Source organism: Mauremys reevesii, linkage group 12, assembly GCF_016161935.1.
Source record: "Mauremys reevesii isolate NIE-2019 linkage group 12, ASM1616193v1, whole genome shotgun sequence".
NCBI classification, from domain to species: Eukaryota; Metazoa; Chordata; order Testudines; family Geoemydidae; genus Mauremys; species Mauremys reevesii.
In genome coordinates, this window is record NC_052634.1 from 21,416,267 (window position 1) to 21,486,135 (window position 69,869).

General features: G+C 51.6%; 1 protein-coding gene and 12 non-coding genes across 13 annotated transcripts; 7 read left to right on the forward strand and 6 right to left on the reverse strand.

The window, feature by feature from the left end:
• Positions 1-2,994: 2,994 nt before the first annotated feature.
• Positions 2,995-3,067, reverse strand: TRNAK-CUU. Its single transcript has one exon. It is a non-coding gene; the product is annotated as a tRNA-Lys (tRNA).
• Positions 3,068-4,830: 1,763 nt separating this feature from the next.
• LOC120375793 (zinc finger protein 3-like) lies at positions 4,831-5,694 on the forward strand (the record flags this gene model as incomplete). The annotated part of the gene is made up of 1 exon (XM_039496721.1): positions 4,831-5,694. A coding segment is annotated over one exon (804 nt), but the record flags the coding sequence as incomplete, so codon positions are not given.
• Positions 5,695-14,996: 9,302 nt separating this feature from the next.
• Positions 14,997-15,069, forward strand: TRNAI-GAU. The gene has a single exon. It is a non-coding gene; the product is annotated as a tRNA-Ile (tRNA).
• Positions 15,070-16,941: 1,872 nt separating this feature from the next.
• TRNAQ-UUG lies at positions 16,942-17,013 on the forward strand. The gene has a single exon. It is a non-coding gene; the product is annotated as a tRNA-Gln (tRNA).
• Positions 17,014-20,791: 3,778 nt separating this feature from the next.
• On the reverse strand, positions 20,792-20,873 carry TRNAS-AGA. Its single transcript has one exon. It is a non-coding gene; the product is annotated as a tRNA-Ser (tRNA).
• Positions 20,874-41,783: 20,910 nt separating this feature from the next.
• Positions 41,784-41,855, forward strand: TRNAQ-CUG. Its single transcript has one exon. It is a non-coding gene; the product is annotated as a tRNA-Gln (tRNA).
• Positions 41,856-46,196: 4,341 nt separating this feature from the next.
• On the forward strand, positions 46,197-46,268 carry TRNAA-UGC. Its single transcript has one exon. It is a non-coding gene; the product is annotated as a tRNA-Ala (tRNA).
• A 14,148-nt stretch (positions 46,269-60,416) lies between these two features.
• Positions 60,417-60,488, forward strand: TRNAM-CAU. The gene has a single exon. It is a non-coding gene; the product is annotated as a tRNA-Met (tRNA).
• Positions 60,489-61,253: 765 nt separating this feature from the next.
• TRNAN-GUU lies at positions 61,254-61,327 on the reverse strand. The gene has a single exon. It is a non-coding gene; the product is annotated as a tRNA-Asn (tRNA).
• Positions 61,328-63,752: 2,425 nt separating this feature from the next.
• TRNAN-GUU lies at positions 63,753-63,826 on the reverse strand. Its single transcript has one exon. It is a non-coding gene; the product is annotated as a tRNA-Asn (tRNA).
• A 1,573-nt stretch (positions 63,827-65,399) lies between these two features.
• TRNAM-CAU lies at positions 65,400-65,471 on the forward strand. The gene has a single exon. It is a non-coding gene; the product is annotated as a tRNA-Met (tRNA).
• Positions 65,472-66,241: 770 nt separating this feature from the next.
• On the reverse strand, positions 66,242-66,315 carry TRNAN-GUU. The gene has a single exon. It is a non-coding gene; the product is annotated as a tRNA-Asn (tRNA).
• A 2,404-nt stretch (positions 66,316-68,719) lies between these two features.
• TRNAN-GUU lies at positions 68,720-68,793 on the reverse strand. Its single transcript has one exon. It is a non-coding gene; the product is annotated as a tRNA-Asn (tRNA).
• Positions 68,794-69,869: the final 1,076 nt, after the last annotated feature.

Genomic DNA, 69,869 nt, shown 5'->3' on the forward strand with positions numbered 1-69,869 from the left:
CCTTCCTGTGTACGTGTGGGCCAACCCAGGAAGAATGGAAACTAGGGGGTCTTACAGAGACCACGATAGTGGAATCCATCTTAAATCCGGTATTTTTCCGTTTAGAAGGAAGGGTGAGGACCCAGAGAGACAAAAGAATCCCGCCTTATGCCAAAGCTATAAAAGGGGGTGAAGCAGGACAAAGGGGCTGCCAGTCATGAGAAAACCCCTGCCAGTCATGAGAAAACCTAAGATGTCTGCTGGAAGTAACAAAGACCGAAGCAGGGGAAAGGATTGGGCCCAGACTAGGCAGGAGTCTAGTCTGTGAAAGAAGCTGATTGGAACACCTCTGAGGGTGAGCTATTCCCTGGAATCAGTTTCTTAATGTATTAGGCTTAGGCTTGCGTGTTTTGTTTTAGTTTGCTTGGTGACTTCCTTTGTTCTGTCTGTTATTACTTGAAATCACTTCACTCCTACTTTTTAACCTTAATAAAAATGACTTTTGTTTATTAATAAACCCAGAGGAAGTGATTACTCCCTGGGGGAGCAAACAGCTGTGCATCTCTCTCTATCAGTGATCTAGAGGGTGAAGAATTTAGGAATTTACCCTGTATAAGCTTTATAGAGAGTACAAGGGATTTATTTGGGGTTTTGGATCCCACTGGGAGCTGGGTGCTGAAGACAGGTGCTGAGCTGTTTTGAGTTAAAGTCTGCAGCTTTGGGGGTGTGGCCCAGAGCCTGGGTCTGTGTTGCAGCAGGCTAGGGTGTCTGGCTCAACAAGGCAGGGTTCTGGAGTCCCAAGCTGGCAGGGAAAACGGGCTCGAAGTAATTTCAGTCCCAAGGGGATCTCTGTGACCGAACCCATCACAGTGGCGTAGTCGAGCAGGATATGTGCACAGCTGATTGCTTTGAGACACTGGTAGTGATTTTTAAGCGTGTTGCCCGGAGGACAGACAAAGTGCTTATTCGGGAAAGGGAAGATGACAACTTTGGTTGCCAAATTGGCTGGGAAAGCTCTGGATATATTCAGTAAGATGCCTATTGCTGATGCTTCAAACTATGGTCTATTTAAGGAATTGGTTTTGAAACAGTTTCAGATTAGGCCCGAAACCTAGAGGGTTAAATTCACAACTCTTTCAACTCCCAGAGCCCTTCTACAGCACAGATGATTTGTATACACCTTCACCGTGAGCCAAATTGGCAGGTTTCCGGGAGCCCTGTGAGTCCGATGTTGTTTTAGTCTCCCTGCTGATTTATTAGGAGAATAAAAGATGGACACCAGAACTGAGGCAGACTACGGACACCGCATTCTGAGAAAACAATGGTGAACCTCCAACTCCAGCAGTGTGGGCCACATAGACAAGTAACCAGCACCCACAATCTTTACAAGCTTTTTTTCCAAAATAACTCATCTTTTGGAAAAATAGGTTGAGCCTTTTTGACAATCTGGCTAAAGATTTTAGTGCCTAACTGGGAGCCTAGTTCTTCTGCAAATCTGGCCCTAGCGGTGGGTGTGAGACCTTCTGAAAATTCTGGCCAATGTGTCTGGAAGCTCCAAGAAGCATCGCAACTTTGAGCATTTACTAGAACAGGATGAACAAAACCTTCCTTCCTTGACCTACAATCACCTTGATTCCAGGTTGAGGTTTCAAGAGAATTGATTTGATTCTTAGATGCAATGCGAAACAAACACCCTCCTGTAGACATTGGAAGGGGGAGGCTGAAATGGATCTGCCACTAAACCACGTTGCCTTTCATCAGTAGCCACCTGAGCAAGAGGGTAACCACTGGCCTAGAGGTGAAAGGCCCATAGCCCATGCTCAGAAGCCTTCAGCGGCTAGATCTTAGGAATGGAAAAGCTTAATGATCTTTCTCCGGGGTGTTACTTCCAAAGACTTGTATATAGCGCTGGGTGAAAGGTTTTTGGATGAATATTATATTTAGTGAAATATTTTGGTGGACCCAAAATGATTGTTTGGTTTGGTTTGGTTTCACCAAGAAAAGTGAAAAGAAAAGAAAAAGATCTTGGGTCAAAGTGCAATGTTGTTCTAATTTAGGTTAGGCTCGGTAAGAAGGAAAAACTAAATTGTTTGCACAAGTAAGTGTATTTGTGTAAAAGGGTGCAGAGGCTGGGCTTTAAGGGGCAGATAGCCATATTGTAGTAGTTGGAAGCTTTGCTTTCCCCATGGCCTCTAAAGAGTTTCCCAGCATTCTGAAGGAGGCCAGGAAGTTGCATTCTTCTGGTTGAACTCCAAGCGAGGAAGGCAAGGTAGACTTTTGTTGAAGAGGATAACTCCCTGACCGGAATTGAACGCTGGCCGTGGCGTGAAAGCGCCAAATCCTAACCACTAGACCACCAGGGAGATGACAGTTGGGGGGGTTGGGCATAACTTTCTAGGCCTACTTTCTGTCCAACTGAGGCCATTCGTTCGTCTTCAAAGGAGGTTAACACAAGCTCTGAGCTCTTCGTTTCCTTACGGTTCCCTTCCTATTTTTAGCACTGATATGAAAAAGAAACAGAAAACATATTAAGACAATTTCCAGTATTGTTATACATTGAGGCCATGTCTTTTTTTTAAAAAAAAACAGTTTTGTTGCTATCTTGTTTTACTCTCCATGGGCTTACAGAAATGTGTGAGGGATGAATAAGATGTGGTGGAATCGTCAGCCTTAAGCAATCTCCATCCCAATGAAGAGGGCTGGTGGAGGATTTGAGAAAGAAGCAGTTATCTCAACTACTGAGCGCTGGCGAAGATATAGACATAAGTAGAGAAGCTCTAGATGGCTGCTCAGGGGGAGGGGGGCAATCAGCTTCTGAAAGGTTATTTTTTCCCTCTCTTGCCTGGGCTAGAAGAGACTCAACTCTCTTAGGACCATGGAATTGTCAACGTGTCTTGTCTTCATGATGTACTAAAGGTCCGAGACCGCCTCAGCTGGTTGAGAGGACAAAGAGTGGATTCCGTTATGCTCTGAGACTCTAAGGGAGAGAGTGATGTCGAAGAGTGCAAGATCAAACGCCCAACGTGGGGCTTGAACCCACGACCCTGAGATTAAGAGTCTCATGCTCTACCGACTGAGCTAGTCGGGCTAGGCCTCAAGGCGTAGCAAAGGCACAGACAGTGCAAAAGAAGAGCGAAGGAAGTTTCTTTGCGTGCTGAGATTCGTTTCCTGACATTTGCCTTCTTTCCTGGTTCCTTCGCTCTCCAGCTAGCAAACAGGGCCCGTTCCAAGGCTAGTTAGATGCTGGTGTCTAGACCAGAGAAGTGGGAAAATCATCTAGCAGCTGCTCAGAGAAACCTGGGTGGGAGGGTGGAATTTAGGATTCTCCCACCAGGAGGAGGTGCTGTTTCTCAGAAAAAGCTTCTCAGCGCCCAAAGAGGGGGCAGAGAAGACAGTTCCCGCCGCCGCCAGACACATCTTTTCGCAGGGAATCAGAACCCCTGGGGTAAAACTCTTCCAAGGCTGTGCGGCTCCAGGAATGTCAGAGAAGGGAAGGACTGTTTGCTTGAGGTGGTGGGTGCGGGAACCTGCAGGTCCTTAGGTCCCTCCAGCGTCCGATGAAAGCATTTGGGGGGAAGGGGCCGGGATAGACAAAGACAGGAAAGACGGGCTTGCGGCTCCTGTGCAAACACCATGTTGCCAGCGGTCCAAGAGAAGCGGGTGGGGTTCGAGCATTTTGGCTGCTTCCTGAGGGCACGGAACTCACAACCTGGCAGTGCTCAGAGCCCCGTTCCTCGGGAGTTTTCTTTGTGTTGGTCTTGTGATGCTGAGGAGGAAGCTGAAGCATCATTTGAGTTTGTTTCAGTGCCTTCGGTTGGGCTAAGGTTGTGACCCTGAGCACAGGGGTTCCAGCTCTTAACCCCTGAGGGGAATGGACAATGGACCAACTTAATCTGTTGGACAGAAAGTAGCCAGAAAAAAATCTAATGATGCTTCCGGTTCCTCCGTCAGGATCACAAGAGAAACACAAAAAATCCCAAGAGGAACAATTCTTCTCTGCTTTTGTTACCTCCATCGCAACCCTCTCCACCTCTTCTTCTGCCTACCTAGCGGCTCTTTGATGGAGAAAGATCCTGGAGCGGATAGAATTTCTGAGATACAAACTGAGAGAGAGGCTTTGAGACCTCCTGATAGGATGTTGACACAATCTAACAGGGCTCTTGGTTGTAGCTGCCTCCTGTCTCTGCTCCCTATGTTGTCAATTCTGTGCCCTCATGAAGCAGCCAAACCAGAGTACGTAGAGCACCCAGTTTAGGGCTCAAGCCCAAACCCTGAGACTAAGAGTCTTACCTTCCCTTTATCAGTGTCTACTGTACTGCTCCCTTCTTCCTCCACCTGTATATGTTTGACATCCATACCTGCCCAGACAGTAGCTTCCTCCCTTCCCCCGTGAATTTGGATGGGATGTGGAGGCTGAATTGATCCCCTCCTCTCTCCTGTTTGGGGGAAGAGTTTGGGGGAGTTCAGTTCCTGATTTTTATTTGACTTCTCTTCCGCACTTGTTTTGGTTTGGCCTTCCCCTTTCCATCCCTGTCTGAGGTTTCTGTCTCTATCACAGCAGGTGACGCAATGGTATGTGAGAAAAAGGAGCAGAATTCTCAGCAGGAAACTGTTGAGCAAGTTGCTAAACACAGAGAATTATCGCAAAGATCGAAAAGGAATGTGTCGAAGAGTCATGAGCAGGGAAAATCATGCAAGACTCAGCACACACCAGAAAGAGAGCAGGAAAACCAGCCAGGAGAGAAAATGGGTAAATTTATTTCCTGTCGGGGAACTCAGAAGAGCATCAAGGAAGCCACAACACAGCAGGAAATCCTCATGGGAAAGAGGGAAAATACATGCAGTGAGTGTGGGAAAAACTTCACTCGAAGATCAACCCTTTCTGTTCATCAGAGAATCCACACAGGGGAGCGGCCCTATAAATGCCATGAGTGTGGAAAATGCTTCACTGTAAGATCAGCACTTTCTGATCATCAGAGAATTCACACAGGAGAGAGGCCCTATGAATGCAGTGAGTGTGGGAAGAACTTCACTCGCAGCTCAAACCTTATTGCCCATCAAAGAATCCACACAGGGGAGCGGCCCTATAAATGCTGTGAGTGTGGGAAAACCTTCTATTGCCACTCAAAGCTTATTGCCCATCAAAGAATCCACACAGAGGAGTGGCCCTATAAATGCAGTGAGTGTGGGAAATACTTCACTGAGAGCTCAGCCCTTTCTGCACATCAGAGAATCCACATGGGGAAGACGCCCTTTGAATGCCATGAGTGTGGGAAAATCTTCAGTCGCAGCTCGCACCTCATTAGGCACCAGACAGTCCACACAGGGCAGAGGCCCTATGAATGCAGTGAGTGTGGGAAAACCTTCAGTCGCAGTTCACACCTTATTAGACATCAGACAGTCCACACAGGGGAGAGGCCCTATGAATGCAGTGAGTGTGGGAAAACTTTCAGTTTCAGCTCACATCTTATTAGGCATCAGAGATTCCACACAGGGGAGAGCCCCTTTGAATGCAGTGAGTGTGGGAAAACCTTCAGTTGCAGCTGGAACCTTATTAGGCATCAGAAAATCCACACAAGTGAGAGAACCTATGAAAGCAGTGAGTGTGGGAAAACCTTAGGGCCCAAAGAAATTTTGTCCAACTCCACTTCCTAGTTCAGTGTGTCTCATTACTATTCCAGAGGATACCAGGGTTAGATTGAGAACAATCATCCTTCACCGTTTGGATGCAAAGAGAGAGTCCTTCATAGGACAGTCCTTCCCTGTGGATCCCAAACTGGCTGCCTGAGTGGGTAACAAGGACTTTCAGGCTGTAGAAATGATGGTAACCAATGAGGCAACAAATGTGTCAAGCTCCAATTTCAGACTTCTGGATACTCACATGCTGAGTCCTGATTCTAAGGTTTTGTGTCTGACGCTCTGGCTACACAATAAAGCTGATGTTGGTGCAGCTGTAGCACTGCTATTACAGATGCTCTCCACCAATGGGAGAAATCTCTTCCCTAGGACTTTATTAGTCCAGCCCCCACAAGTGGCGGTGGCTATGTTGGCAGGCAAAGCTCTCCTGCTGATGTAGTGTTATTTCACAGGGGAGGAGGGTTTTGTAACTACATTTCTCACCAGTGTGTATTTTTCACACCCCTGAGAAATATAGTTACACCAATAAATGTCTTTAGTGTAGACTAGACCTTAGTTTTCTCTTGTTTTATGTATTTACATCACTTCTCTTTGAAAGATTAAAAAATGTGACAAGAGAGTTATTTTCCCCCATGATGCAAACATTCCCATATAGAAAACCCCTTCCACCAACACACATGGCAAAAGAGCCAGAGATATATGAACTCACATGTAGTGTAAGGAGTTCTGGTAGAAAACCTCCCTCCAAAGGCTGGGATGGGAGAATGTGTGTGAGAAAGAGTGTATGAGAATATTGGCCCAGTATAGATTTATTTTTTTTGTATTTCAGATAGAACGTATTTTGCTTAGCTTCAAAGCTAATTTCTATTAAAAGGAAAACTACTCGAGGAGACAAGTTGTATAACTTTTTACCCACTTAGCCTGTAAGGGTCACTGAGTTCCCCACATCTCTAATTTGCAAAGGAAAGGCCTGACATCTGTCATAGGATGTGTCTAACAGGTAGGAAAGCTGCAATCGTCAACCATCAATATCAAGGAAAAGGCTGGACTCCACTGCCTTTCATGTCTAAAAGCTGGCTAGAGGCTGATCTACAATGAAAAGCTATGTTGACATAGCCACATCTCTCAGGGGTGTGAAAAATCTACTCCACAGAGAAGTAGTTAATGTGAGCCCCAGTGTAGACAGGCTTGGGTTGGGTTGTCAGAAGAATACTTCCAGTGTTTGAAGTGTAGACATAGCCTTAGGGCTGGTCTACAGTATGTGGTTATTTTGGAATTAGCCGAGTTAATTCAAAATAAAACTGATTCCGTCTACATGCCCAAATCGTTTTTTTTTTTTTTAATTTAAAGGGCTCTTTAATCCGGTTTCTGTACTCCACCTCAGCAAGTGGAGTAGTGCTAAAATCGAGATTGCAGTTCCGAATTAGAGGTACTGTGGACACAATTTGACATTATTGGCATCCGGGAGCTATCCCAGAATGTTTCCTTGTGACCACTCTGGACAACACTCTCAACTCCGATGTACTTGCCAGGTAGGCAGTAAAAGCCCCGGGAACTTTTGAATTTCATTTCTTGTTTGGCCACTGTGGTGAGCTCATCAGCAGAGGTGACCATCAGGACAATCCACCATCACAGGCGACCATGCAGAGTCCATCATCATGAGAGCCCACGCAGTCCTGGATTCACAGATGAGCTCCAGCATGGTCTGAACGGGAGGTACTGGATCTCATCGCATGTTGGGGAGACTAATCTCTTATGGGAGAACTACGTTCCAAAAAAAGAAACACAAATACACCTCTACCCTGATATAACGCTGACCTCGAGCCAAAAATCTTACTGTGTTATTGGTGAAACGCGTTATATTGAACTTGCTTTGATCCACCGGAGTGCGCAGCCCCCCCGCACCACCCACCCACCCCCCCCCCCCGTTATATCCGAATTCATGTTATATTGGGTTGCATTATATTGGGTAGAGGTATATGTACGCTAAATTCTCCAGGGTCATGATGGAAAGAGGCTATTCCAGGGACGCAGAGCAGTGTCATGTAAAAATCAAGGAGCTCAAGCAAGTGTATCAAAAAGCCAGGGAGGTGAATGGGCTCTCTGGGTCACAGCCCCATACATGCTGCTTCTACCCTGAACTGCATGCAATTATGGGGGGTGATGCCACCACTACCCCACTACTGTCCATGGACACGTGCAAGTTGGGAGTCGCACGGAGCAGGGAGAATGACTTTTTGAAGGATGAAGAGGAGAAGGAGGAGGACAGTGCACAAGCGACAAGTGGGGAATCCGTTTTCCCCCATCAAGGTTCCCTCCCCACTCTGAACTTTAGGGTACAGATGTGGGGACCTGAATGAAAGACCCCCTAAGTTTATTTACCAGCTTAGGTTAACAGTAAGGTGCCACCACCAAGTGTATTCCAAATCTTAGGGGAGAGCCACTTGGAACTCTGCCTTTCCCCAAATATCTCCCAAGTCCCTAACCTGTCCTTTCCTGGACAGCCTTGAGACTAATCCCCCCCCCAATTCCCTACACCCCTTTTCCTGGGTAAGCTTGAGCGTATACCCTCACCAATTAGTCCTGGCAAACCTGGTGGCTGAACTTGGTGACTTTGTCCTCACCCATAACTATTTCACAGTTGGGGACAATGTATACCTTCATGTCAGCGGCACTGCTATGGGTACCCGCATGGCCCCACAGTATGCCAACATTTTTATGGGTGTCTTAGAACAACGCGTCCTCAGCTCTTGTCCCGTAATGCCCCATCTCTACTTGCTCTGCACTGATGACATCTTCATCATCTGGACCCATGGAAGAGAAGCCCTTGAGGAATTCCACCAGGATTTCAACAATTTCCATCCCACCATCAACCTCAGCCTGGACCAATCCACACAAGAGCAGTATCAACAGGAAAGGGAAGCTGAGAGACTCTATGCGCTGCAGCTTGCTGTGAATGGAGAGCTGGCTGCTAGAAGGGGGTGGCAGTGTGAATGGGGAACAAGTGTGCCCAAGGAGTAGAAAGCTTCGGCCCAGACAGCACTCTCAGAAGACTTCCCCAGACTGGTTTAGGGATGCCGGTGTGACCTCTCTTGGCAACCCCCAAAGAAGGAACTGGGTGGACTAAATGGACAGTGCCCCTCTCTATCTGAAGCCTAGCAAGAGAGGTACGTGAATCCCACCAGAAGTTAAAATGGTAAGTAAGGGAGGGGAGGCTCTACTAGAGGGCCTGAGCAGCTTCAGATACAGTACAGGAGGATTTCCACTTCTGAGCCATGAAAATAGAAATTGACTTTTTCCTTTCCAGATTTATCTAATATTCAGAAAGAGAATCTAGCACCTGCCTTCCAGATTTGAACACCCTCACAATTCAGGAGTGCTCAAGCTCAATTTGGGCAGCTGTTACTTCATTTCTCCCAAATCAAATATGCTGATCCACTGTCATTTGCTGTAGAAAAAGTAGAATACAATTGAGCAACAAATGCTGGGGTGTTTCCAGTGCTAACTATGGCTGGAATTGCTATTTTCAACAGCCATTGCCATTTTTTTTAAAATGTTGTTTGTTTAAAAGGAAGACAGTAATATTGCACTAGCAAATTCCCCATAGAAACAAAGAATGGAACAAAAGAATAATAAAGGCACCTCAACTTTTCCTCATTTAGGTAGGACAGTCTTATAAGATGGATCCAAACATCTTCCAAACACACAAGCTGAAAATTGTTCCACTTTACTGCAGTTCTGTAACCATGCGGGAACCAGTCCTGCCTGTGTTCTGTGCACATCCAAAATCCCTGCTGAATACAGAAGTGCCCTGCTTTTGTGACCATCCCACCTGATATGTTCAGCCCTTGTGAGCGAAGCAGGTTCACATTTAGTAATTGGATGGGAAGTCTCTCAGAAAGCATTAGGTGCTATAGGAGGTGTTGCTTATTCACTAGGTAATGTGAGACCTTCCTGTTACAATAGTAAACCAGTGCCGCACAGAATGCATTTTGCTCCTGGAGTCTAGAATGGGGTCTTTGCTTCTATACACAGCCCATTAAAGACAATGAAAAGACTCCCACTCACTTCAACAGGCTTTGGCCAGAACTGGTTATACACAGGGTAACTCCACTGTCTGCACAGGGTCCTGGTCCCACAGCGGAGGGGCTTGTGAGCTTGTTGCAGAGCTGCTGCTCAGGGATGGGAACCTCCTGGCATCCCAGCCTCCAAAATCATTCAGGCTGCACTTTCTGCACGACTAGGTGCTGGCTGAGGGGGGCATGGGAATTGGTGGCCTCTGCTGCAGTGATGGGCATCTCAGGTACTTAAAGCCATGGCCTAGAGGAGGGAAGTGCCTAACTCCAGAGTCTGCAGCTGCCTAGGGCCAGGGCTGAGGATTTAGAGTCCCTAGTGCTGCCGTTGCAAGGTTCAAGCATGCTCAGCCCTGGCATTGCCACCCCTCCTGCGGCTGGTAGCTGCAGCTGGCTAAGGCTGGCCTCTGGTAATTGGCCCCATGGCTGTAGCCAGAGAAGCTACAAGTGGCTCTGTGACTACTGGGGCCATTAAGCTAGAGCAGCTAAAGACACTGGAGTTCACCTCAAGGAACAGAGGTCACCAGTAGGACAGGAATGTCAAGGGGAGCAGGGAAAGAGGGAGCAGGTCAGGCTTGCAGAGGGAGCTTCCAGGTGGGTGGGAGCATGTCCAAAGTAGAAAGGAAACATCCATGGGGAGAGGTGGTGGTGACCAGGTAGCAGACTAGTATGTAGACGGGAGCAGAGGGAGAGAGGCTGGTGACTTCAGATTCCCAAGGGCTGTCCTCACTTTGGGGAAATGGTGTTTGCAGGTGGCTGGCTCACATGGGAGGATGGGGGCTGAGGGAGGGATCTGTCAGAACTGATCAGGTATCTGCTGGCTGTGGAACTCTGAGCTGAGACTAGGACCACATGCAGTGACTGGTGACATAGGGGGTACTGGAGACATGGCTACAGAAGGTATGAATGAGGAAGGAGATACATCTGGGAAGTTTCCTTGGTCACTGTGAAAGTTCTACTCACTGTGGACACTGGTAAACCCATGTGGGTGTACAGCTCAATGAGAAAACCCGGGGGCTGAGGGAGCTGTGTATGGCAATGCATATAGTCATGTAGGGGTGTGTGATCAAAATGAAAAATGTCTCTGAGGTTCAGTACTGGCTATACTATGGCACCAATGGCACTGCCCCACCAGGTCCACACTCGGAGCCCACAGTGACTACATAGGGGCCCATAAATATGTTTAGCGCCAGGGCTCACAAAAGGTTAATCCAGCCCTGACTGCCCGAGCACTATTTCAGCCCCACATTTTTGGGTGGACCTGCCACAGTGGGAGCTGCAGAGCACTCCCCCCACCACTACACACACACATACACACCACCCCCCTCCTGGTGTTGGGAGGGGAACAGGAGAAAGGACAAAAGAAGCAAGAGAAGAAGAGAAAGGAGGAAGGGAGGGATGGATGGAGGAAAAGGTGAAACGAAAAGGACAAACCCTAATGTCCCCAGTGATTCTAGGGGACAAAATTCCAGGTGCAGAATAAAATTCAGCCTCCTTAAGCTCATGTTTTCCATGCCTAGAATTCAACTGTCACCTGATGGATCAGACTGAACAGGTTTCAAACCTTGAGGAGGCTCTTACCTTCTAAACAGGGACATCTGTTTTCCAGTAAAATCAGGAAAAGGGAAGGAGAAAACTTGAAAGAGGCTCCTCCTGGCGCTCACGTACGTGAACCCGAATACTCTCTCAGTCCTCAAAGAGAGACCTGGAGAAGGAGACTTGCTGAAGCAAAGCCACAGGGGTCTCTGAGGTTTCCCTGACCCCTTGCCCCTGTCCTGCCTGGCTGATGTCAGCATCTCTCTGTGAGGTCACCACCTCCCCACCACCTTTGACCAATAGTCTGAGGTCCTTCAAAAGGCCTTTGTGATGTCACTGCCACACCCCTCTGTCGCTGTGCTAATGTCCTGCCCCTGGCCAGGCACTTTGGAGGTTTGAGCTACTCTCTGTGGATCACCTCACTCAAGGAGCGTTCGTTCTAGACAGCAAGCCGGCTAGACAGTAAAACATCAGATGCTGCTCCCAATGCTACACTCAGTTTTTCAGAAATTAGTTGACTTTATGGCCAGAAGAGACCATTAGAGCATCTAATCTGACCCCCTGTATATCACAGGCCTCCTGTATGACACAATAGCTACTTTTGGGACAAACACATTCCAGAAAGGCATCTAGTCCTCATTAAATGACATCAGGAGATGGAGAATCCACCACTTTCCTTGGTAGCTTGTTCCTGTGGTGAATCATCCTCGCTGTTGAATATTTGTGCCTTAGTTGTAATATGAATTTGTCTCTTTTCACGTTCCAGCCATTGGGTCTTGTTATGCCTTTCTCTGCTCGATTAAAGAGCCCTTTCATACCCAATATTTTCTCTCCATTAAGGCACTTCAGCACTTCAATGAAGTCACCTTTCAATCTTCTTTTGATAAGCTAAACAGGTTGAGCTCGTTCAATAGCTCACTAGACGGCATTTTTCTCCAGCCCTCAGAACATTTGGTGGCTCTTTGCTGCCCCAGTTCCAATTTCACAACATCTTTTTCAAATGAGGACACCAAAACTGGAGGCAGTATTCCAGTATCAATCTCACTGATGCCGTGTCACCTCCTGTGATATTATTGACATAATCTGTAACTATAGCTCACTGTTGCAACCACTCATATATTTGCAGCCAATATTGTAGAAAGATTGTCGTGTAAGGGGTCTATGGAGAGGTTCTGATTGGCTGATTATAATGATACTATCTCTAGATGTGCATCTTTTTTGTAGTTGATGTTATGAATATTGGCTCTGTGCTCTCCGTATTTCAAACTTGTGCAATGCTTCCGGGGAACACCCCAGCCAGACAAGTTGGTGTCAGTTCTGCCTAGCCTGCTTGATGGCTCATTAAGGACCATGAGTTATACAACTGACCCACTGAGAGAAGGCAGATACTCCTTGTGACTCAGCAAGGTATGCAGGAACCTGCCTATGGACAGAACTCTAAGGTTTTTCTATGCCATGTGCTGGATAGAGTGTCCTTAGGACAAAGAAAACAAAGACCACATGGCAAGAGACTATAAAAGGCTTATGCCTCGTCTCCATCTTGTCTTCAATCCTGCTTCATACCTCTGGAGGGACTTTGCTACAAACTGAAGCTCTGTACAAAGGACTGAATGACCCATCCCAGCTGTGGATGGACTCCAGAGACTTCATTTCAACCTGCAGTTTATTCCATCACTGCTACAAGCCTGACCCAAGAACTTCGCCATTACTGGATGTGAAGGGTTAAAATCCATGTGCATTTTATATAACAACCCGGTTTATTTTGCCAGCTCTTTTCCAGAGCCAAAGTCCAGAGTATGGTCAAGGGACCAGAGGCCTAGCAAATAGTGATCAGCTAAGAGAAAGCTGGGTAACCAGAAAGCCTTGCTTGCTAAGATTGGCCTGGTCAGCAAATTGCCAGGTGTTGGAGCTAAGAACTAAAGAATTGTGTTTTATTCAGAGTTGCAGATTGAACAAAGAATCCCTGTTCCTATTGTGTTAGTCTCTTCTGTAGGGAGACGTTCTTCCCACAGATACAACCTTGAGTTTACGAGAAGTTGGCACATGTCAGTATAAGATATGGCATCCTTCCACCTCCCTTCCCAGGGACCAATGCCTGCCTTAAAACACACAAAAAACAATCTTTATTGCCATATACTTTCATTGTTTCTTTGCTTTAACCCCTAGGAATGTACCTGTTGGACAATCAAAGGAGTTGCTCCATTCCTATGGACCCCAAATCAGAATTCAAGATTCATATTTTATACTACTAACATTTTATCAAAGTATTCATTAAATGTTAACTTGCTAACTGGAGACCATGGGCGAAGACATTATGTAACCTGTTAACCATTGGCTACTGTGCTATCTTGTCTTGCTGCAAAACCTGTCCCGGGATGTGGAACTGCCTTCCCCATCACTTTCCCCCACCCATGGAAAACCTATATATTCTATTGTAATCAATTGACTCACAGTGTCTCTGAGCCTATACGCCAGGTGACACTCCGCCAGCGCTGTGTGTAATAAACTCCTCTGCTTGACCTCTACACGCTGTGAATTTACGTCCTTCAGAGAACAAAGAGAGAGGTGGAGGCCAGGTGACCAATTTGCCTGGGAAACAGAACAAAGGCCAGAAGAGGGACAAATGTATCCACCTCAAACCAGGGCAAACTGCAAAAGGCAAAAATGGGCCACTCATCTGGTCAGACTGAGGGATAACGGTGCTGCAAACAGTTCAAACAGCTTCAAAAGTTACTGTGTGGGAATCAGTAAAAAATATTAAAGAAAAAAAGTGTGGAGAGCCCTAGAGGTGTTTGTCTCCCTGGCAGATTCTCTGATGGCTTACATGGGCTGAGTGCCAAGAGAAGCTTTTCCCTCACTCAAGGTATTCGTAGGGCCACTCCCTGTGTGGATTCTCTGAGGTTTAGAAAGCGCTGAGGTGTTAGTGAAGCATTTTCCACACTCACTCATCCCTTTCTGAACATCAGAGAATCCACACAAGGGAGAGGCCCTTTGAATGCGGTGTGTGGGGTCATGTCCCCACCTGGGTTAGCTATCGCCTGCTACATCATGTGGTGCTGCCAGCACAGCAAGGAGGTGCCTGGGGCAGCCAACAGAGAGGGGAGGCATGTCCGGCTCTTCAGCGGCAATTTGGCCCACTCAGTCCCTCTTGGAGGGAAAGACTTGCTGCCAAAAAAAGTAGAGCGGCCATCGATTGTGGATTCTTTTTTTTTTTTTTTTTTTGCTGCTTGGGGCAGGAAAAATGCTGGATCTGGCCCTGTTCCATGGAAAACAAGTTGTTAAATCCCAGATGAGTGGAGTTATATCAGTTCTCAGCCTGAGTCCTTAGGTCTTAATCCTGAGGCTACATCGGGTTCCTCCGGTGGGGGTGTGGAGCAGCCGTTCGTTTTCCTGTTCGCACTCCTCTGCGGTGTGAAAATTGGGGAGGGGAGGCAGAAGCCCCACGTCCCTCCCGAAATGACGCCAGTTGGGGAAGCCAGGACAACAGGGTGGGCGGCAAGTGGTGGCCAGACTCTCACCGCCAGGGTCTAGTCTAGCTCAGGGTCCAGCTCAACCTCCTCCACACGCCACTGGCCCCGAGTCCCCTTCCACCACCAGGTCAACCCAGGCACTAGGGCAGGAACAGGGTGAGGCAGCAAGTCAAGCTGAGCAAGGCAGGCCAAAGTGAGTCTTGTCTTCATGGGCTGCTCACAATGACGTCCTTTTTGTGTGCAACTGCTGCAAAAACATCCCAGGCAGAGAAGCAACAGGCCAAAAGACTACTACACAGCTGCCAAAGTAGCTCAGTTGGGAGAGCGTTAGACTGATGATTTAAAGGTCCCTAGTTCAATCCCAGGCTTTGGCAGGCCCTTTCATCCCTGTTTATGCAGGGGTGGCTTGTTTTCTGGGAGCCCAGTGGTGCCTGCACCAAGGGTGAGTTCCTGAGCTTGGGCTCTGCAGTAGGAAAAGATACTGTGGGCTTCTGCTTCTAGTTGGCTGCCTGACCTTTAACAATGAGGGACGGGAACTGTCTCTCCTACATGAGTTATTGGTGGACCCAATATGGCAGGAAATGAGTGATGGAGGCTGGCCCTCATGGGGCCCCTGCAGGGCCTGGGGCAAATTGCCCCACTTGCCCCCCCTCTGGGTGGCACTGAAGGTGAGTCTCTGATCTTTGCTCTGCAGTAGGAAAACACAGAAGGGGCTTCTGCCCCTAGTTGGCCCATCTGACCTTTAACAAGGAGAGATGGGCGCTGTCTTTCCCAACATGGCAGGAAGAGAGCAAGGCAGGGTGACCCTCAGGAATGGTGCCAGAGGGCTGCTGGGCAGTGACAGGCAGGAATAGGGGATGAAAACTCCTCTGTGCAGCTGAGCGAGGGCAGTGCCAGGGAAGAGTCATCTGTGAAAATGGCCATGTGGAAGGTGGAACGGATTTGGGGGCCCAGGAGGCAGCACTTGATGTTCATTGCCTTGGAGTAGCTGGACTTAGACAGGGTGGGTGTTCATAAAATGCACATTAACAACTCTAGGGTAGCTTGATGGTGATTGGTGGAAGGGCCCATCTCTCTGGACCTCCAGGCCAGTGAAGAATGATGGGGTTGGAGTCTTGTTTTTCACATTCATGGTGCGAGTACAGAAAGGGCTGGAGCTCCAACCAGGGGGGGCATTACTGGTGGGCGTTGTGCTCTGTAGCACTGGTTATGGCTCTATTAGTGCATATGGTCCCCAGTTAAGGTGTGAAAGGAAAGTTCTATGGAAGGAACTGGCTCCCTTCCTCTGGACCACACGGTGTTTGGTGTCAGGGGGGATTTCAATTGTTGCACCGGACTGAGGACTACTGGTCCTGTTTTCCCAACTGTCAGAGGAAACTCTTCTATGATGAGCACTACCTGGTGCAGGTCTGTAGCGAGGTTGGCTTAGAGGACGTGTTTCTCCGTAGTGGAACCAGTGGAGGGTGGGTGGTAGCCTCCTATTCCTCTGACCCGAGCTCACACCATCCGCAGAGGGGATACACCTTTCTGCGGGGACAGGCCAGGAGTCGCACTGACCGGATTTACGTGAAGGAGAGCACGTCGACAGCCCAGTGCAGGGTGGAGCCAATGGACAGTTCGGATCACGCAGCTCTCACCGTGTGCTCAATGTGGGCAATTCCCTGACCCACGGCAGAGGATATTGGAAGCTGAACATCCAGAACTTGCAAGATAAAGGAGCAGGGGGTGAGGCCTGGCGGTGTTGGCAGAACGGGAAAGCATCAGAGGGTTCTATGGCAACCAGGGGGATTGATGAGAGTCGGTGAGAGAGGAGTTGGGGGCTTTGTTCCGGTGGCCGGGGAAACACCACAACATTAAAGAAACCAACAGAGCCAAGTCCTGCAGTGTCACCTGTGGGATTTCCACAAGAGCATCCAGGCAGGGGAGCCAGTCAGCGTGTGACTGTACGACCGGATCAAGCGACAGCTGCCCGAGTTCCAGGAGATGAGGCTGCAGCTGGCCGATATGAGCGGGAGCACCAAGTGAAGGGAGGGGCGGCCTCCCCTGACATTTTTGCAGCCTGAAGGGAATGGAGACAAAGCAGGGGGATGCAGGGACTCAGGGCAGGACCCGCCGATCTGATAGTGCAGGACCACAGTCGCTAGAGGAGAGAGAGTCCTGCAAGAGGAAGCTGCTGGTGGGAAGCAATAAGTGCAGAGTGCAAACCAGCCAAGAGTCACAGGGATCTAGAAAATGAAACAGCAGCAGGTCCCATGGTGTAATAGGCAGCACTCAGGACTTTGAATCCTGGAATCTGAGTTCAAATCTCAGTGGGACCTCCTGGAAATATGCAATTTTGCTGCAAAGCCCTGGAGCTCAATGTGCTTGGCTACCCTCTCTCAGGGTGAACTAGAGTGAGTTTTTTCCCTCCCACTGGAGATAGGTCTTTGGTCTGGCTGGTTCAATGGGCTGGCGGCTATAGGTTGGGGTCCTAGAACTTAACAGTCTGGCTAGAGAGTCCGGTGGGTTCACCATATGGTTGTTTCTCGCTACTTCACCTGATGTCCATAACTTTGGTCCCTGAAGCTGCCACACTCTTCCTCTTGCCCACATGGCATTTAAAGGAAGCAGTGCCAGGGCCAGGCTTCATAGTCAGGGCTAGGCAGAAGGGCGGAAGAGTCCCAGGCTGGAGCCCAACACACCTCTCCTCCTCTGGGCACCTAGAGCAGAGGCGGCTGGTGCTGACAGCTCCAAGGGAAGGCTTAAAAGCCACAGAGCAACCAAGGGCAGGGCTAGAGGAGGGGAGAACCATGCCTATGCGTGGCCAGCAGACAGCCACAGAGACACCCAGCCAGCCTGCTCCTTGGCATGCCGAACCCCCACTGAAGGCCACTAACAGACCAGCATTCTTTCTGCGGCTGTCATCACAAGGTGGTTGGAAAGCAGGTGGGGCCTCTCACCGTTCCCACTCAAGGGGCTTCTTTTGGTGGTGGGGCAGGAGATATTTCCCCCAAGAGGCTCTTTCCCAGCGGCTGAGAAGCACAGAAGTACCTGGTCTTTGCTCTTGCGGTGAAAGGGTTTAATACATTTAGGCGGCCTGGCTAGCTCAGCTGGCAGCACCTCTGGCTCTTACTCTGAAGGTTGAAGTTACAATTCCCTGTTTGGGTGCTTGGGGCTCCTCTTCAACAATACAACACACAATCTGCCTAAGCCCCCACCCAGTAACCTGGGGAAACTAACCCTGGCCACTGGGTGCCTCTAAGAGGCGATACTTTCCCCACTCACACGCACTGAGTGTAGAAAAGAAACTTTAATAAAAAGGAGGAAAATCACCTTGTATTAACTTGGGAAAACACCACAATCAGGATTCATAACACAACACTATGAGCAAAACACCCACCCACAGTGCACTGGGCAGTGGTCTTTTGCCTCAGGCTCTTAAATCCAGACACCAAAAGCTCTGTGGATGTGCCCCTCCCTTCACTGCACCTCACCCACAGCTGCTGGCCTGGGTCAGTGAAAACCCAGAGTTCACCTCTCACCTCCCGGGGGGAAAGCCCCTTTCTCCCTCCGCTGTCTGGCCACATTGCCGGCCACTTGCCGTTCCCCCCTGTCACTGCTCTGCTGGCCACCCTCTCTGCTCTGGGACGTCTTGTGGTCCCACCAGGAGTGGAACAGGCTCCCTAAAAGCAGGGCCGCCCAGAGGATTCGGGGGCCTGGGGCAAAGCAGGGGAGCGGACATAAAAAAAGGTGCCATCAACTGTGACGCATGTACTCACTGGGCGGCGTCCGAGTCTTCAGTGGCAGCGGGTCCTTCACTTGCTCCGCATCTTCGGCAGCACTGAAGGACCCGCTGCAGAAGTGCATCCAAAGACCCGGACCGCTGCCGGGTGAGTAAAAATTAAAAAGGCGTCTCTAGCCAGGGAAGGGATTCTCGGCCAGGGCTTGCGGGGCCCCTGCGGGGCCTGGGGCCTGGAGCAAATTGCCCCACTTGCCGCCCCGGGGTGGCCCTGCCTAAAAGTGGCAGCCACCAGAGCCCAAACAGTAGCCCCACCTTTTCCACTTAAGCCCACACCCCTGCCCCACCCCTTCTCCCCAAGGCCCTGCTCCTACAGTGCCTCTTCCCCCAAGACCCCTCCTGCCGCTCGCTGCTCTCCACCCCCTCCCCCCATAATAATTAAGAGGTGCTCCAGTGGTGCAATTGGTTAGTACACAGTATTTATAGGGCAGTGCTGAGAGGAGCTATGCTGAGGTTGTGAGTTCAAGTCTCACCTGTAGCACTGGTTTTCATTAACCAAGTGGTGTCACCCCCTCATTTGGCCTGTGGAATGTAGAATTCCAGCCCAGGGGACACAGAGGAGGGGAGGAGGCAGAAATGCCCCTTCACTTATTACCTCCTCTCCAGAGCACAGGTCAGAATCTACAATCCTTTCTTCTCCACCAGCTCCTGTGCCAGGATCCCTCAAGCAGAGCCTGGAGTCCTGCCCCTGGCATCTGTGCTATTGATAAACACTAAGTGACAGGGACAAAACACTCAAATCCCGCCTGGTGCGGGGAGCCAGGTTTGCTCTTCAAATTCTGTCGTTGGTACATTTCCAGGCCTGGGAATGTCCCACAACAGCATTTAATGGGAAGCTGCCTGCAGAACAGTTACACTGCACAGAGCTCCTGCGGAGGGGTGGGAATTAGTAACATTTTGAGGATCGTTTGGGAAATGAGCCTTTGCTGACAAGGTTTGTCTCTGTTCATATTTCACCTTCAGGTGTTATGTTGAGGGATCTTTAGTATATTTTTGTGAGGTTAATAACTATCTCCTCAACTTTATTTACTCAACTTAAAAATTGGTGTCATTTGATTTTTGCATCTCCCTGTGAAAATACAACTGACACGTGTGGTTTTCTACTGGGGGTCATGATGTTAAAGTTGGGGAATTCAGTCTCTGTACTTGTGGGGTCAGGTTGCTTTTTTACAGCTGCCTCACTGCCAGGCACACTGGGCTGTTAGCTGCACCCACTGTCCTTGCCAGGGGCCCCTGCTGAACCATGGGTGGCTGCACTGCAGTGTTGGGGTGACTCTGCAGGGGGAGAAGCTGTTGTGGAGCAATGTAGAGCAGGTGCAGGAAGGAGACGAGGTCACTATTCACATTCTGAACTGCACAATTTTCCAAATTTGGGAATAGATTCATAGATTCATAGACTTAAGGTCAGAAGGGACCATTATGATCATCTAGTCTGACCTCCTGCACAATGCAGGCCACAGAATCTCACCCACCCACTCCTGTAACAAACCCCTAACCTATGTCTGAGGTATTGAAGTCCTCAAATCGTGGCTTAAAGACCTCAAGGTGCAGGGAATCCTCCAGCAAGTGACCCGTGCCCCACGCTGCAGAGGAAGGCGAATGTCCGAGAACAATTCTAAGGGGAAGGTGAAAGCAGAGCAATGACACTGGAGATGCCCAGACCTCCAATGGGGGCAGCGTGGAAATTAATAATGGGAAGATCATTTGTGAAATTAGTCGTCACTGACAAGATTTGTCTCTCTTCCTATTTCATGCTGTGGTGTTAGTTAGAGGAATCAGTACAGCTTTTTACTATATTGATTAAACACTTAATTTTATTTAACCAAGCCAAAAACTTAGTGTCACTTATTTTTTCTCTGTCGTAGCAAGAACTAAATGAATTTTGTGACTTTCTGGAAAGTGCAGCGAGATTAAATGTGGGGAATTCAGTCTCTGTGTTTGTGAGCTGAGGTTTTCCCCTCACAGGTCAGTGTCTGCATTGAAATACCAAGAGGGATCTAAGGGCTGGTGTACACTGGGCACTGAACTGGCAGAGTGACGTCTCTCAGGGTGTGAAAAGCCCACACCCCCAAACCCATAGAGTTAAGGTGTCCTAAGCCCTGGTTAGATAGTGCTAAAGAAAAGGAAGAAATGTTGTGTCAATGCAGCTATTACACGGATGGGAAAACCCCTCCAGTCACTGTCTACTCCAGAGGGCTATAGCAGTGCCAGAGCAGCATTTTAAGTGTAGACAGAGTAAAACTAGATCTGGCTCCAGTTTGCACTGTGGATGCTCAGGTACTAACACTAGAGTAATAATAACAACAGCACAGTGCTTGTGTAGTTGGCAGGATTTGAACCTGCACAGGGAGACCCTAATGGAGTTCTAATCCATCGCCTTAACCACTTGGCCACAACTACTTGATATGCTCCTACTTTACTACATGATGATTCTGTTCTCACTGAATTGTCACTTCAAATTGTTTGCTCAGACCAGCTTCCCCAGCACACTCATGGCTGCATTAGTGTAAGTGTGTCCTTGGCTGAACAGCGAGAATTCCTGCCAATTTCCCTTCTGGTTGGAGCAGGATGAGAGTGTGTTTGTGTGAACGACATTGCTGTAGATTGTTGTTCATTCCCCACTCTGACAATTCAGACAGTCCCTTTCCTAGTCAAATCTCCAGCACATCGTTCCAATAGCAGGGGAGAGGATTTCTCTGGGGCACGGAGGGCTGGTGCATGAACTCAGCCTTGCATTCCATCCTTGATGTTTCATGGTCTACGAACAGCAGCAGAAAGAAAGAGCCGAGCCAATATCTCCCTGCCAATGATGCAGGTGCCACGACCCCTCTGTCTGACCATCATCATTGCAGGAGAGAAGGGTTCACTGGCATCGAATGCCCTGACTCAGACCAGAGACACAGGGAGGTTTTGCTGTTTATGGATCTGTGCAAAGGAAATTTTGTCTCTGTGTGAAACTGAGGTCGGAAAGGAAACGTCCACATGGTGGCCCAATGCTCTAGGGAATGTGGGTGAAGGACTTGGGCTGAGAAATGATTTAACAGGGGTTTGTATTTATTGCCCCGATTAAAATCTATGGCTAAAAGGCAGCCACTGTTGTTAGTACTTGTACCTGTGTTGGGACACCCCAGTGGGTGTCAAGTCCATTGTCTTCACCAGGGGCAGTCGATTATTTTATCAAGATACAAATTTCTTGGTCAAGGCCTGGACTCCAGAGAAAACAATACACTGCTGATAAGAAGAAGTACATCAAAAGATTTTGCAGCCACCATGGGCATAACTATGATGTGTCGTGTTTCACTCTTTATACCTGGCGCCACCTCCTTTCCCTTTAGCCTTGTAGTTGACCAAGGGCAAAGCTGAACATCTCCTCAGCTACCAGGGAGCGTTTGTGTCCATTCCTGCGAGCTACACAGGGGTTTGATGTTGCTGCTTTCAATCCTCTGGCTCTGCCGGGATAAGGAACAATTCAGGCTGTCACTGAACTGAAGGAGGAAGATCAGTTTTTGACAGGGAGAGGGACGCCTCCTCTTAAAGGTGTTTGTCTGGCTGGCAGTCCTGGTTCTCAGGTCTCGCCCGTGGGGCTCCAGCAGTTTTGGGACCGGGTCTCTCCCTTGGCCCCACCTGCCGCCCCAAGGCGCTCCCCCCCAGGGGCCCCAGCAGTGCAGCGGAGCTGAGCAGCATCTGCCTGCTCGCTCCAGTGGCTGCCGGCCCCTCCCAGAGTCTGCACGCCCTCCTTCCCCACCCCCCAGCCCGCAAACTCCCTCCCACAGCCTGCACCCCCTCCCTGCACAAACCCCCTCCCGCCCGCCCCCAATCTCCCTCCCACAGCCTGCACCCCTCCCTGCAAACACCCCTCCCGCCCGCCCCAATCTCTCCTCCCATAGCCTGCACCCCGACCCTTCCTCCTGTTCCCCCTGCCCCAGCCCCCAAACTCCCAGAGCCATAACAAGGAATTTTTGTGCCCGAGGCAAGGGCCGGCTCCAGGCTTTTTGGTGGCAGGTCCCTGAGTCCCTGTTGGAGGGAAGGACCTGCCACCCAATTGCCGCCGCTGCTTCATTCATCCTTCGGTGGCAATTCGGCAGCAGGTCCCTGAGTCCCTCTCGGAGGGAAGGACCCACTGACGAATTGCTGTTGAAGAAGCAGCAGTGGTAGAGCTGCCACCGAAGCGCCGCTGATCGGGGTAGAGCTGCGCCCCTCCACTTTGCGCACCCGAGGCAAGTGCCTCACTCGCCTCGCCCTTGTTACGGCGCTGCAAACTCCATCCCAGAGCCTGCACCCCAGAACCCCTCCCCCACCCAAACTCCCTCCCAGAGACCAGCCTCTCACCCCTTCTGCACCCAAACTCCCCCCAGAGCCTGCACCCCTCCTGCACCCCAATCCCCAGCCCAGGGCCTGCACCTATACCTCCTCTCCCCACACAAACTCCCTCCCAGAGCCTTAGGCAGGTGAGGGGCAGAGTTCTGGGGGGTGGGTTCTGGGCAGTATGAGTGACATTATTGGCCCTATGGGAGGACTGGAGGACTGGCACTGGCCCTAAGGTAAATTGAGGTTGAAACCCTGCTTTAAGGGATTGGAGCAATGCTGGAGAGACTGAACAAGAACAAGACTCCAACCCCATCATTCTTCCCTGGCCCAGAGAACCAGAGAGATGGGCCCATCCACCAATCACCCTCTGCTCATCGTCCTATCCCAGTCCTGACCTCCAGACTCACAGCTCTGCTGGTGCCCCTCACTCCCGACCCGCAGCCCCTGCCATCCCAGTCCTGACCTCCAGACTCACAGCTCTGCTGGTGCCCCTCACTCCCTACCTGCAGCCCCCTGGGTTCCTCCCAGCTCTAGCGGTGCCCCTCACTACCGACCCGCAGCCCCCTGGGCTCCCTGCTGAGCTCCCCAGTCACTGCGCTGCCAGTGCCCCTCACTCCTGACCAGCAGCCCCTGATATCCCAATCCTGACCTCCAGACTCACAGCTCTGCTGGTGCCCCTCACTCCCGACCCGCAGCCCCTGCTATCCCAGTCCTGACCTCCAGACCCACAGCTCTGCTGGTGCCCCTCACTCCCGACCCGCAGCCCCTGCTATCCCAGTCCTGACCTCCAGACTCACAGCTCTGCTGGTGCCCCTCACTCCTGACCCGCAGCCCCTGTTATCCCAGTCTGCCTAATTATCTAGTGGAACAAGCTCCGCAAGGGACGTGGTTAATTCCCCATCACTGCCCTGTGTAAATCAAGACCGCAGCTCTTGCTGCAAGACACCTGGTGTGTGGGTGTCCCTGTTTCCCCTTCAGAACCTCTGGTACATGGTGCTTCCCTCCTCCCAGTTCAAGATCCCCATCATGTGGGTGCTCCCATCCAGGATCTCTGGTGGGTGTCTCTGTCCCCCACCCCATGAACTAGCTCCAGTGTGTGGTTTCCCCTGTCTGCCCCCATCTGGGATCTGTGGGTGTCTCTGTTCCCGTTTTCAAGATCCGTGTTGCTTGGGTGCGTCCCTTCCCCCAAGTCAGAATCCCCAGCGTGTGGGTGCTCCCACCCCCCTCCAGTCTCTGCGGGGGTGTCTGTATAAAAAGAGACCGTGTCTCACTGTCTTGCCCAGGCTACGCTGCAGGGGCTATTCACAGGTGCGACCCCACTACTGATTGGCATGGGAGTTTTGACCTGCTCTGTTTCCAACCTGGGCCGGTTCACCCCTCCTTAGGCAACCTGGGGACCCCAAGCTTCCCTGGGATCACCATATTGATGCCGAACTTAGTGTGGACACCCGATCGGCACAGCCCCCTGCAGCCTAGAACTCCTAAGCTCAAGCAATCCACTGGCCTCAGCCTCCCCCAGAGCTGGGAATCACAGGCACCAGCCACGGGGCCCAGCTGGTTACAGGGTCTCCCGCTTCCAACTTCAGGCTTCAGCCTGGGAGCTCTGCGCTCAGAGCTGGTGGAAGTGGAGCCTGGAACTGAGATGATACGCTGAAGATTATTTGCAGTGCACGCTTCACATGGAGGTGAAAACACGGGGCACAGATCTTTGAGCACAACCCTCGTCCTGAGCAATGGGTGAGTGGGGGGGGGGCTGCATAAAGAGAAACCGGCTCTCCCTGGCAGGGCTGCAGCAGCTCTTCACAGGGGCAGTCCCATGGCCAATCGGTACCAGAGTTTTGAAAGCCTCCTTTTACTGGACTGACCTGGCTCCCCTCTCTCTAGGGGGACTGGCGACCCCAAACTTCCCAGAAACCATCATAGCGAGGCCAACCTGAGCACAGACACCTGCTCAGCACCCCGGGGTGCAGCCCTGAACCCCGGCAATCAGCTACGCTCAGCTGCCCACCCAACAAGCGTTACACGCAGGAGCCTTCATGCCCCGCGTGTTCAGCTCCCTCCCAGCGCCAGCTTTAAACTCCGCTGCTCAGTTCTAAGCTTTGGCCACACGGGGGCAGCCTGGAGCTCAGCCAACGCCTCCCGTTGCTGGTTGCGTTTCCCGCTCCTCGTGGCAGGTTCACACCCCGCAGGCAGATCTCTGAACCGGAGCCGAACCGTTCCCCAAATCCAGCGCTTTAGCAGCAGCTTTGCTAGGAAAGCGCTGACGTCCCCAAGTAAAGTAAGAGCCAGAGCGCTGTGTCCAGGATCTTCTATTGGGCCCCTCACCGTGGTGTCTGTCAGGCGCAAGGAGAAACCAGAGAAATGTTTTCATGGAGTTTAAGGGCAGAAGGGGCCATTAGCTCAGCTAGTCTGACCCCCGAATAACACAGAATTACACCATGACACGTATTGATCCCACAGACCTTAGACAGATCAAAGCATTTCAGCCCTCAGGAAGGAGGCTAAACTGGGTACCAGAGGCAGCGAACAAGGGGCCCCCAAGGCAATGGCAGGGAACTGACGAGGTGAAATATGCCCAGATGATCCCAGCAGGTGACCCACCCCCATGCCGCAGAGGTGGGAGTCCCTGTTCCTCCTGCCCTTAAGAATCTCTGGTGGTAAGTGGGTCCCCCCAGTTCCCCAGATAAGAATCCTCCATGGGATTTCCCTGGCTTCACCTCCAGATAAGAACATTGTGTGGAGGGGGTGGGAGGCAGGTTGTCTGGCAGATCTGTAAAGGGGGACTGTGTCTCCCTGTCTGGCCCAGGCTCCTTGGAGGAAGTGATCTCAGTGTGTCTGGCTGTCTCCATTCCTCCCACCCATAAGAATCCCTGGTGTGTGGGTGCACCCTAGACCATTAAGGATCTCTGGTGGGTGGGTGTCTCTCTCCCCCTAGTGAGGATCTCTGGGACGTGCCTGCATAAAAAGAGACTTTGACTCACCCGGGCTGGGCTGCCATCATGGAACAGACCAGGTCCTTCTGTGGAGGTTTTGCGTTCCTCCAAGGACGTGATCTCAGTGTGTGTGGATGTCCCTGTCCCTTCAACCCTTAACAATCCCCGGTGCGTGGGTGCGCTGGGCCCCATTACAATCCCCTCTGTCTTACCCATGAGCGATCCGGTGGATGTGGGTGTTCTCCACACTAATGGCGGTGTCTGGTTCCCCTGTCCCTCCTGGTTAATAGTGGAGTGTGTGGGTGTCCCCCCGCCCGTTAAGGATCCGTGTTGTGTGGATGCCCCCGTTCTTCTCATTAAGAATGGTGCAACGGAGCATATGGGTGTGTCCCCCACCCCATGAACTAGCTCCCGTGTGTGGTTCCCCTGCCCCCATCGAGGCTGTGTGGTGTGTGGGTGTCGCTGTTCCTCTTTTCAAGGTCCGTGTTGCAGGGGGGCCTCCCTCCCCCCAAGTCAGAATCCCCAGCATGTGGGTGCTCCCATCCCGCCTCTGCGGGGGGGAGGGAGGTCTAAAAAGAGACCATGTCTCACCCAGGCTACGCTGCAGGGGCTACTCACCGGCATGCTCCCACTACTGATCAGCACGGGAGTTTTGACCTGCTCCATTTTCAACCTGGGCCAGTTCACCCCTCCTTAGGCAACCTGGGGACCCCAAGCTTTCCCCGGATCACCATATTGATGCTGAACTTAGTGCGGACACCCAATCGGCACAGCCCCCTGCAGCCCAGAACTCCTGAGCTCAAGTGATCCACTGGCCTCAGCCTCCCCAGGCGCTGGGATCACAGGCACCAGCCATGGGGCCCGGCTTGTTTTGCTGCCTGGCAGCTGGAGCTTTAAACTCTGCTTGTGAGCTCTGTGCCTTGGCCAGACGGGGACAGCCTGGAACCGGGAAATGCTCCTGCTCCCCCCGCCCCCGTCTCATGTCGAGCTGCAGGCGCCGTTCTAATCTTTGGCCACACGGGGGCGGCACTAACGGTCCCATCTAAACGCTGTTTGCGTTCGGACCTTCGGATCGCAGATTGTAACCCGAGGGCAGATCTCTGAGTGGAGCCAAATCCTTCCCCAAACTGAACATTGAAGCAGAAGCTCCCCTTGGAAATATCAGGATTTTTGCCTTTAAAAACAAGGGAAATGTCTACAGAGAGAGACTGAAGAAGCTCAATTGATTTAATTGACTCCATGAATGTTCCTCTGTGTCCCCCTAAGAGTCATGCCCCACTTTTTGGGGACCACTGAACCCTACTCGCTAATCAGGGGCTAGTGATGCCAAAGCCCAGGGAAAGGGAGAACAAGTGCGGGGCCCCCAGCACTGGAGCCATGTGAAGGGGCTGCAGGAGAGGGGCAATGGCTGGTGGCCCAGGGAGTTAAGGGCAAAGGGGGCACAGGAGGGGCAGGAGTTAGGGGTGAAGGAGGCGCAAGGGTTGGGAGCGCAGGAGCTAGTGGTAAAGGGGGAGTGGGGATCGTCCAGGGGCCATGGGGAAGTGCCAAAGTACAAGCTTTGCCCAGGGCACCATTTCCCCTAATGCTGGTCTGAGTAAACAATTGGAAATGACCCTTCAGTGAGACCAGAACCATAGTGTAGAAAAGCCCCTTTGTTAAGTGGTGGTGGCTGAGGGCTTAGGGTGATGGGTTAGAAAGCAATGGGCGTCTTTCTGTGGAGGTTTGATTCTTGCCTGCTAGGCAAGGCTGGTGTGTGGCGTCTCTATGTCTGATCATCCACAGTGCCACAGGGAGCCAAGTCTAGACATATTCAGAGGCTTTATGCCAGGGTTTCTCAAACTTCCTTTCACTGCAACCACTGCAAACTTACTACATGGCCTTGGAAAGAGGGACCAAGCCCCTCTACACTGTGCAGAGTCAGGGGAGGCAAAGCCTGAGCCCTGCCCCAGTGAGGGGAGGGCAAAACCAGAGCTTGAGGGATTCAGCCCTGGGTGGTCGGGCTCAGACTTTTGGCTTCAGCCCCAGGCCCAAACAAGTCTAATGCCAGCCCTGGTGACCCCATTAAAACAGGGTTATGACCCACTTTGGGGTCCTGACTCACAGTTTGAGAACCACTGCTCTGTGCTGATGGAAGAGAGTTTTCCTGTGGGTGTAGTTAATCCACTTCCCAAGAGGTGGCAGCTATGTCAGTGGGAGAAGCTATATCGGTGGGTGCACAGCTGTGGTGTTTGCCACATTTAAGAAGTTTAATCAAACCCCATTTTTAAAACCACCTGTGTTCTGGGAATGGCAAAGGAGCTCGATGAATCAGGGTTTGTCCTTCAAAGTCCTGGAGATCACAATTCTATAATCCTGTCTTCATGGGTGTATAGCTCAGTGGTAGAGTGCTTGTCAGCCAATTAAGTGGTCCTTGGTTGAAACCACTGTGTTCTCTTATAACCTTCTTTCTTTTTTTAAAAAAAAGGAAAACATTTTCATTTCCATTCTCCATTATGTTCAGGAGCTCCACTATACAGGGGTGCTTGATATGAATGTAAACACTCAACATTTCGCTGTCCAAACACATAAAAACCTAGCAAACCTGTCCATCAGCTGAAATCAGTTCCAGTTCTCTAAGTGTCTAGTTTATGTTTTCATCAATTAAACAAAAGTATCGTATGAATGTACATTTGCAGATCCCTCTTCTCCAGGAGCTATGCTGTGCAGAAGAACAAGAACCACATCCAGCTGCAGTTCAGGAATCTGATGACCAAAGAGCCACCAAATGTTCTGAGGGCTGGAGAAAAATGCCTTCTAGTGAGCTATTGAACGAGCTCAACCTGTTTCGCTTATCAAAAGAAGATTGAAAGGTGACTTCATTGAAGTGTTGAAGGGCCTTAATGGAGAGAAAATATTGGATAGGAAAGGGCTCCTTAATCTAGCAGAGAAAGGCATAACAAGACCCAATGGCTGGAAGGTGAAAAGGGACATCACAAAGGCTTTTTGCAGGACCTCAGACTATTGGTCAAAGGTGGTGGGGAGGTGGTGACCTCACAGAGAGATGCTGACATCAGCCAGACAGGACAGGGGCGAGAGGCCAGGGAAACCTCAGTGACCCCTGTGGCTTTGCTTCAGCAAGTCTCCTTCTCCAGGTCTCTCTTTGAGGACTGAGAGAGTATTCGTGTTCACGGACGTGAGCGCCAGGAGGAACCTCTTTCGAGTTTTCTCCTTCCCTTTTCGTGATTTTACTAGAAAACAGACGTCCCTGTTTAGCAGGTAAGAGCCTCCTCGAGGTTTGAAACCTGTTCAGTCTGAGCCATCTGGTGACAGTTGAATTCTAGGCATGGAAAACACGAGTTTAAGGAGGCAGAGGCAGGAAATGGGCCCTTTGCCCACAGAAATGGTCTATAGGGGATGGCTGCAGGCAGCAGGTGGAGAGATAATCTCATCAAAATTATTTGACTACTGGGTAATGTAATCAAAATCACTAAAGGAATGTCAGGGGTTTCTATTGGCACTTAACTTGCCTGCCCCTGGCTGGCTCTGGTTGTACAAGATGGACGTGTAATCGGGGTTCAGTTGTGTAAAAAAGAGTAATCGCAGTGCAAGGGATGTTAGGTAAAGGAGAACTGTGTGTGATGATGTAAGGTTTTAAGGACCTAAACTGACACTCATGGTTTGTAAAACTCTTGTTTTGTAGGTTTAAGATGAATTGGTTTGGTTCTGCTTTGTTGGGATTTTTTTATAATGCCACTGAAAATCCATTTGAATCATTCAAAGTGGCAAAACTGCCAGACACCTTTTGCCAGACACAGGTAACTAGTGTTGTTTGGGTTTGGGATTTAGCATTTAACCCTTAAGGTACCTCACTACTCTATAAAGTTCAAGACCAAAGTTATGGCTGTAGTAAGGGGCAGCCAGAACCAGAAGGATGGAGAAAGAAACATTGGTTGGCCAGACGGACAGATGGACAAACCGAATAATTAAGCCTCTGTTTTTAAAAAAAAGGCTTAAAAACATTAAAAGGAAAAAAGGGGCGAAATGTTTCCCCGTTTACCAAAATACCTCAGCCTAGCTCTGCCCTTGGGGTTTGGGGGTGGGGGGTGCCGATTGCAGGGTTCGCCTAGGGCGCCAGGTGCTGGCAGCTAGTCTAGAGCTGCCCCTGCCCAGAGGCCTTTATTCCTCCAGGCTGCGAGGACAGAGGGGGTGTCAGGAAGTTGCCCCTTCAATCCCACACACAAAACCCCTTCTTAGGAAAGGCAAAATCCTGAAGAGAAAAAGTGACATCAAGAAGGACTCCAGAGGCAGAGTTTTTTAAGACCTTGGGGAATAGTTGAGTGCCTGACCAGGGACTTGAACCCTGGGCTTTCAGATTAAAGGTCTGATACTTGGCCCACTGAGCTAGCCAGGCTCCTGGAAAGAGTGAGCAAGTTCATGCAGAGGAGAAACTACGGAAGAAAAAGCGAGCAGGAAACACTAGAGGAAACCTGCTGGTCTCTCTCTCTCTCTTCCCAGCCCTAGCCCTGGCCCGCTCCTCCCACCAGCGCCCTGAGGCATTTTGCCAGCACCATGCCCCAGTCAGCTCCACCCTCCCCAAAACACTGGAAGGCCCAGCTCAGGGACCTGGCCACTCTTAGAGCCGCCTCTTCTGCCCTGACCAAGAGGGAGGGGGATTGAGTCTCCCTCCCTCAGGCCTGTGCTTCAGCATTTCTGGGGAAAGACCAACGCCACCAAAGTGACTTTGGGCCAGTAGGTCAACCAAGAGGGCGGTTTCCTGTGCCTGGCTGCAGCCCAGCTGCAGAACTCAGAGTAAACCCAGCTCCCATCCCTCCCTACAGGGCTCCAGACAAGGCCAGTCTGCTGGATCCGGCGTTCCCTCTGGTGCACAAGTCACAACAGCCAGCAGGCAAAAGACCGGCTCCCGTGTCATTTGAAAGAGCAAGACAAAGCCTTGAAACTCCACCTATGCTTAGGTATGAAGCCACAGGTCCCAGAGTCCCACAGAGATCTGAGCTCAGCTCGCACTAGTCAGTGTCCTGACAGCTGAACTTTACACCACAGGACCAGATGGTGTCACTGTCTGTAGACACCTGTGACCCTCAGCTGGCAGGTTTGCACTCTGCACTCTGGACCCCCACGGTTAAAAGCCTCATGTTCTTCCCACCAGCAGTTTCCTCTCACAGGACTCTCTTTCCTCCTCCAACAACTATAATCCTGATAAACCACATCCGTGGGGCCTGCCCTGAGTCCCCGCATCCCCCTACTTTGTCTCCTGTTGGGATCAAGGAGACGCGGAGTCAAGAGGTTTGTTAAGCAGGCGTCCCGAGCTCTCTTGAGCTGGGTTTTTATTAGTAATTAGATCAAAGAGCATGAGATCATGGTTACTTGTAACATATTGATTGGTTCACCCACAGCCATCTCCCCTTGTGCAATATATCATGAATGGTGAAGAGACTACGTGAGCTATTAGAGGGGCTACGTGCGCTATTGCCTAGTCTATGCTTAATCAATAACCTGAGCATTGCTTTACCTTAAGCCAGGAGTAAATGTAATAAACACGTGTGTGGTTTGCCAGCACAGCATGTTTCACTACATCTCCCCCTTTTTGTTTTTAAGCAATTTGCAGGCATAATGAATGCTCTGTTTTGTATTAAGTCGTTGCCAAGGGCAGCCTTGGACAAATAGGCTAATAAGTGAAGGAATACACTGTAATATGCAGCAACAAAGTATTAATCCTGCAGCTATAACAATAACATATGCAAACATTTGCTTTAGCCAGGATAGGTCTGGCAGCCATCCAGTAAGCCAGTCCCAGAATCCTGAAAAACCAACATCCATAGTAACTTCTTTTGTTAAATTATGTAGTTTTACAATTTGGTTGTCCACTGCTTTTTCATTATTGCTTAGGTTAAAGCAACACATACCATCCAATTTTTCACACCCATAATGATGTTGCATTAAAAGATAATCTATGGCCGCTCTGTTTTGCAAAAGTCCATGTCTTAATTCGCTCTGTTCCTCATTTAACAAGGCTAGAGCTTTAGAAGTTGTATTTAAGGCTTTTACCGCCGAGCAGGCTAAGGCGTTAATATTTTTACTGTTTCGCGCCGCCAGACCGGGCACCCCAACCAGGGATACGGCCAGTGCGACGTATTCGGCCTTACTAATTAGGGCCGTGTGACTATCACAGCTTTCATCAAGGAATACACTTTGTTTTGTCTTAGTAAGTGGTGTACCCTTAGCTTCCTTTTGAGGCAAAACCAAAGACAGCCTACTAAGACAGCATGGAGTTTCATGACTGATGTTGGCTGGAATGTAGTTAAAGGTATATCCGGGGCAGGACCAGAACCAGCCCCTTGGCAATTGTAGGTACTCATACATATATGATATATTAACCATACTTGAGCAATTGAAGTTCCCTTTTGGGAATTGAATACAAGTCTTTTTGGTACAATTAACCATTCTAGCACAACTAACATTAAAACTAGCAACATGCGGTGTTAACAGGGTAACGGCAAAACGCGGTTTGTGCGTTAGTCGATCTCCCCAATTATGGTACCCGGGGTACCCTAAGGTCCTAAGGGTAGAATTTTGTTCTAGAGAATTATAGAAACATGTATCATTGTTGATGTCTTTGGGATTATGGCATACTGGTATTAGGCAAGATCCTAGCACCTCCCCCACCGCCCTCTGCTCCGTTAAGCAGAAGGTACTTTGGTTTAAAGTCTTTGCAAATACCTCCCATATATTAAGATGAACCCCCCCAGTCATTATCGGCCCCCCTTCCGTAGGGACAGTAGTTAAACTGAAAATAATTATTGTTAACAAAAGTACAGAATTGGCATTTAAGGAGGCTATTAATGCCATCATATAGTTCTCTGCCGTTTTCTCTTGTCCTGTTTTTTCCAACAGTTGTTCAGCCTGATTAGCTAGGTTCTTTACTTGGCCCCATGTGACAGGTGCATTTCGTTGGCCCCCTCGTTGTCGGCCCGTTGTCACTTTTCCTTGTTCATCATATAAGTGTATGTTGAAGTCAGGGATGGGGTTGCTCAGTCCCTGATGCCACGCCATCCTTGTATGGTCGAACGTATCGTGCAGGTACCCAGAGCGGGCCGCTTGGTGTTGATATAGCTGCGTAACCGCGCCCCCAGGTGATTAGTGGCACAGGTTCGCTCCACTCCGGGCCAGGTAGCTGACGATAGGTTACCTTTGGAGCAGGAAGAACTTCAGTCGTCTGATAATGCCGTTGTGCCCTGGTAAAAATTTGAGAATTGAAAGGTAATAGATTTAAATGATTGAGTGTAAACAGTACTTGAGCCAGCCATTCTTCCTTTTCTGTCAGGCTGCCGGGGACAATTCCCCCTTTTTGTTTTTGCCGCAGGAGGGCAGTTTTTAATGTGCGATTAGCTCGTTCTACAATGGCTTGTCCCTGGGAATTGTATGGGATGCCAAAGGTATGCTTGATTCCCCATCGCGTGCAGAACGCTGCCATCGCTGAAAAGCAATAGGCTGGGCCATTGTCAGTTTTTAAAGCTGATGGCTTTCCCATCACTGCAAAGGAACGAATGAGGTGATTACAGACATGTTTTGCCTTTTCCCCTTTTTGTGGCGTTGCCCATATATATCCAGAATAAGTGTCTATGACTACATGCAAATAGGACCAGGGAGCTAATGCTGGGAACCGAGTGACGTCCATTTGCCACAATTGGTTTGCACCGAGCCCCCGAGGATTTACCCCGATAGCGGGGCCTGCGAGGTTTCCAGTACATTCAGGGCACTGCTGAATAACCGCTTGTGCATCAGATAGTGGTATGGAAAATTGCTTGGCCAATGCCCTAGCATTTTGGTGATGTAAGGAGTGACTTTCCATGGGAGAGCAGGGGAAAGCCTTTAAGGCGTTATCAGCATAGGCATTGCCTTGCGAGATTTCTCCGGGGAAAGGCTGATGACTTCTAACATGTGCAATAAAAAATAGATGTCGTCGGTGCCGTAATATCAGTTGTAGGGAAAGAAATAAACCAAGCAAATTATTATCCAAAGATGCAGTAACACAACTAGAAGCAATATTACTAACAACATTTGCAGCATACAAACTGTCTGTTATGAGGTTAACCGGTTGATCAGAAAATGCGTTAAAGGCAAGAATTAACGCAGCTAGCTCCGCACGCTGAGGAGAGCGTTGCGGTAAGGTAAACTGGGATTTCCACTGGTCATTTTTCTTCCAAGCGACTACCCCTCTGGAGGGGCCACCATCGGTGAAAATGGTAAGAGCTTCTTGTATGGGAACGGGAGATACCAAGTAAAATACTTTCAGTGGAATATGCTGAGCAACTTGGAGACGAGGATCCTTGGGAGTATGGTAAGTTACGGACCCAACATAATTGGCTAGGGCTATTTGCACCTCCTCCGAGTGCATACATGCAACTTCCCAGGTGGCGATGGGGATGGGGATAACAATGTTTACTAAATCCATGGCAAACAAGTTTAGTGCTCGATTGCGTCCTTTAGTGATTAATTGAGCAAACATTCCAGACAATGGGACGAGTGTGTTTTTGTGTGTGTGTGGTAAATACATCCACTCGAGGATAAATTCTCTCTCACTTGTATGTTGAAGTAATGCCCCCATGAATTGCTTAGTGTCCCCAAGAATGATTAAGGACGGGGGCACGTCAGGTACTGCTCTATCTACCCATCTGTCTGCCATGACTTCGTTGACCTTATGCACTACCTCCTGTTGTTTGTTTGTTAGTGATATTATGTCTCCCGGTTGCTTTCCTAATTTTAGGGCATTAAACAGTGGAGTTAGCATAGATGTGGGAATCTTGTAATACGGTCTTATCCAATTTATGGATCCCAGAATTTGCTGTAGTACTACATATGTTAATTTTTTTGGCAAGGTAAGTTTTGGAAGTATGGGCATGGAGTATGCTGCAAGCATTTTATGACCTAAATATTGAAAAGGTTCGGCTTCCTGTATTTTTTCCGGGGCTACTACCAGACCCGATTGACTTAAGATATCAGTTAACTCACTTTTCCATGTGGTGGGTAGGGGCCTACCGGCTATTAAGATATCGTCCATATAATGGTATACAAGTAGCTTTTTGAACTTATTTCTGAAAGGCTGAAGAGCAGTATTTACAAAATACTGACACATGGTAGGGCTATTTAACATGCCCTGGGGTAACACTTTCCAATGATAACGTGTTGTGGGTTGGGCGTTGTTCAGGACTGGCACTGTGAATGCAAAATACTTTCTATCCTTTTCCTGTAACGGTATTGTAAAGAAACAATCCTTTAAATCAATTATTGCTACCTGGTAGTCATAAGGGATTAAATTTGGATTGGGGAGGCCACACTGCAGGGGGCCCATTGGTTCTAGTATTTTATTAATTTCCCTCAAATCGTGAAGGAGTCTCCATTTTCCTGATTTTTTCTTAATTACAAAAACAGGAGTATTGTACGGGCTTGTAGTATGCTCAATGTGTCCATCTTTTAATTGTTGCTCAACTAATTGCTGCAAAGCTTCTAATTTGTCTTTAGGTAATGGCCATTGTTCTACCCAGACTGGTTTATCAGTTTTCCACTGTAACGGAAGAGCCTGAGGCTTACTCATCTTCCAAAACCAGTTTTGCCCCTATCTGTTCTAACAAATCTCTTCCCCAAATGTTAAACTGTAAAGGCAATATGCAGGGTTGAATATATGCTATTATGGGGCCTTGCTCCTGGGATTTTACCGGTAACCATTGAGAGCTCTTTTTAGATGCCTGGCTTCCTCCTACCCCGAATACCGCAGGGGCTATCTCAGAAGGCCAGTGAGGTTCCCAATCCTTTTCAGCTATGACAGAAACATCCGCCCCTGTGTCCAACAAACCGGTCAGCCACTTACCTTGGAGTATATACTTACGTTGAGGTTTGTGCAGGGATATTCGGTGTACCAACGCCGCCACCTGTGGGTGAAAGGAAGAGTCGCTGTCGCCTTCAGTACGGGTGGATCCGAAACCTCCTGTACGTGTTACCTGTGATTTTTCTCCAGGGAGCTCATATGGCAACAGTATCAGTTGTGCCCAGGAGTTCCCTCGTCTTAAAGTAAAAGGCAGGTGACTCCAATACTGAACATATATTTTTCCCTGATAATCAGCATCAATCACTCCTGGAACTACCATAATTCCTTGTTTACTTGCTGATGACCGAGGGAGTATAATGCCCACCGTCCCTTCAGGAAGGGGCCCTTTTAGTTGAGTAGGCATTAAAAGAACTTCCCCCGGTAAGAATGAGGATTTTTCTTCTTGATTATACAAGTCTATTCCAGCACTGCCGGTCGTTGCCGGTTGCGCCCTAGTCAATTCTTCCGCCCCCGTTGTTTTTCCGGGGCCCGGGGAGGGCCCGATCACTGGTTTCCCTGCCCTAGTCCTGATCGACATTGATTTGCCCAATGATACCCCTTGTTGCATTTAGGACATTTTCTGGAGGGCCTACCCCCTTCCTGGGGTTTTCCTTTATGTGCCCCCCCTCCGGGTGCCCTACACTGGCTTTTAAAGTGTCCCGGTTTTTTGCAATTAAAACAATTTCCTGCTGGTTTATTACCTTGTCTTATAGCCCCCGCCAAAAGAGCCATAGCATGGGTTTGACTACCGACATCCGCGCAAGCCTGAATCATGTCCGCTAAAGTGTACGAGGGGCGATGTATTATAGATTGCAGTACCTTCTTGCAATCAGCATTAGCTTGCTCATAGGCCAGTCGCTGTAAAAGCTCTGTCTGTGCCTCCTCGTTATCAACCTGCCTCTGTACTGCTTCCTTGAGCCTATCTATGAACTGCGGATACGGCTCTGTAGGCTGCTGCCGGGTGGCTGTGAAAGACCTAGTCGGTTTCCCACTTACGGGAACCCTTCTGAAAGCTCTCATAACACTAAGTTTAGTACGAATATATGTGTCTGGGTCTAACTCCAACTGTCCCTCTATAGTGCTAAATTGGCCTGCTCCATAAATCTGGTCAGGCGTGGCAGCTGGGGTTGAGTATCCTACAGCAGCTAACCTGAACTCACTGTCCCACACCATATACTGGGCGGGGGTCAGCACCATACGAAATAAGTCTTTCCAATCTTGTGGAGCCATCGTGTAGCCATTTCCAATTCCTTCTAAGATGCCTGCCACAAAATTAGACCTGATGCCTGTCTCCGTGATAGCTTTTCTCACTTCCCTCAGTACTGTATACGGTAGCGCCGTCCACTGTGCATCGACTCCTGCCGCTATAGGCATTAACATGGGCAACTCCCCCTCCCACTGATGTTCTTCCTCCAAACTCAATTCCCCCGTCTCACGCGCCAACGCAACCGCCGCCCGGACGCAGCCCCCACGATTCCCCCGGAAACAAGGCTGATCAGTTCCTTTATCAACGGGGGGATCCGAGGGCCGCTGCCCCGTATCCGACACCGCAGGCGCTGGTGGTAGCACCCGCGGGTACGGAGGCGGTGTCGTCAGCGTGAGAAGCGGGGCGGCAGTGAGAGACGCCTGTGGCCCCAGTTTTCCCACTGCCTCAGTACAGCGCTGCCACATGAGCAGGTGCTGTACTGCTGCTCTCGGTTTCTCAAAGAGCTGTGTTCCTATCTTTTGCCAATCTTCTTGCTGCAGGGACCCCTCTTCGGGATACCAGGGGCATTGACATTCTATTTCCTTAACAAAATCCTCTACATGCCGCAGCGTAACCGCTGGGCAACCGCTCCCCTCAATGAGCTTAAATAATTCCTTAGCATGAGCCTTTTGTGGCACTGATAAATCGCTCCCCATACTCACGAGTGGCTGTTTCCAGCGGGTGCACCTAGACTATTCCAGTCGGATGAGCAGGGGTTCTCGGGATCCGGTGAATCACGTCGGGGTCACCAGATGTTGGGATCAAGGAGACGCGGAGTCAAGAGGTTTGTTAAGCAGGCGTCCCGAGCTCTCTTGAGCTGGGTTTTTATTAGTAATTAGATCAAAGAGCATGAGATCATGGTTACTTGTAACATAGTGATTGGTTCACCCACAGCCATCTCCCCTTGTGCAATATATCATGAATGGTGAAGAGACTACGTGAGCTATTAGAGGGGCTACGTGCGCTATTGCCTAGTCTATGCTTAATCAATAACCTGAGCATTGCTTTACCTTAAGCCAATGTAATAAACACGTGTGTGGTTTGCCAGCACAGCATGTTTCACTACAGTCTCCGTTCCCTGCAGGCTGCAAAATTGTCAGGGGAGGCCGCCCCCTCCCATCACTTGGCGCTCCCGCTCATATTGGCCAGCTGCAGCCTCATCTCCTGGAACTCGGGCAGCTGTCGCTTGATCCGGTCGTACAGTCACACGCTGACTGGCTCCCCTGCCTGGATGCTCTTGTGGAAATCCCACAGGCGACACTGCAGGACTTGGCACTGTTGGTTTCTTTAATGTTGTGGTGTTTGCGCAACTGCCGGAACAAAGCCGCCAACTCCTCCCTCGCCGACTCCTGCCAAGCCCCCTGGTGGCCATAGAACCCTCTGATGCTTTCCCATTCTGCCAACACCGCCAGGCCTCGCCCCCCTGCTCCTTTATCTTGCAAGCTCTGGATGTTCAGTTTCTAATATCCTCTGCCCTGGGTAAGGGCTAGCTGTCAGCTGCCAAAGTAGCTCAGTTAGGAGAGTATTAGACTGATGATCTAAAAGTCCCTGGTTCAATTTTGGGCTTTGGTGGGCCCTGTCATCCCCCTTTGTGCAGGGGTGGCTTCTTTTCTGGGAGCACAGCAGTGCCTGCACCCAAGGCAAGTCCCTGAGCTTGGGCTCTGCAATAGGAAAAGATACTGTGGGCTTCTGCCTCTAGTTGGCCCACCTGACCTTTAACAAGGAGAAATGGGAGCTGTCTTTCCCAACATGGCAGGAAGAGAGTGAGGCAGAGCAGCCCTCAGGAATGGTGCCACAGGCTGCTGGGCAGTGACAGGCAGGGATTGGGGATGGAAGCTCCTCTGTGCAGCTGAGCAAGGGCAGTTCCAGTTTACAGGGGCATCTGTAAAAGTGACCCAGCAACACCTCTCCTCCTCTGGGCACCTAGAGCAGAGGCGGCTGGTGCTGACAGCTTCAGGGGAAGGCTTAAAAGCCACAGAGCAACTGAGGGCAGGGCTAGAGGAAGGCAGGACCATGCCTAGGTGTGGCCTTCAGACAGGCACAAAAACACCCAGCCAGGCTGCTCCCTGCCATGCCAAACACCCACTGAAGGCCACCAGCATGTGGGGCGGCTGCTGATGCTCTGTGGCCAACATCACAAGATGGTAGGAAAGCAGGGCCAGCCCCATGGTGGGGCCTCTGACTGGTCCCATTCACGGTGCTCACTTTTGCAGTGGGGCAGGAAGACCCCCAAGAGGCTTTTCCCCAGCTGGAGAGAAGCAGAGAAACACCCAGGCTCCGAAGATGCTATGTAGCAACCCCCTCAAGCACAGGGACAGGCGCACACGCTAGCCCGGGCAGCCGCCCACTTTCTTTGGCAAGTCAGGAAGGGCAAAGGCGAGACTGGAAGCACCTGGGGCTCATGCCCCAGCCTTTGTGACACCCACCCCCCAACTCCTTCCCAGGACTCTAGCTGAAGCCAGAGCATTGGCCTGAGTGACCAAGAAGAGGTTCCAGCCCTGAAGGGAGCAGGATGTTCAGCACAACGGTAAAACTACAGAAACACAACCACCAAGGGACTCAACCCATCAGTCTTCTGATCCACACTCAAACGCCTTATCCATTAGGCCACATGGTAACATGAGAAAAACCCCTCCAAGCACTTCTTTGAAAAAGGTGGACATTGTTCTTAGGTGATCTGCTGAGGGGGGCTGAGACTCCCTGGGCACAGGAAGTCGAGTTCCCAGTGACACATGAGACTTAATTCTCTGGAGCCAGGTGCAGGGCTTTGGCAGGGAGGCTCAGGCATGGGGGATTGGGGTGCAGCGGACGGACCGGCTGTCTAGGTGTGGAGATTTAGTCGCACTGAGGCACAGGAGGGAGGAGGAGGAGGAGGGGGAATCCTGCTGACAGGCAGTGGCTGTGCAGAAAAAGAGGAGGGGTTCCGGGGACTTTTTTTTGCCTGTGTTTTGCCTGCCTGCTCACTCTTGTGCTGAACAGTGAAGATAGCCTCAACAAGCCTAGGTAGCTCAGTTGATAGAGCATCAGGCTCTTACTCTGAGGGTCCAGGGTTCAAGCCCCTGGCTGGGTGCTCAGCTTTTTAAGGTGCCAGGAGCCAAATGATTCCTGGTGCTATCCACCAGCCACATGCGCATTCCCAGAAGCTGTGGCCATTTCCTGGAAAGGTTCCTTCCCTCAGGAATCAGGAGAGAGGCCACATCCACAGGAGCAGGCCTAGAACAAGCAGTGTCTGGCTGGCAGGAAGCGCTGTGGGGCCAGGTGCTGAGAAAGCCCAGAGGGGGGGGCAGCAGAGATGAGGGGAAGAGAGACAGAGAAGAAGCAATGAGGACAGAGCACAAGTGTACAGGGGGTTCAGGTCTGGCTATTGTGGAAAACTTCCCTGGTTTATACACGATCCTGGTGCTGCAATTGGCCAGAGAAAGGATCTGAGTCTCCACCCCCTTACCCAGAGGCTGCCTGACCTTGTTGCCGGCACAGAGGCCCGAGGACAGCAACAGTGGTTCGTTGCCTGGTGTGCTTCGCTCCAATAAACACACCAAGGTGGAGAAGCAAACAAAGTTTATTTGAGACCTCAAAAGCGGTGCAGGGAGACACAGACACGTCTCAAATCAAGCACACACATACAAGCAGCTTTCTTTCTTTATACATGATTTCAGCTAAGCATTCTCATTATCCCCACACTCCTCCCCCCTTACTCCCCCCCCTTACGTTCCCATGTAGCAGGCACACTTTGCAATAGCAATTACATTAAGCAGTTAAGTCATACTTGGCAAAAACCACTTTAGCTCGTTAGTAACTCTTCTGTGAACAGTTATCTTGTTTTACTTTCCTTGATCTGTTATTCTGCCCCCACACTTATCCAGGTGCAAGCAGGCCTCATCATTGCCTCCTGGTATCAGAGTTGCACTGATAACTAGCTGCTACACATTCCATTCTCGGTTACTGGCCTGCTAGGTCGATTAGAGTTTAACATGGGGGCACTCTGGTCAGACATGAAGTGACTTTAGTTCATTCAGGCCTACTACAAAAAGGCTTCATTGACACTGTGGTTTTCCACCCTCCTGAGTTACCTAGAGTCATGCCTAATGACACCAACAACCTCAAGGAAAACACATCACCCTGTTCTGTGGTGCAGGGAGATCACAACCAGCGTCTCTGGAGGGTCAGGGCAGGTCACAATCTCTCCCTCACATGTCCCAGGCCTCCTCCCCAGGCCCTGGCTGTGCTGCAGGGACACCACGGGCTGGACACTTGCTCTGGCAGTGGCCACATGCTCTAGGTGACAGGCCCCTTGTTCCCAGTGTCAGCCCCCATGTAGGGGATATGATCCCCCCACCCCCAAAAGTCTGGCCTGCAAGATCTCTTGACTGGTGGCATCTCCTTGTGCTGGGCCTTCTGCCCAGGGTCCCCCTCGCTCTCCCACGCTGCTCACTGCACCCACCTCCAGCCCCAGTGCTGCTGCGGCTCTGCCTCCAGCTCCCTGGGCTGCTCCTCTGGCTCCGCTTGCTGCAGCTCTTCTCCCAGCACAGATCTGCTCCCTGGGCAGCTTCTACGGCTCGTGCTGCTGCGGCTTGGCTCCCAGCCCAGATCTGCTCTGGTTCTCCCTGCCTGGTGCAGCTCTGCTCCCCGGCTCTTCTCGGGCTCCTGCTCTCTCCTTAGCTCTGCCCCACTCTGGCCCAGGCAGTTCCAGCTCCCACGGAGGATGGGACCCCCTGGCCTGGTAACTCCCTCATTACACTGCCTAGCCTGTCAGTGCAGCTAACTTGGAGCTTTGGCCTCTCCCCATTGACCCTGGGGACTGTCAGTCTCAGGGGCCTGATTTCCCATTGGCCTTTGCCCTTCTACTGGGACTGGGAACTAGCCAACCAAAAATCCCACTAAGTTTTAGTAAGGGGCCAACAGTCCCTTACATGAGCCAGCCCCGTGAGGGTCACCAATGTGCAAAGACGGCAGCACAAGCTGGTCCCATGGTGTAACGGGCAGCACTCAGGACTCTGACTCCTGCAATCTGAGTTCAAATCTCAGTGGGACCTTGGGTTGGTTTGTGGTAAAGCCCTGGAGCTCCCAGTGCTCAACTTCCCTGTCTCCAGCTGTGCAAGAGCAAATCTTTCCCCTCCTGCTGGGTGACTTGCCCACTGGAGCCAGGTCTTGGGTTGTGATGGCCAAAATTGGTTGGGGCTCTAGAACTTGTGACCCTGATGCCTGTGGTTTGACCAGGTGGTTGGGATTCTTGCTGCTTCACATGAGGCCCACAAGTTTGGCCATTTTGCTTGCAGCCACATTACCTCTTGCCCACATGGCATTTAAAGGAAGGAGGGCCAGGCTTCATAGTCAGGGCTAGGCAGGAGGGAGGCAGAGTCCCAGGCTGGAGCCCAGCACCTCTCCTCCTCTGGGCACCTAGAGCAGAGGCGGCTGGTGCTGACAGCTCCAAGCGGAGGCTTAAAAGCCACAGAGCAACCGAGGTCAGGGCCAGAGGAAGGCAGGACCAAGCCTATGCGTGGCCAGCAGACGGCCACAAAGACACCGGCCAGCCTGCTCCCTCCTATGCCAAACCCCCACTGAAGACGTGCTTAATCCACTTGCTGATCAGGAGGAAAACCTGTCAAAATCTGTGTGCGAGGAGAACCCGCTTGGCTCGGAAGGGAGCAAGGAAAAAGAGCGAGTGAAAAAAATAATCACCAAGAGAGAGAGCGAAAAGAACGTGAAAGGCAGAGAAAGAAATAAAGGGAGAGAAAAAAAACATTAGAAAAAGAAGGAAAGAAAGGAAGAGCGTGAAAGGTAGAGGGGAAAAAAGAAAGCAAGAACATACAAGCTAGAGAAGGAAAGGAATGAAAAAGAACGAATGAACCACAAGCGCTAGTTGAAGATGGAATGGGACAGTCAGAGAAAGGACAGACTGACCCGTTAAGTAAGGTTGCACCCCAGATTCTCCATGTTGGGGGCACAGGCCCCCCATTTCCGTCCTGGCCCTGCTTGGGGGGACCATCCATAGATGCCTATTGGCACCCCCATGCTCCGTGGAGGGTGCAAGTCCCCCCATACCCTCCCCTCGGGACACGGGCTCTCTCCAATCCTGACCCCCTTCCTGCACGCTCCTGGGAATGGGGGGGAAGGTGCGGGGAAGGCGTGTGCTGAGCAGCACCGTGGGTATCTCTCTCTGGGGCGAAGGAAGAGGATATTTTTTGTACCAGAAGGAAAGAGCAGGGGGCGGGGGCGTTTGTGAAGCCGGGGCGCACACCAGAGAGAAGAACTGAACGCAGCCAAGCGTGAGCCCAGTGCCAGTTGGAGCTGAGATGCACCTGGAGGACCATCTCCAGAACCTACCTTGATGGTGCCGTCCATCACCGCTCCCACATGGAGCTTCCCGCCTAGACCTCCCTGGACGAGGTGAGGTGGTGCATTGGCAAAAGGGGCGGTTTGAGTGGGACTGTGTGTGTGTGTGTGTGTGGTGTGTATCTAATTTTGGGAAGTGACATCACAAACTGCTGGGGCTGGTTTCCTATTGGTGTGACCGATTTTTGCAAAGCTCCCCCCCTCCCCATCTTCTTTTGGCACTAGGGCTTTCTGCGCTGCCGTTGACAAGGGCAGTAGCACAAGGGGCTCAGGGCGGAGAATCGGGGAGCCAGGGGTGGGAGAAATGGTGCAAGGGGGGGGCTGTCACAAGGATAACAAGAATCACATTTAGCCCTTGCACGGCAATGGTGGTGCACTCACGCACTGCCATAGCTTCTAGTATCATGATTATTTATCTGTACAACAGCAGCACCTACAGAGACCGGGGCAAAATCAAACCCCGCTTGTGCCAGGGGCTACACAGACACAAAGACAGTCCCTGCCCCAGCTGAGATCAGACCCCTTTGGGCCAGGCGCTGCCCAGACACAGCGAAAGACAGGCCATGCCCCAGAGAGTTTACAGGCTCCATACCCAAAAAGTGCGAGGAGAAACTGAGGCCCAGGGTCAAACAGCAGCACTGAGAATAAAACCCAGGAGTCCTGTCTCCTCCTGCTCTAACCACTAGACCCCACTCTGCTCCCAGAGTTGGGGACAGAACCCAGGAGTCCTGGCTCCCTAAAAGGGGGGGAGTGGGGTCTAGTGGTTAGAGGAATAGAAGATGGGTGTCAGGACTCCTAGGTTCCAGTCCCAGCGCTGGGGTTAGAGTGGAGTCTCGTACCTTAGCACAGGTGGGGCTGGGAGCCAGGACTCCTGGGATCTTCCCATCCCCCCCTCCGCCCGAACCATCTTGCACAGCAGGAGGGGGCTGGGCAGAAAGTGGTGATAGGGTGAAAACTACCAAGAAATGCAAATCCTCGAAGGAGCCTGTGTCAGGAACCATGGCCCCCTTACCACCTCTAACCCCCCCCCTTGGCTGGCACTGGATTGTGCCCCCTGTGCCCCCAATCCACCCCCTGCGAGCCCTGGGGGGCAGGGAATAGCCATGCTGCTGGGCCCCCCATCCAACTGAAGTATTCAGTGTCGCAGTGACCCAAGGTGTGTGCACAGAATGGGGATGGTGGGTGGGTGTATAAATTGATTTTTGCATGTGTTTGTGTGGTTTTTTGCAAGGGTTTTGTTTGTGGGTGGGTGATTACAGCTGTGGGGGTTGTGTTTGAGGCTGTGCAGGTGTGTTGATGTTGGCTGGATTTGTGTGGGTGTTGTGTATATTTGTAATTGTGTGGGTGGGTGGATGCATATATGTGTTTGTGTATGTTTGCAATTGTGTGTTTCTGTGGGTATGCATGCTCTGCTGCCCTCTGCCGGTGCAACAACTGTTTCTCTGTATGCCACAGCCCCCATACTGTTGACCCTGGTGGTGATTTCCCCATCTTACAAGGGCTGGCTGGCCTGACACTTCTCCCCTCTGCGGAGTGTGGCAGGGGCTGCAGCTTACCCCATGTGGGGCAGGAGTGCCAAAGTGTGGGGCACTGGGCTCCAATGAACCTGGAGAGCAGCTCAGATGAGGTGGGGCAGGGCGTGTGGTGTCCGTTCTGCGTTGTCTGGTGCTGGGCCGTTCCACAATGCCCATCCACGCTGCACAGCGCATCCCGAGAGGGAGCAGGGGGCGAAGCAGACGATCCAGCACGAGGGGGGAGAGGATGTGTGGTTGGGGGGAGGAAAGGCCTTGGGCCACACTGGGGGAGTGCAGAGCAGGGGTGACACCCCAGAAACCTGCAGCAAAGGGATGGACAGGTGGGGTGGGTGGATAGAAGAGGCAGCAGGACTAAAATCTGAAAGGGGAGTGTGGGGTCTAGTGGTCACAGTGGTGGGGGGGAGGGGGCTAGTGGTCAGAATTCCTGGGTTCTATCGCCAGCCATGGGAGGGGAGTGGGGTCCAGTGGTTAGAGTGTGTGTCAGGGTGAGAGCCAGGACTCCTGGGTTCTCTCTCTGGCTCTAACTCTCTCTTGTGCAATCCCTTGGCAGTTACCCAACTCGCCAGCTTGTGGGCACGAGGGTTGGGGCCAGGTTGCGACACGGCCCAGAGTCCCATACTGCCCCTTTGTTACCCAACCCGGGGCAGGGTGGGGGATGGCCTGGGAGACCCGCTAAGAAAGGCGCTTCTGGTGGGTTTGTGTGGGGGTCACACTGCCCCCTGCTGGATAGACCCCTCTAGGTCAGACCCAGTCTCAGTCCGGGTCAGATCCTGGGAGCCCAGCCCCCTCTGTCGCCACGGCCATGTCTATTGGTCTCCTGGAAAGGTCCATTCTCATTGGTAGCTTTCCAGTGGCAGTGAGTTCCACAGGTCTCGGCACAGGCTGTGTGGGGCAGGAGGTCCTTGTGTTGGGAGCAGTGGGAGTGAACTGTGTGCGGTTGTGTCTCTGAGCACAATTGTGAATATTCTGGTGTGTGTGTGATTGTGAGTGTTGGTGGAGATGTGATTGTTTCTCCCTTTGCGGGTTGGGCTGGCCCTGCTGCAAAGTGACCCTAAGAACCAGCAATCTCCAGGACAGCAGGTTTGCTCTCAGAGCAGGGAATGTGTCCCCCATGCTGCTCTTAGGCCACTGGGTGCTCTGGAAACAAGAGGGCTCTGAGTGTAACCCAGGGGTCAGCAACCTTTCAGAAGTGCTGTGCCGAGTCTTCATTTATTCACTGTAATTCAAGGTTCCGCATGCCAGTGATACATTTTAATGTTTTTAGAAGGTCTCTTTCTATAAGTCTATAATATATAACTAACTATTGTTGTATGTAAAGTAAATAAGGTTTTTTAAAATGTTTAAGAAGCTTCATTTAAAATTAAATTAAAATGCAGAGCCCCCAAGACTGGTGGCCAGGACCTGGGCAGTGTGAGTGCCACTGAAAATCAGCTCATGTGCCACCTTCGGCACACGTGCCATAGGTTGCCTACACCTGGTGTAAACCATAGCAAGCAAAGACTATCTGGGGCTGTAGCTTTGTGGTAGAGCACATGCTTTGCATGTATGAGGTCCTGGGTTCAATCCCCAGCATCTCCAAGCTCTTTTCACCCTGCTGCTTTGCTCATGCCCAGAGGGGATGTGGCCCAGCAGTCTCCCTGCAGGAGTTTCAATCCTGCTCAGTGAGGGGCAAGTGCCAATTGCATGGAAGGTCTGGGGGGGTTTCTGCTCCTAAGTCACCTCACTACATGTAAGATTCCCACCCGCTGTGCTGCTTGGGACAAGGGTAGATGAGAAGGGTGAATCCTCCAGCACTGGAGGGAAAGGTCCCATCTGCACAGACTGAGAGGCAAGGAAACAGAGGGGCAGTCAGTGCTCAGAGAGGAGAGAGGTCAGTGATTTACACCCACCAGGGGACACTGTCTTTCTGAGGCGAGTGCAGCTTGCTTGGGATGGTGCTGACGATGGATAGAAAAAAGGCTGGAGTCAATGACAGATGAGACCACAGAAGGGGAAGGGGAATGGCAGCCCCACAGAAGGTCCTGGGTGCTCAGATGCCCCAGTTATTGCACCCTGGCCTGTCACAGAGAAAGAAAAGACCCAGCGGGACCCAGCCCCCCTACAGTGATTCCCATGGACAAGAACCTGGCTGGGAGTGGGGTGAAGGTTCCCTCTGGGCAAAGGGGAGCTGAAATCCCTCAGTGTCCTGGAATTTAAGCAATGGAAGCTTCAAACCCTGCAGGGGTGTGGGTTGAGGTGCATCAGCAGAAGGTTGGGCTGGACAGGGGCGGCAGGTTTGGATAATTTTTGGTGGTGCCCAGAATGGGACCAAGTCCTGCCCCACCCGACCCCACCCCACCCTCACACAGGACCAGCTTTAGGCCGATTCTTCCGATTCCCCTGAATTGGGCCCCATGCCTAAGAGGGCCCCGTGCCCAAGCCCCGGTAACGTGTACCAGCAAGAGCCGGTTCGCCGCACTGGGGTGGCCTGGCTTCCCCAGGGGGCAATTTAAAGGGCCTGGGGCTCCCAGTAGGGGCTGGGATAGGGCTGGGGTAGGGCTGCGGGGCGCTGTGGGCTATTTAAAAAGTCCAGGGTTCCCATTGCTTCTACCGCCCCGGCCCTTTAAATAGCCCCCAGAGCCCCGCCGCTTCCCCAGGGCTCCCACAGCTATTTACAGGGCCGGGGCGGTGGAAACAGGGGAGCCCTGGGCCATGTAAATAGCCCCCAGGCCCCGGGCTGCTGCTGCTACCCCGGTGCTGAGGGAGGGAAGAGGGAGCACTTACCGTACAGGGTGGGCTGTACCCTCTGTACCTGCACCCCCTGCCTGCAGCCAGCCCCTGCTGCACCCCCTGCCCTGCCTCCAGCCCCTCACCCCCTGCCCTGCCTGCACCAGCCCCTGCCTGCAGCCAGCCCCACACCCCCTGCCAGCAGCCAGCCCATCTCCAGCCAGCTCTGCACCCCCTGGACTGCCTCCAGCCCCTCACCCCCTGCCCTGCCCTGCCCGCAGCCAGCCCCTGTCTCCAGCCAGCCCTGCACCTCCTGCTCACAGCCAGCCCGTCTCCAGCCAGACCCTGCACCCCCTGCCCTGCCCGCAGCCAGCCCCTGCCCACAGCCAGCCCCACACCCCCTGCCCACAGCCAGCCTCTGCTGCAAACCCTGCCTGCACCAGCCCCGCACCCCCTGCAGCCCAGCCCTGCACCCCTTGCCCTGTCTCCAGCCAGACCCTACTTCCAGTCAGCCCCTGCCCTGCCTCCAGCCAGCCCCATGTCCACTGATGCCTGCAGTTCCCAGGGCAGTAACCCTGCTCACCTGCTTCAATGAGGGGGGCAGGGAGCAGCTGGAACCCACACATGTGCACACCGTAGGGTGACCAGACAGCAAGTGTGAAAAATCGGGACAGGGGGTGGGGGTTATTAGGATCCTATATAAGAAAAAGTCCCAAAAATTGGGTCTGTCCCCATAAAATCAGGAAATCTGGTCACCCTAGCACACCCCCAGGGAGTGGCAGGGACACACACATGTAAAACGGAATTCGTTTCTGGTTCAGGCCCATCTTTTTAAAAAAGAACTTTAGGTAGGGTTAACATACACCCGTATTTTCCTGGACATGTCAGGCTTTTTGGTTCTTAAATCACTGTCTGGGAGGAATTTTTAAAATTTACAAATTTAAAAATTCCTCCTGGGAAAATACGGACACATGGTAACGCTATTGGTACAAAAAATACATACTGTGGCACATCCCTTAAATCAGAACTTTTTATAGGGAACCGGTTCCTAAGGAATGAAAGTCTTTTTTATATATACATATATATATCTATATAAATTTTTAGTTATCCCTGCCGGGGCCCGGCTGAAAATGATTGCCCAGAGTTCGAGAACTGTCCCTGTTCTCATTGGACAGATGGGGAGAAGCCTGAAGTACAAAGAAGGGACGTGACCTTCCCAAGGGCCTACACAGCAAGGTGGTGGCAGAGCCAGAAAGAGAAGCCAACAGCCCTGACTCCTGTTCTAATGGACAAAAAAAAAAAAAAAACAGAGAAAGGGATAGAGGACAGGAATCGAGATGGTGGGGAAATTTCATTGAAACCATTTCTGTCAGAAAATCCCCTTCAGACTAAACCAGTTTGTTTCTCGAAATCAAAACAAGTGAGCTGAAAGTTCTTTGCAAAAATATTTTGTTGGAAAAAAAAAGCATCTCCTGTTTGTCACAGTGTGTTAAATTGTCTCGTCGCACACAAAGAGGAGACACTTAGATCGCAAACATTAGATAAGATGCTTCAGTCTGAGCTAAGTAATTGCTGCTCTTAACAATTTCAAAATAAAAAAAATACAAATCAAATAGACTATTTCAGCTATTCTATTATGTCATAATCTGCTCTGAGTAAACATGATAGGACACCGCATATTATGCACTACTCCTAGTGACACTCTCCAATGGATCCCCACCCACCGTGAGGTAGGTAGGAGAGGATCATTATTATCCCTACTTGAAAGAGGAAGAAGCTAAGGCTGAGAAAGGAGAATTGACTTGTCTTAGGTCACACAGCCAGTCAGTGGCAGAGTTGGGAATAGGACCCAAGAGCCCTGATTTTCAAACTAACCATCAGATCTTGAATTTCAGACACTGAATGACCTGAATAAAGTGCTCTCAGAGGAGCTCCAGACCAACAACAGTGCACAATAAATATTCAGCAAGTATTTGAGGAGAACTGCAATGTTAAAGAGAATCATGAACGGCTCAGAGACAATTAATGCAGAGGAGCAGCAAAATTCATCAAACATATGACTGGTTCTGACTTATTTCCTTGGGCTTAAAAGAGAACAACAAGGACCTGAGTCTCCTCCCTGTCAATAACCCCCTGCTCAGCCAATCAGGGTAGAGACTGAGGACGGGAGGCTGAGGGTTCTCGCCCAAAGGATGGCCCAGGTCACCGGTGGGGATCACTGCCCAAGCACTATTTCAGCCACACATTTTCAGGTGGACCTCCCACAGTGGGAGCTGCAGAGCACTCCCCTGCAACACACACACACACCCCTCCTGGTGTTGGGAGGGGAACAGGAGAAAGGACAAAAGAAGCAAGAGACGAAGAGAAAGGAGGGAGGGATGGAGGAAAAGGTGAAACCAAAAGGACAAACCCTAATGTCCCCAGTGATTCTAAGGGACAAAATCCCAGGTGCGCAATAAAATTCTGCCTCCTTAAGCTCATGTTTTCCATGCCTAGAATTCAACTGTCACCAGATGGATCAGACTGAACAGGTTTCAAACCTCGAGGAGGCTCTTACCTTCTAAACAGGGACGGCTGTTTTCTAGTAAAATCAGGAAAAGGGAAGGAGAAAACTCGAAAGAGGTTCCTCCTGGCACTCATATACGTGAACCCGAATACTCTCAGTCCTCAAAGAGAGACCTGGAGAAGGAGACTTGCTGAAGCAAAGCCACAGGGGTCTCTGAGGTTTCCCTGGCCCCTCACCCCATCCTGCCTGGCTGATGTCAGCATCTCTCTGTGAGGTCACCACCTCCCCACCGCCTTTGACCAATAGTCTGAGGTCCTGCAAAAAGCCTTTGTGATGTCACTGCCACACCCCTCCCTTGCTGTGCCAATGTCCTGCCCCTGGCCAGGCACTTTGGAGGTTTGAGCTACTCCCTGTGGATCACCCCACTCAAGGAGCGTTCGTTCTAGGAAGCAAGCCGGCTAGACAGGAAAACATCAGATGCTGTTCCCAATGCTACACTCAGTTTTTCAGAAATTAGTCAACTTTATTTGCCAGAAGAGACCATTAGAGCATCTAACCTGACCCCCTGCATATCACAGGCCTCCTGTATGACACAATATCTACTTTTGGGGCAAACACATTCCAGAAAGATAGCTAGTCTTCATGAAATGACATCAGGACATGGCGAATCCACCACTTTCCTTGGGAGATTGTTCCTGTGGTGAATCATCCTCGATGGTGAATATTTGTGCCTTAATTGTAATATGAATTTGTCTCTTTTCACCTTCCAGCCATTGGGTCTTGTTATGCCTTTCTCTGCGAGATTAAAGAGCCCTTTAATACCCCATCTTTTCTCTCCATTAAGGCCCTTCAACACTTCAATGAAGTCACCTTTCAATCTTCTTTTGATAAGCTAAACAGGTTGAGCTCATTCAATAGCTCACTAGAAGGCATTTTTCTCCAGCCCTCAGAACACTTTGTGGCTCTTTGGTCATCAGATTCCTGAACTGCAACTGGATGTGGTTCTTGTTCTTCTGCACAACATAGCTCCTGGAGAAGAGGGATCTGCGAATGTACATTCGTATGATACCTTTGTTTAACTGATGAAAACATAAACTAGACACTTAGAGGATTGGAACTGATTTCAGCTGATGGACAGCTTTGCTAGGTTTTTGTGCATTTGGACAGCAAAATGTTGAGTGTTTACATTGATATCAAGCACTCCTGTATAGAGGAGCCCCTGAACATAATGGAGAATGGAAATGAAAATGTTTAACTTTTAAAAAAAAAAAGAAAGAAGGTTATAAGAGAACACGGGGGTTTGAACTGAGGACTACGTGAAAACTGCAGTTAAGCACTCTAACACTGAGCAATATCCCCAATGACAACAGGAGTATGGAATCGTGATGTCCAGGACTTTGAAGGACAAACCCTGATTCATCGAGGTCCTTTGCCATTCCCAGACCACAGGTGGTTTTCAAAATGGGGTTTGATTAAACTTCTTAAATGTGGTAAACACCACAGCTTGCACAACCACCGATATAGCTTCTCCCACTGACATAGCTGCCACCTCTTGGGAAGTGGATTAACTGCACCCACAGGAAAACTCTCTCCCATCAGCCTAGAGCAGTGGTTCTCAAACTGTGGGGCAAGACCCCAAAGTGGGTCATAACCCTGTTTTAATGGGGTCGCCAGGGCTGGCATTAGACTTGTTGGTGCCTGGGGCTGAAACCAAAAGTCTGAGCCCGACCACCCAAGGCTGAATCCCTCAAGCTCTGGTTTTGCCCTCCCCCAACTGGGGCAGGGCTCAGGCTTTGTCTCCTCTGCCTGTGCTCAGTGTAGAGGGGCTTGGTGCGTCTTTCTAGGGTCATGTAGTAAGCTTTTTGGCAAAAAGGGGTTATAGTGAAAGGAAGTTTGAGAAACCCTGGCATAGAGCCTCTGAGTATGTCTAGACTTGGCTCCCTGTGGCAGATCAGACACTGGAAATACAGCCATGGAGACACCATACCCCAGCCTGGCCTAGCAGGCAAGAATCAAACCTCCACAGACAAGTGGCTGTTGTTTTCTAACCCATCTCCCTAAGCCCTCAGCCACAACCACTTAACAAAGGGGCTTTTCTACACTATGGTTCTGGTCTCACTGAAGGGGCATTTCCAATTGTTTGCTCAGACCAGCATTAGGGAAAATGGTGCCCTGGGCAAAGCTTGTACTTTGGCACTTCCCCATTGCCCCTGGATGATCCCCACTCCCCCTTTACCGCTAGCTCCTGCACTCCCACCCCTTGCACCTCCTTCACCCCTAACTCCTGCCCCCTCCTGTGCCCCCTTTGCCCTTAACTCCCTGAGCCACCAGCCATTACACCTCTCCTGCAACCCCTTCACATGGTTCCAGTGCTGGGGGCCCCGCACTTGTTCTCCCTTTCCCTGGGCTTTGGCATCACTAGCCCCTGCTTAGCGAGTAGGGTTCAGTGGTCCCTAAATAGTGGGGCATGACTCTTAGGGGTACACAGAAGAACATTCATGGAGTCAATGAAATCAATTGAGCTTCTTCAGTCTCTCACTGCAGATATTTCCCTTGTTTTTAAAGGCAAAAATCCTGATCTTTCCAATGGGAGTTGCTGCTTCAATGTTCAGTTTGGGGAGGGATTTGGCTGCACTCAGAGATCTGCCCGCGGTTACAATCTGCGATCCGAAGGGTCAAACGCAAACAGCATTTAGATGGGACCGTTAGTGCCGCCCCCGTGTGGCCAAAGATTAGAACTGACCAGCGGAGTTTACAGCTGGAGCCTGGGACACTCCTGAACAAACTGGGCACGAAGCCTCTCGCGTGGGATCCTCGCCGTGCAGCAGGAGGCGGAGGGAAGCTGATTGTCAGGGCTCAGGGCTGCACCCTGCCATGCTGAGCCAGTGTCTGTGCTAAACTCGGCATCAATCAGGTGATTCTGGGAAGTTCGGGGTCCCCAGGCTCCCAAAGGAGGGTGAAGCAGGTCACCCCTGGAGCAGGTTAAAGCTGCAGGGTGACAGTGGGGTTGCTGCCCCTGGGAGCAGCTGCTGTAGCACCGCCTGGGCAGGACAGGGAGAGCCAGTTATACCCCCCCCAGCCTGTATCGGGGGATGGGAGCACTCACACCCTGGGGACCCACCCACCAGAGATCTACGGGGGGGGAGAGTGGCACCCACACACCGAGGATCTTGTAGGGGGGGACAAGGGCATCCACACTCCGGGATCCTCTGCAGAGGGACGGACACCCACACATCCAGGATTCTGTATGGGGGGCAGAGGTTCCTCGGCTCCTGGGCGGGGGAAGGGGGCACCAAAACATCCGGGATCTTACCTGGGACGACAGCGGCGCCTGCAGTTCGACATGAGATGGGGGTGGGGGGAGAAGTAGCATTTCCCAGTTCCAGGCTGTCCCCGTCTGGCCAAGGCGCAGAGCTCACAAGCAGAGTTTAAAGCTCCAGCTGCCAGGCCACAAAAGAAGCCGGGCCCCATGGCCCCTTCTGCCCTTAAACGCCATGAAAACATTTCCCTGGTTTCTCCTTGCGCCTGACAGACACCACGGTGAGGGGCCCAATAGAAGATCCTGGACACAGCGCTCTGGCTCTTACTTTACTTGGGGACGTCAGCGCTTTCCTAGCAAAGCTGCTGCTAAAGCGCTGGATTTGGGGAACGGTTCGGCTCCGATTCAGAGATCTGCCTGCGGGGTGTGAACCTGCCACGAGGAGCGGGAAACGCAACCAGCAACGGGAGGCGTTGGCTGAGCTCCAGGCTGCCCCCATGTGGCCAACGCTTAGAACTGAGCAGCGGAGTTTAAAGCTGGCACTGGGAGCGACCTGAACACGTGGGGCACGAAGGCTCCTGCGTGTAACGCTTGTTGGGTGGGCAGCTGAGTGTAGCTGATTGCCGGAGTTCAGGGCTGCACACCGGGGTGCTGACCAGGTGTCTGTGTTCAGGTTGGCCTCGCTATGATGGTTTCTGGGAAGTTTGGGGACACCAGTCTCCCTAAAGAGAGGGGAGCCAGCCCAGGAAAGGAGGCCGGCAAAACTCTGGTACCGATTGGCAGTGGGACTGCCCCTGTGAAGAGCCGCTGTAGCCCCACCAGGGAGAGCCAGTCTCTCTTTATGCAGCCCCCCCCATTCCTCAGGATGAGGGTTGTGCTCAAAGATCTGTACCCTGTGTTTTCACCTCCGTGTGAAGCGCACAGTGCAAATAACCCTCAGCACATCAGCTCAGCTCCAGGCTCCACTTCCACCCGCTCAGGCTCAGCCTGCACAGAGCTCCCAGGCTGAGCCTGAAGTTGGAAGCGGGAGACCCTGTTACTAGCCGAGCCCCGTGGCTGGTGCCTGTGAGCCCAGCTCCTGGGGAGGCTGAGGCCTGCGGATCGCTTGAGCTCAGGAATGCAGGTCTGCAGGGGGCTGTGCCGATCGGGTGTCCGCACTAAGTTCGGCATCAATATGGTGATCCCGGGGAAGCTTGGGGTCCCCAGGTTGCCTAAGGAGGGGTGAACGGGCCCTGGTCGGAAACGGAGCAGGTCAAAACTCCCGTGCTGATCAGCAGTGGGATCGCGCCTGTGAATAGCCCCTGCAGCGTAGCCTGGGCGAGACAGTGAGACACAGTCTCTTTTTATACAGACACCCCCCGCAGAGCCTGCAGGGGGAGATGGGAGCACCCACATGCTGGGGATTCTGACTTGGGGGGAGGGAAGCCCCCGTGCACCAGAGATGCTGTCAGGGAGAACAGGGGCAGCCACCAGAGATCTTCTGGTGGGGAGAGCGGCACCCACACACAGGGCCGTCCTTAGGATTTATGGTGCCCTAGGCGAGATTATTAAACTGGTGCCCCTGTGCCTGATCTGCTCTTAGCAACACAAATATAAGCATACAGTATTGGAAAACTTGCCACATTCACGTTATTAAAACCCGTTTTACTTAATTAAGCACACTGTAATGCTGATGCACTAGCACTAAAGAAGTAGCACTATAGAAAAATTTCGGATTTGACAGAATGATGCAAATAATATAATTTTTTTAATTTGTCAAAATTGTATTGGAAATTTATATGAAGAGGTATTGAAACAAAGTTTTGTTTTTAAATAAAAGCAATCTTTCTGGCTTTTTTGGCTGCAAAATCAGTTTAATAAGCTGGGTCAAACAGTGGGAAAATATAACCCTAGTTTTACTGCTAGGTAAAGCACAAAGTGACCAAAAAGAAGTCAGCACAGAATCATCTCATCTAGATTAAGGTAGCACAGAAATGTTACAGAAGTCCTATTGTGCCTTATTTTGTTTGGAAAGACATTAGCAATAGCAGCACATTCACATGATAAAATACATGATAAATCACTGCCTCTAAAGTTCCATCAAAAACTGACATTTTCACAGCTCTAGCATGATCTGCTGTACAGATTCTTCACAAGGAAGTGTCCCTGGCCTTTTTAACTCATATTAACTATGTATTTACTTTATGAAAGTTGGAGAAAACATTGTGAAAATGTAAAACATTGGCTGCCCAACTTCTGGGCTGGCAAAAGCTATACTGACTCACAGGAAAAAAAAAAGCAGGAGAATCTTAGTACAACATATGGTCAGTCTATACCGGGGTCGGCAACCTTTCAGAAGTGGTGTGCCAAGTTCACTGTAACTTAAGGTTTCTCGTGCCAGTAATACATTTTAACGTTTGTAGAAGGTCTCTCTCTCTGTCTATATTATATAAATAAACTATTATTATTATCTGAGGTCCTGGCCACCGGTCCTGCTCAGGCCACTGCCAGCTGAGTAAATGAAACCCCAGACCAGCAGCGGGCTGAGTGGGGCTGGTGGCTGGAACCCTAGACAAGGATCCCAGGCCCTGCTCAGCCTGCTGCTGGTCTGGGGCTTCTGACCACCAACTCCTGCCAGCCAGGATCCCGGCCGCTAACCCCCCCTCAGCCCGCTACCAGCCTGGGATTCTGCTCACCCAGGCTCGCAGGAGGCAGACAGGGGCCGGCGGCTGGGCTCCTGACTGGCAAGGGGCCGGCAGCCGGAACCCCGGAGTAGCAGTAGGCTGAGTGCTGCCGGCACCCCAGACTGGCAGCAGACTGAGCCACTCAACCCTCCACCAGCCCTGCTCAGCCCGCCACCAGCCCACTCAGCCCGCTGCCGGCTGAGTGAATGGAACCCCAGGCTGACAGCAGGTTGAGTGGTTCAGCCGACCTGCTCAGCCGGCTGCCAGCCTGGGGTTCCTTGGGGGTCCCCAGGCCACCAGCAGGTGCTGAGTGGGGCCGACGGCCGGTATCCCAGCTGGCAATAGGGCAGCAGCCGAAACCCCAGAGCAGTGATGGGCTGAGCCGCTCAGCCTGCTGCTGTGTGCCATCAAAAATCATCTCACCTGCCACCTTTGGCGCGTGTGCCATAGGTTGCCGCCCCCTGCTTTATACACTAGTAAGGAGATGAGCATATTACAGTTGTTGGAGGGCTCTTATCAGGAGTTACAGGCTATGGGAAAGTCAGTCGACATTTTTTGTTTCTCTGATGAAAACTGTCCCACTCCCTGCCTCAAACCAAACCTGTCACTAATAATTGTCAACAACTTAATTTTCTGTTTTTGGCTAAGATATTGATTTTTTTTACAAAATTTTTTTAAATTGGATTCAGGATTGTTAGCAAGAATTTTTGGCATACAAAGTTGTTAAATGACAATCTAAATGGCAACACAGCACTGCTTTCATGCTTGGCTCACCCCCCAGCCTGCTGGTCCAACAGCTGCAGTAGACCCCAAAATCCACCTCTTAGGGTGCAGAGTGGCAACAGCAGCAGCAAACCCTCAGGTCCAATCACACGCCAATGGGCACCACCACCAGCCTTACGGACCATGGTGAAGTTAGCACAGCATCTGATCTCAGGGACGGGGCACCCATGGAGCCACAGCAGCTCATCCTGCCCTGTGCAGCTCCCCCCGGATGAGATGGATCACTGCCAGCCCGGGGCAGCGACGTGCTCCCCAGCTAGGGTGACCAGATCCAGATGTCCTGATTTTATAGAGCCAGTCCTGATATTTGGGGCTTTGTCTTATATAGGCACCAATTATCCCCACCTAGGGTGACCAGACAGCAAATGTGAAAAATTGGGATGGGGGTGGAGGGTAATAGGAGCCTATATAAGAAAAAGACCCCAAAATTGGGACTGGCCCTATAAAATAGGGATATCTGCTCACCCTACCCCAACCCCCTGTCCTGATTTTTCACACATCTGGCTAACCCCATCCCAGCCCCGTGTGACATTCCAATCCTGGCTCACTGCCCAGGAAGTGAGTTACTTTCACTGTCATTCCTCAGCAGGCAGCCAGCCAGCCTCCTCCCCCACACCTACCCCCCAGCACCTCACCCAACCCAGCCCTGACGGAGGGGAGGGAGGAGAGAGAGAGGGATCCTCCTGAGGAGGAGGGAGAAAGGAGGGGGTGCTCCATGGGGCGGGGGGGGGGAGAAGAATGGATGTTATGGGGGACAACAAAGGACACTGGTTCCAGAGCTGCAGAGCCTGCCTCACCTCACCTCAGCCGGGGGGAAAGAGTCACACTCACAGGTGAGCTCCTTCCCCAACCCCTACCCCCTCCCCTTCCCAGAGACCCCAGCAGCCAATCCCCTCCCTCAGACTGTGCTGCATTCGGCTCTCTCTAGGACCCAGCAGCCCTGCTCTTACATGCTCCACTGCTTCCCATCTGTCTAGGCTCCCAGCAGAGCAGTGCCCCCAGACCTAGTGGTGCCCTAGGCAGCTGCCTATGCCTAATGACGGCCCTGGAGACATGAGAGAGAGAGATCAGGCTAGAGCAGAAAGTGGTTGGGGGTGTGTGTGTGAAGGGTTTGAAATGCAAGGAGAAGAAAAATCTTTCTCCTGCTCCCTCTCATCAGAGCATCTAAAAACCAGATGAGAGATACCTCTCCCCCACTGCAACATCAACTCTGGTGGGCTCGGGCTGAGGAAGGAACTTCTCTCCCCAGCAGCTCCAGCACGCCTGGGCTGGGCCATGGACACCTCCCCGCACAGATCTGCTGTGCCTGGCCTGGGACAGGGGAGGGGCTCCTCTCCTCTCCATTGGGGACATGGCGGGATGAGAGATGTGACAGGCCTTTACGGGAAATCATTATTTGCCTGATTCATGTGCCAGTCCTCGTCCTTGCTGACCCAAACGAACGGTTTATCATGCATGCTGATGCCAGTTTGGAGGGTCTGGGAGCACTCGCCTACCAGGAAGTGGAAGGTAAATGTAAATCTGTGGCGTTTGCCAGCTGAGGACTGTCTGATAGCGAAACTCGCTATCCCATCCACCAGCTGCAGTTCTTGGCCTTGAGATGGGCCATCACTGAGAAATTTCCAGACTACTTGTCCGGAGCTCAGTTTCAGCTATGGACAGAGAACAATCCACTGACTTCTGTGTTAACAAGGGCTAAGCTGGATGCTACAGGGCAGAGATGGGTGGCTACTTTTGCTAGCCATAACTTCAGCATTCAATACCAATGAGTTGGTATAACAGGGAGTGTGATGTATCAGGACCACCAATTCTTGGCTGGGGGGGAGGGTGTAAGCAGGGTCAGAATGAACTCTACCCTGCCATCTGTTGGTGATGTGATGCAAAGGCATTTAGTTGCTGATGTGCATGGTCACACCCACCCCGCATTGCATGATGGGGGTGCTTGTCCAAATGGTGATTTTGGCTGCTGTGGGATCTCCAAACTCTTTCTTATTAGGGCAAGAGTAATTAAGTGTAGTAATCCTGGTGACATGAATCAAGAACAGTAGAATGGTACTTAGCAGTTCTTGATTTCAGAACTCACCCAAACCAACATAAAAATCTTTAGACAAGACACATGGGTTCTAAACAACAGCAAGTTAAAAAAGATTGAAAATCAATATTTGTGTTTTGCACCATGGGATTCTTTAGCAATCTCTAAACACATATTTTATGGTTTTCTTCTCTTTAGTTTAAAAATAGAATTAATTATTATTCTTTTTTAAATAATGTGTTATAGCATACACTGAAAATCTTCAATGCAGAAGCAGGAATTTTAGTTATACTTAAACAGGTTGTCTCTGATGGTACTTAAAAGCTAAAGTTGGTAGAAATATACCGCTGCATAAGAACCTGGTAGAAAACTTTTGCTGGAAGAGTTAGCAGAGCGAGATTATTAGTCACAGGTCAGTGGGGGGTTTATGGAAATACTGGACTCTTGGACAGGAGCGGGAGCGGGGGCGGGGGGGGCACACAACTTCTGTGGCACATGCACCACCTCTGCAACTAACGTTTGCTACCTCACTCCCTAAGAACACACCTTTTACCTCAGGACTAAAATACACCGTGAAAGAGATCTAACGGCATAAGCTTAGGGTGAGCAACTGCAGCACTAATAACAATTTGAAGAGATTCAAAACCGCCTCTGCCTCTGTTTTTCCACACCAGGGACAGCAGAAAGGACATCAGCAGCACCTGCAAGACACCAACAAACATCCATTTCTACCTCCCTCCCCGAGCGGCTGTTAGGAACCCATACCCCTAAATGGTGAGTACTTTTCAGGAGAGGGTGACGCTCTCAGGCCTCAAATGCCAGGTACAGTTACTCTGTCCTTGATCCAAAATCAACAGGAAAATACACTGGATTACTCCTGCCCCAATAACAAAGAGACTGGGGATATCGCAGCAGCTGAAATGACCGTTTGGACAAGCACTCCCATCATGCAATCCGGGGTGGGTGTAACCATGCAAATGACATCAGCCCCAAAAGGCCTTGACAACACATCACCAACAGATGGCAGGGCAGACTTCATACTGACCCTGCTTCAACTAGATTGTGGCAAAGATTCCAAAACACCGAACGTTAAAACTCACCAAACGCGGGTCAATCCATCCTCATCGTCGTAACCGCTCGTTATATTCCACACCCGAACGTAGCCCTCATATGGACAACATACCCTCCTAACTCAGTATCTGTACGTTAACATTTTAACCCCCAGTCAGGGCTATTGTAGATTATGTATTCCTTATGCCACCCGATCTTAAACTGAATTTTGCATCCCTTGGGTAAGCTGTACGTTGTTCCCTGAGCACCAGAAACTTCTATGCCGAAACTCTGTACTGTACACTTTTTTTTTCTTTGAACGTCATCTTAATAAAAAGTTGACTTTTGTTCGAGATCCCGGCTCCTGTTCCTTTGCAAGGCGTGTGCGTTTGCTCCGGGTTTTAGTCTGCTAATACAGCGGGGGGGCGATTGAGCCAGACACGCTTGCCTGCTGCAGACACGGATCCAAGGCTGAACCTCGCCCCCCACAAGCTTGAAAGCTTAACTGAAAACTGTTTAAGAAGTGCTCCCATCTCCGGCACTCAGCTACCCAGCTCCCAATAGGGTCCAAACCCCAAATAGATCCCTTTTACCCTGTAGAAGCTGTAAAATCCTGTGACCAGGGCAGCTGCCTAGCAGCCTGCGCATCTGCCTGCCAGCACGAGAGTGCGTAAGGCACTAATCCGGATAGTGGCGGCTAGGTGGCAGGGGGAGGGTGTGAAGAAGCAGCAGAGTGGCGCAGCGGGAGCGTGCTGGGCCCATAACCCAGAGGTCGATGGATCGAAACCATCCTCTGCTACGCGTGCGCTTGTTTCTTTTCCCTCTGGGCCTTCAAGCGAGCCGGTGACCAGCAGAGCACCAAGAGCCTAGGCCATGAGGCAAGAGGTGGCTGAGGCAAAGCGGCCTGCCAGGGAGCTCCCCGGCACCTCTGGCTGCCTGGGCTGAAGGCAAGAGGCAGGCCTAGGCGTGGTGAGGGCCTCCTGTCCTGGAATGAGGCTGCAGTGCTTCCTAGTCCCCTTTTCCCACCACCCCGGCAGGCGGCTGCTGCGGGAGAACACGGGGGAGGCTCTGGGGGCGCTAGGCAGCGCTGTGTGTGTGGCTGTCAGGGGAAAGAGCCGAGGCTCCGGACTCGACCTGCCATTGACTCGCGTGGCTCTGCGCGGCCGTCAGTCGGGGCGGGCCAGGCTGCGGACGTGACTCAGGCTTGGGCCGCATGGCCGTACTTTCCTGAGGAGGCATGAGGCAGGCCAAGAGCTTTGCACAGCGTACAGGGAAGTGGGAGGGAGGCGTCTCTGAGCCGGCGAGTCTCCTCCGCTTCTCCCTTGCCGCTTGGGCGGAGGCGGGAAGGGAGCGAAATGTTCCCGGCTGAAAGTTTTTGTGCTCGGCTTTGAGGATTAAGCCTGAGCCTCCGGCACGGCTGCTGGCAGATGGGTTTCTGAATGGCATCCAGCCCGCTCTTTGGACCACCAGCTGAAAGCACTGAGGCCAAGAGGCAGCAAAATGGGACCTTTGAGGCTCCCCCCACAGGCCTCGGGGAAGCAAGGAAGCAGCACAGGCTTAGCGTCGTCCCTGGGTGGGCTCGAACCACCACCCTTTCGGTTAACAGCCGAACGCGCTGACCCATTGCGCCACAGAGACACGGAGGGGCAAGGCTGTATTGAGCACAAAAGCCGGGCATCAGCTCAGGGTACGGTATAGCACATGCATGCAGTGGATAGACAAGCAACAGCAAGGAACTGGACTGGTATGGAGCAAAAGTTCTGTGGGAAGGAACTGAAAGGAGCAACGGGGCTGTGGTACAGCGCTCGCATACACTTTCTTTGGCCTGTTTTGCTGGAAGAGTTAGCAGAGCAAGATTATTAGTCACAGGTCAGTGGGGGGTTTATGGAAATACTGGATTCTTGGACAGGAGCGGGGGCGGGGGGGGGCACACAACTTCTGTGGTACATGCACCACCTCTGCAACTAACGTTTGCTACCTCACTCCCTAACAACACACCTTTTACCACTCAGGACCAAAATACACCGTGAAAGAGATCTAACGGCATAAGCTAATGGCGAGCAACTGCAGCACTCACAACAACTTTAAGGGATTCAAAACCACCTCTGCCTCTGTCTTTCCACACCAGGGACAGCAGAAAGGACATCAGCAGCACCTGCAAGAGACCAACAAACATCCATTTCTACCTCCCTCCATATGCTGCCCTTAGGAACCCCTACCCCTTAATGGTGAGTACTTTTCAGGCGAGGGTGACGCTCTCAGGCCTCAAATGCCAGGTACAGTTACTCTGTCCTTGATCCAAAATCAACAGGAAAATACACTGGATTACTCCTGCCCCAATAACAAAGAGACTGGGGATCCCGCAGCAGCTGAAATGACCGTTTGGACAAGCACTCCCATCATGCAATCCGGGGTGGGTGTTACCATGCAAATGACATCAGCCCCAAAAGGCCTTGACGACAGATCACCAACAGATGGCAGGGTTGACTTCATACTGACCCTGCTTCAACTAGATTGTGGCAAAGATTCCCAAACACCGAACGTTAAAACTCACCTAACGCGGGTCAATCCATCCTCATCGTCGTAACCGCTCGTTATACTCCACACCCGAACGTAGCCCTCATATGGACAACATACCCTCCTAACTCAGTGGCTGTACGTTAACCTTTTACCCCCAGTCAGGGCTATTGCACATTATGTATTCCTTACGCCAACCCATTTTAAACCGAACTTTGCACCCCTTGGGTAAGCTGTACGTTGTTCCCTGAGCACCAGCAACTTCTATGCCGAAACTCTGTCCCGTACACTTTTTTTTTCTTTGAACTTCATCTTAATAAAACGCTGACTTTTGTTCGAGATCCCGGCTCCTCTTCCTTTGCAAGGCGTGTGCGTTCGCTCCGCGTTTTACTCTGCTAATACGGCGGGGGGCGATTGAGCCAGAGGTGCTTGCCTGCTGCAGACACGGATCCAAGGCTGAACCTCGTCCCCCACAAGCGTAACTGAAAACAGTTTAAGAAGTGCTCCCGTCTCTGGCACTCAGCTACCCAGCTCCCAATGGGGTCCAAACCCCAAATAGATCCTTTTTACCCTGTAGAAGCTAGCTGTAAAATCCTGTGACCAGGGCAGCTGCCTAGTAGCCTGCGCATCTGCCTGCCAGAGCGAGGGCGTGTAAGGCACTAATCCGGATAGTGGCAGCTAGGTGGCAGGGGGAAGAGTGTGAAGAAACAGCAGAGTGGCGCAGCGGGAGCGTGCTGTGCCCATAACCCAGAGGTCGATGGATCGAAACCATCCTCTGCTACGTGTGCACTTGTTTCTTTTCCCTCTGGGCCTTCAAGCGAGCGGGTGACCAGCAGAGCCCCAAGAGCCTAGGCCATGAGGCAAGAGGTGGCTGAGGCGAAGTGGCGGCCTGCCAGGGAGCTCCCTGGCACCTCTGGCTGCAAGAGGCAGGCCTGGGCGTGGCGAGGGCCTCCTGTCCCGGAATGAGGCTGCAGTGCTTCCTGGTCCCCTTTTCCCACCCACACCAGGAGGCGGCTGCTGCGGGAGAACACGAGGGAGGCTCTGGGGGCGCTAGGCAGCGCTGTGTGTGTGGCTGTCAGGGGAAAGAGCCGAGGCTCCCGACTCGACCTGCCATTGACTCGCGTGGCTCTGCGCGCTGTCAGCCGGGGCGGGGCGGGGCGGGCCAGGCCGCGGACGTGACTCAGGCTTGGGCCGCATGGCCGTGCTTTCCTGACGAGGCATGAGGCAGGCCAAGAGCTTTGCACAGCGTACAGGGAAGTGGGAGGGAGGTGTCTTTGAGCCGGCCTGTCTCCTCCGCGTCTCCCTTGCCGCTTGGGCGGAGGCGGGAAGGGAGCGAAATGTTCCCGGCTGAAAGTTTTTGTGCTCGGCTTTGAGGATTAAGCCTGAGCCTCCGGCACGGCTGCTGGCAGATGGGTTTCTGAATGGCATCCAGCCTGCTCTTTGGACCACCAGCTGAAAGCACTGAGGCCAAGAGGCAGCAAAATGGGACCTTTGAGGCTCCCCCCACAGGCCTCGGGGAAGCAAGGAAGTAGCACGGGCTTAGCGTCGTCCCTGGGTGGGCTCGAACCACCATCCTTTCGGTTAACAGCCGAACGCGCTGACCCATTGCGCCACAGAGACATGGAGAGGCAAGGCTGTATTGAGCACAAAAGCCCGGAATCAGCTCAGGGTACGGTATAGCACATGCATGCAGTGGTTAGCCAAGCAACAGCAAGGAACTGGACTGCTATGGAAGGAAAGTTCTGTGGGAAGGAACCGAAAAGAGCACCGGGGCTGTGGTACAGCGCTCGCATACACTTTCTTTGGCCTGTTTTGCTGGAAAAGTTAGCAGAGTGAGATTGTTAGTCACAGGTCAGTGGGTGGGTTTATGCAAATCCTGGACTCTTGGACGGGGGCACACAACTTCCGTGGCACACGCACCACCTCTGCAACTAACCTTTGCTACCTCACTCCCTAACAACACACCTTTTACCACTCAGGACCAAAATACACCGTGAAAGAGATCTAACGGCATAAGCTTATGGCGAGCAACTGCAGCACTCACAACAACTTTAAGGGATTCAAAACCACCTCTGCCTCTGTCTTTCCACACCAGGGACAGCAGAAAGGACATCAGCAGCACCTGCAAGAGACCAACAAACATCCATTTCTACCTCCCTCCATATGCTGCCCTTAGGAACCCCTACCCCTTAATGGTGAGTACTTTTCAGGCGAGGGTGACGCTCTCAGGCCTCAAATGCCAGGTACAGTTACTCTGTCCTTGATCCAAAATCAACAGGAAAATACACTGGATTACTCCTGCCCCAATAACAAAGAGACTGGGGATCCCGCAGCAGCTGAAATGACCGTTTGGACAAGCACTCCCATCATGCAATCCGGGGTGGGTGTTACCATGCAAATGACATCAGCCCCAAAAGGCCTTGACGACAGATCACCAACAGATGGCAGGGTTGACTTCATACTGACCCTGCTTCAACTAGATTGTGGCAAAGATTCCCAAACACCGAACGTTAAAACTCACCTAACGCGGGTCAATCCATCCTCATCGTCGTAACCGCTCGTTATACTCCACACCCGAACGTAGCCCTCATATGGACAACATACCCTCCTAACTCAGTGGCTGTACGTTAACCTTTTACCCCCAGTCAGGGCTATTGCACATTATGTATTCCTTACGCCAACCCATTTTAAACCGAACTTTGCACCCCTTGGGTAAGCTGTACGTTGTTCCCTGAGCACCAGCAACTTCTATGCCGAAACTCTGTCCCGTACACTTTTTTTTTCTTTGAACTTCATCTTAATAAAACGCTGACTTTTGTTCGAGATCCCGGCTCCTCTTCCTTTGCAAGGCGTGTGCGTTCGCTCCGCGTTTTACTCTGCTAATACGGCGGGGGGCGATTGAGCCAGAGGTGCTTGCCTGCTGCAGACACGGATCCGAGGCTGAACCTCGTCCCCCACAAGCGTAACTGAAAACAGTTTAAGAAGTGCTCCCGTCTCTGGCACTCAGCTACCCAGCTCCCAATGGGGTCCAAACCCCAAATAGATCCTTTTTACCCTGTAGAAGCTAGCTGTAAAATCCTGTGACCAGGGCAGCTGCCTAGTAGCCTGCGCATCTGCCTGCCAGAGCGAGGGCGTGTAAGGCACTAATCCAGATAGTGGCAGCTAGGTGGCAGGGGGAAGAGTGTGAAGAAGCAGCAGAGTGGCGCAGCGGGAGCGTGCTGGGCCCATAACCCAGAGGTCGATGGATCGAAACCATCCTCTGCTACGTGTGCACTTGTTTCTTTTCCCTCTGGGCCTTCAAGCGAGCGGGTGACCAGCAGAGCCCCAAGAGCCTAGGCCATGAGGCAAGAGGTGGCTGAGGCGAAGTGGCGGCCTGCCAGGGAGCTCCCTGGCACCTCTGGCTGCAAGAGGCAGGCCTGGGCGTGGCGAGGGCCTCCTGTCCCGGAATGAGGCTGCAGTGCTTCCTGGTCCCCTTTTCCCACCCACACCAGGAGGCGGCTGCTGCGGGAGAACACGAGGGAGGCTCTGGGGGCGCTAGGCAGCGCTGTGTGTGTGGCTGTCAGGGGAAAGAGCCGAGGCTCCCGACTCGACCTGCCATTGACTCGCGTGGCTCTGCGCGCTGTCAGCCGGGGCGGGGCGGGGCGGGGCGGGCCAGGCCGCGGACGTGACTCAGGCTTGGGCCGCATGGCCGTGCTTTCCTGACGAGGCATGAGGCAGGCCAAGAGCTTTGCACAGCGTACAGGGAAGTGGGAGGGAGGTGTCTTTGAGCCGGCCTGTCTCCTCCGCTTCTCCCTTGCCGCTTGGGCGGAGGCGGGAAGGGAGCGAAATGTTCCCGGCTGAAAGTTTTTGTGCTCGGCTTTGAGGATTAAGCCTGAGCCTCCGGCACGGCTGCTGGCAGATGGGTTTCTGAATGGCATCCAGCCTGCTCTTTGGACCACCAGCTGAAAGCACTGAGGCCAAGAGGCAGCAAAATGGGACCTTTGAGGCTCCCCCCACAGGCCTCGGGGAAGCAAGGAAGTAGCACAGGCTTAGCGTCGTCCCTGGGTGGGCTCGAACCACCATCCTTTCGGTTAACAGCCGAACGCGCTGACCCATTGCGCCACAGAGACATGGAGAGGCAAGGCTGTATTGAGCACAAAAGCCCGGAATCAGCTCAGGGTACGGTATAGCACATGCATGCAGTGGTTAGCCAAGCAACAGCAAGGAACTGGACTGCTATGGAAGGAAAGTTCTGTGGGAAGGAACCGAAAAGAGCACCGGGGCTGTGGTACAGAGCTCGCATACACTTTCTTTGGCCTGTTTTGCTGGAAAAGTTAGCAGAGTGAGATTGTTAGTCACAGGTCAGTGGGTGGGTTTATGCAAATCCTGGACTCTTGGACGGGGCACACAACTTCCGTGGCACACGCACCACCTCTGCAACTAACCTTTGCTACCTCACTCCCTAACAACACACCTTTTACCACTCAGGACCAAAATACACCGTGAAAGAGATCTAACGGCATAAGCTTATGGCGAGCAACTGCAGCACTCACAACAACTTTAAGGGATTCAAAACCACCTCTGCCTCTGTCTTTCCACACCAGGGACAGCAGAAAGGACATCAGCAGCACCTGCAAGAGACCAACAAACATCCATTTCTACCTCCCTGCATATGCTGCCCTTAGGAACCCCTACCCCTTAATGGTGAGTACTTTTCAGGCGAGGGTGACGCTCTCAGGCCTCAAATGCCAGGTACAGTTACTCTGTCCTTGATCCAAAATCAACAGGAAAATACACTGGATTACTCCTGCCCCAATAACAAAGAGACTGGGGATCCCGCAGCAGCTGAAATGACCGTTTGGACAAGCACTCCCATCATGCAATCCGGGGTGGGTGTTACCATGCAAATGACATCAGCCCCAAAAGGCCTTGACGACAGATCACCAACAGATGGCAGGGTTGACTTCATACTGACCCTGCTTCAACTAGATTGTGGCAAAGATTCCCAAACACCGAACGTTAAAACTCACCTAACGCGGGTCAATCCATCCTCATCGTCGTAACCGCTCGTTATACTCCACACCCGAACGTAGCCCTCATATGGACAACATACCCTCCTAACTCAGTGGCTGTACGTTAACCTTTTACCCCCAGTCAGGGCTATTGCAGATTATGTATTCCTTACGCCAACCCATTTTAAACCGAACTTTGCACCCCTTGGGTAAGCTGTACGTTGTTCCCTGAGCACCAGCAACTTCTATGCCGAAACTCTGTCCCGTACACTTTTTTTTTCTTTGAACTTCATCTTAATAAAACGCTGACTTTTGTTCGAGATCCCGGCTCCTCTTCCTTTGCAAGGCGTGTGCGTTCGCTCCGCGTTTTACTCTGCTAATACGGCGGGGGGCGATTGAGCCAGAGGTGCTTGCCTGCTGCAGACACGGATCCGAGGCTGAACCTCGTCCCCCACAAGCGTAACTGAAAACAGTTTAAGAAGTGCTCCCGTCTCTGGCACTCAGCTACCCAGCTCCCAATGGGGTCCAAACCCCAAATAGATCCTTTTTACCCTGTAGAAGCTAGCTGTAAAATCCTGTGACCAGGGCAGCTGCCTAGTAGCCTGCGCATCTGCCTGCCAGAGCGAGGGCGTGTAAGGCACTAATCCGGATAGTGGCAGCTAGGTGGCAGGGGGAAGAGTGTGAAGAAGCAGCAGAGTGGCGCAGCGGGAGCGTGCTGGGCCCATAACCCAGAGGTTGATGGATCGAAACCATCCTCTGCTATGTGTGCACTTGTTTCTTTTCCCTCTGGGCCTTCAAGCGAGCGGGTGACCAGCAGAGCCCCAAGAGCCTAGGCCATGAGGCAAGAGGTGGCTGAGGCGAAGTGGCGGCCTGCCAGGGAGCTCCCTGGCACCTCTGGCTGCAAGAGGCAGGCCTGGGCGTGGCGAGGGCCTCCTGTCCCGGAATGAGGCTGCAGTGCTTCCTGGTCCCCTTTTCCCACCCACACCAGGAGGCGGCTGCTGCGGAAGAACACGAGGGAGGCTCTGGGGGCGCTAGGCAGCGCTGTGTGTGTGGCTGTCAGGGGAAAGAGCCGAGGCTCCCGACTCGACCTGCCATTGACTCGCGTGGCTCTGCGCGCTGTCAGCCGGGGCGGGGCGGGCCAGGCCGCGGACGTGACTCAGGCTTGGGCCGCATGGCCGTGCTTTCCTGACGAGGCATGAGGCAGGCCAAGAGCTTTGCACAGCGTACAGGGAAGTGGGAGGGAGGTGTCTTTGAGCCGGCCTGTCTCCTCCGCTTCTCCCTTGCCGCTTGGGCGGAGGCGGGAAGGGAGCGAAATGTTCCCGGCTGAAAGTTTTTGTGCTCGGCTTTGAGGATTAAGCCTGAGCCTCCGGCACGGCTGCTGGCAGATGGGTTTCTGAATGGCATCCAGCCTGCTCTTTGGACCACCAGCTGAAAGCACTGAGGCCAAGAGGCAGCAAAATGGGACCTTTGAGGCTCCCCCCACAGGCCTCGGGGAAGCAAGGAAGTAGCACGGGCTTAGCGTCGTCCCTGGGTGGGCTCGAACCACCATCCTTTCGGTTAACAGCCGAACGCGCTGACCCATTGCGCCACAGAGACATGGAGAGGCAAGGCTGTATTGAGCACAAAAGCCCGGAATCAGCTCAGGGTACGGTATAGCACATGCATGCAGTGGTTAGCCAAGCAACAGCAAGGAACTGGACTGCTATGGAAGGAAAGTTCTGTGGGAAGGAACCGAAAAGAGCACCGGGGCTGTGGTACAGCGCTCGCATACACTTTCTTTGGCCTGTTTTGCTGGAAAAGTTAGCAGAGTGAGATTGTTAGTCACAGGTCAGTGGGTGGGTTTATGCAAATCCTGGACTCTTGGACGGGGGCACACAACTTCCGTGGCACACGCACCACCTCTGCAACTAACCTTTGCTACCTCACTCCCTAACAACACACCTTTTACCACTCAGGACCAAAATACACCGTGAAAGAGATCTAACGGCATAAGCTTATGGCGAGCAACTGCAGCACTCACAACAACTTTAAGGGATTCAAAACCACCTCTGCCTCTGTCTTTCCACACCAGGGACAGCAGAAAGGACATCAGCAGCACCTGCAAGAGACCAACAAACATCTATTTCTACCTTCCTCCATATGCTGCCCTTAAGAACCCCTACCCCTTAATGGTGAGTACTTTTCAGGCGAGGGTGACGCTCTCAGGCCTCAAATGCCAGGTACAGTTACTCTGTCCTTGATCCAAAATCAACAGGAAAATACACTGGATTACTCCTGCCCCAATAACAAAGAGACTGGGGATCCCGCAGCAGCTGAAATGACCGTTTGGACAAGCACTCCCATCATGCAATCCGGGGTGGGTGTTACCATGCAAATGACATCAGCCCCAAAAGGCCTTGACGACAGATCACCAACAGATGGCAGGGTTGACTTCATACTGACCCTGCTTCAACTAGATTGTGGCAAAGATTCCCAAACACCGAACGTTAAAACTCACCTAACGCGGGTCAATCCATCCTCATCGTCGTAACCGCTCGTTATACTCCACACCCGAACGTAGCCCTCATATGGACAACATACCCTCCTAACTCAGTGGCTGTACGTTAACCTTTTACCCCCAGTCAGGGCTATTGCACATTATGTATTCCTTACGCCAACCCATTTTAAACCGA